Here is a 60948-nt window from a genome sequence, read left to right as displayed (position 1 = left end):
CTCTCTCCCCATATTATTCGCTAGAACCCCTGTAATAAGCCCTGTGCTATCCACACACAGGCTCCTGAGCTGAGGATAGAATCTCCTGGTTTGCACCTGTGGACTTTTTCCTTACTGAGATCAAGCAGAACCATTTAGAGAGAGGCAGGGGTGGCCCAAGACAAGGAGCAGGCAGACAGTGAGCTCAGAGGCTCTCTACTGCTCTACTGCTCCCTGCTTCTGCCAGAACAGTTCCATCAGAAGAAACATGACCACTGATTTTTGTTGTCACAGTGGAATGTGTAAGTCCCACCTCCTGACGGCAGCACAGGTTGTATTTATGATGAGAGGTATGTGGCAATGTCTTCTAGCAGATGTCCTCTTGGCCACCCACAAAGAGACACCCGTGTTGTGTGGCTGACACACAGAGGATGCAAATGTGGAGATTTGCTGTGGCTATTCCCTTTATCAACTGCCCAGCGGGCTCCGGATACCGGTCACTGGCCTAAACTAACTCCTTGCTCTTGCTACTGGGAAGACCTGACATTTCAAATTTACTTACTGCGGGCTGGATTCCAGCTTGCTTTTTTTTTTTCTGTAGGATATGCATGAAGCAGGTTGAGTCCCTTTTAAAGGTGTGGATATCCAATCCTACACCGTATTACAACAACAGGTACGTGCAAACCCAGTCTTGGGATACTCCCTCCAACAGCCAGACCCTTTTTATTGTTTACCACATTTCATAAAACAGCCCAGATACTATCTCTGGGAATCTGCCAGTTCTACACCACGTTCAGAAAAGCAATGAAAGTCAAGGTACCCCTGTGTTTATCAAAGGCCTCACAAAATATAACAGCCGATCTATTAAATGCCTCATCAGCCTGCTAAGTGGTCAGGTGACTCAGGAACGATTGAGAAGTGTTGCTTCGGCCCCGTGTACTGGTCACGAATGAGATCAAAGTCTGATTTTCAGCAGTTTTACAACTCACAGGCAGACCAGACGTCTAGCAAAATATTTGGTGGGTGAGATCTTCTTGAAGAAAAATTGATAATAAGGTTCTTGCATCACTAGACCTGAACACTTTTTTTTTTTTTCCCAGTATGACCCCATATCAGCTGAAGTCACCTTGAACAGACCTTTACACACTTTCTTGACACGAAAAACTCATGTTCTGGGCCCTATTTCCGGTAGTGTGCTCAGTAGAAGTTTCTGGGAAGTGATGATGCGTGCAACTAATTTATGAGCTGCATGTTACAGGTTTGCTTTAGCCTCCTAGTTGACATCTTTGCCATTTTATTCACAGGAGCTCTTCTCTTTTGTGGTTGCTGAGACTCCTGTAGCAACAATGCCTTTGCTTACTACTGTAGCACAAATATTAAACTCAATTTCTCTTAAATTTTCCCATTCAAACACTGAAGAGTTCCCAAGCTAGCTTCTTTCTCAAGTTGATCATCTAATTTTCTATAGTCTGTGTAATGCCGGATGAAAAATGTAATTAAAAATGTGGCATTCCATGGGGCTTAGGCACATCTAACACTGCCGAGGATTTCAGTAGTATTCCAGATTCAGGCTTTTCCACTGAGCAGCCTCTGACACACTAAAATACTTTCAAAGATACCAGATCTATGTACAAGATCAATATAAATAAAAGATTTTACTCCTTCTACACGTGCGGATTTGTTATGGTAGCTTTGAGCATGGAAGTTATTTCAATGCTATAGTTTAAAGAAAGGCGGCTTAAACATTAATTTCTTAAAAAAGGAGAGAATGTACAGAGATACATAGACTTTGCAAAATGGGAACCTTGAAAGATGTCAGGTTTTGTATCTGTGGATCTTTAAGCACCTGACATAACAAATTGAGAGTCAGCTGAGTTGAAACCTTGTCCTCTCAGGTTAGGTGAGCTCCGTGATGATGTCCCAACATCCAATACCTTTGCTGACACCTCTTGTTTAGTGTTTGTGTTGTAGCCATTGGACTGACAGCTTTTCTTATCATTCAGCCCCTTCCACTGAATTACACTGAAAGCCCCAGGTACCAGGGAATTCAAGAAATGCTGCATTTCACTGATATTGCTACAGAAGAGCGTTAGTTTGAAGAAACGATAAACGAGCAGCAGAGAGCAAAGAATGTATTAAATGCTTTACTAGTTTATTTGTCCCTTCTAAAGAACAACCATACGACAGTTTAAGAGGAGGTAATTTCTGTCAAGATCTTTCTGCTTTCTGAGGATCTTACTTCCTTTGGCAATATGTTCTCCATATTTCTGGCATCTCAAGTTGTGTGATTTTTGAAAACAATTACTATGAAAGAAATTGTTTTAAAACAGTGGACTTTAAAACATAAAGTCTTTTGTCCTAACATGTATGAAGAAAACCTGTAATTTTCTGAATTATCTGGTATTCTAGAAAATCTAAGACTAGTTTAAAGTCCTGAATGGGGAGGTTCAGGACCTGACAGCACGTCATCCCAGGAAATGACAAGTGGCAGATGATGCAATAGGTTACCTCGCTAATCTTTCACTGCGATGATGCCAAGTTAACGTCTGACTTGGACCAGGCATTACGTAAATTCTTCAGTTTTAGACTGAGTAGCCCTGCGCAGATGAGTGCTCACCATCTAGCAAGATTAGCAAGCTTTCTTGCAGCAATGTCAAACACTTGAAGAGCAGAACATGGGAATGTGCCGTGGCAGAACTTTGAGAAGAGTTTCCCCAGCTCCTGAGATAAAGTGCATCCAGATGTTCAGCGCTCAGTCCTGAGACTAACCAAATTGACAAGATATTTATTCTTATTACACAGTTAGATGTATTTATGTTCATTTCCTGTGTGCTCTCATGACAGTTATAGCTGCCATCTGGGTCAGATTTCAGAAGTCTGGAGAGCAGGTAAAGTCTTTTCCAGAAATCACTGTCCAAATAAAATCCAAGAATGAAGAATGGAAGTTAGGAAGCAGAAGGTCTGCAGGATTCAAATCAAAATACATTTGTACAAGGAAGAAGCAAGCTGACATATGAGGCACTTGAAAGTCTGAAATTCAAACTGACTTTGTCTCAGTCTTTGGATTTTATTTTGCCATTTCTGATTTTTATGCTAGAAAATGCCATTTATCAGGGTCCTGTGGATTCTCAGACTCCTGCCCACTTTCTGCTCTCATGGATCTCACGCTTGGATTGTGTTGCTGCTGGAATTGCAAGTCCACAATTGCAGGTCAAAGTTGCATGTCAGAAATAGAGAAAAATCTTAACCTAGTCACTAGTAAGCTGAAGATATACAGTTTTTTTAATCTATCTTGGTAAATCTGGAAGTTGTTTTTCTCAAACTCTTTCCAGTCTGTGTCTTCTTGGTAGCGTGATGCCCAAGGAATGTGATGCTGACCAGAAATGTATATAGAAAGGCTCTTTCATTTAATTAACTACAAGTTCAAGAAATAGAAAAGCTTATCATTTACCTTTATCACATACAAGTTTCACAGGTAAAACATCTCATTTATGGAAGGCTCTGGACATAGGCATCGATAAGCTGCAAAGGAAAATAACCGAAGGTAAGTTCAAATATTGGCAATAATGCTTAACAAAAGACAGTAACTTAAACTATGTTGATTCTATAATTCAGCTCTCAACACTATCATCTAAAAAACAGAGTATCATCAAAAACTTTGTAAAATAAGCCAACATACAAATCAGGGAGGATAATCTTTAACTATAGCTCAAGCTTTATCTTGCAATAGGAATATCGGCTCTAAGGGTTGTTCGCGGTGCTTTAAGCTGGATTAATTAACATCCATCCAATAAACCAGCACAATTTTGAGGGGGTTATGCTATGCTTTGCCAAACTATCTTCGAAGACATGAACCAAAAAAGAAATCTGTAACTGAAGTTGAGAGGCAGATACGCTTTACATGCATTACAATTTTTTGCTCCTATGTTCTGACAAACAATAACGCGAAATATTATAGCTGTGTTGCAGGAAAGACTAAAGCTTCTTGTCCTTCAAGAAATGTCTTAATGTAGAATTCTGCTGTCTGTAAATAACCAGAATAACACAAACATTGGCCATGGAAAGCCGTTTTTCCATATAAGGCACTAGCAAAAATCAGGTTGAACTTCAGCTCTCATTGATGAAAATGAAAGATTGAAATGTACAAGTAGAAAATTCCTGAAATTCTTTTTGCTGGGCGGCAGCACAGTTCCAACAGGAGGAGAAAGGGTGAAGACCACCCTTGTGGCTTTCCTAGAGATGGGAAGAGGGGTGGGACTGCCTTTCTGCCAACAATGTAGACTTGTATTAGTTTTAGCTAATTATGAACTTGCACCTTGAGCCTCATGACTTGGAAGAACTCCACATCCAACCTGCTGACTGCTCTGGCTCTCGCTCTGAGGTGAGGAACTCTTCCTCTGAGCCAAGTAAGAAACTACTGCTCCATCGAAGAACTGAGCATGGGTGCCACATGCCTAAACGTGGGCTATCGAGACACTTTGGACACTTCCTGCAGCAGATCTAAGACGGTGTTAAGAAAGGGCACTTGAACCTGGCACTAGTGCCTTCAGCAGCTCCCAAGGGCAGCACGTTAATCCCTGGAGCACACTGAGCTCGTGCAGCCATACCGACTTCGGAGGCCAAGACTGTAAATCCCTTGTATTGGCCCTACCTCGAAATAACCACAATAACTGGGATTGCAATTCCTCAGGCTCTTCACATGCTTAATTCCCGATGACTTCAATGAGCATTTCTGCCAGAGACAGAGCTGCAGAATTACTCCTAACAACTGGCATGACTTAACTTGTTCCTTCTTATAACTTTATGGTTTACTTACATGTCACACTGTATTTTCTGGATAAGCAGAATGAATATAATAACCCTCTTTCCTCAAGTAGGTCAAGATTTTCTTATTTTCTGCGGGGCAAATTACTGTAAAATGGGAAAATTTCATGTCTTCTGTTTTTCATATTTTGGTTACTGTCATGTGGAGTCTTTTAGGTAGCTACAGGTAACTAAACAGTACATATTAAGCTGCTTCTTTCCTTTTTTTAAATCACAGGGAATACCGCATCTAGCTGAGAGCAACTGCTTCAAGATCTGCAGTAATAGCTGCCACTGTGCACAATGTGAACAATTTAAAATTTAACTTGATAGCATTTAAAGAAGAAAAGTGGGTGTTTTCTGTCTTGATTGTAAGTGCCAAAAGCAAAGGAGGAAAGAAAGTGAGTCACAACAGGACTACACTGATCCTATATAAAACTCCGATCAAGCTTACATTAAGAAGGGGTTTGAAGACTCTCTTGAGTGTTGAATAACTACATTCCAGTCGACAGTTATTTCCTACTCATAATTCTTTAATCTCAGAAACAGTCCACACCAGCGTTAAAAAATACATGCAGTATCTATACATTCCATATAATGTCTAAAAAAACCTGTTTTCTTCTTCTTTCAGGCCTTGCAGAATCCAAAAGAAAGGAACCCCTTTCTTGCCTGAGGGTTATTTCTTTGTTTTTGAAACTCCGCATCATTTCAGACAAGAATCTGCAGGGTTTACTTGGGTGCATGACTGCTGTTTTCCTGGGAGTGAGCCTGGATGCCTGGCTTCTGAAATCACCTCGCTGGGCAGTGTGGCTCCAGTTCCATGTGGCAGAGCCTGAACCCAAGATTCAGCTCTTCAGCAATTGATCTTGATTGCTTTTAGTTTGCATTCTTTAATGTTTCAGATGTGTATTTTCCTCATATGATCTGTGCTATTTAATCTGCTGGACAAGTTCTGTCCTTTCTACATTTTTCTGCTTCCTCTGAAAAATGTGTGGCTGGATGAATCTAAAACATTTGGAAGTGTCCTTGAGAAAAACAGCATTTAAAGGCAGGTGAAAGGCTGCTCTTGAGTGATAATTCAGTCTATGAAAGATGAAAAGAATGTAGCTCCCAGAATTTTATTTTTGTGGCTAAGTAAGTAGAAGACATCATCAGGATGGCTTCAGCAAACTGGCACAATACCATGCTACTGAAATACCAAAGTTTAAGGAAAAAAAAAAAAAGGAGGCTTAAACCTGCATTTCTTACTCAGGAAAATCCCATTGATCCCTTGGACTGCAAATCCTGGCCCATGTCTAATCAGGCTATTTAATACATGTGAGCGTATGACAAAATCTTGCGGTTTTCCCTGACTCAGATGAACTGGGAATATGTATAAGATTCAAAACAGGTGGGCCATTGCTTATTTTAAATTTTAAAATTAAAATTTTAGGTGTTTCACAAAAAAGCATACCTTTAGCTAGAAATAAAGGGGTTTCGATAACTCCTAAGTAATAACTGCTTCTGGATTTAAGAAACTTGGCACAGTACAACCATGCATTCATTCAACAGACATGACTGTGAAATGTGTTTTGCAATTTAGCACCTAAGGCACAACCTTTTGGTGCTTTATGCATTCTACTTTGGCAGCAGATGTAGGGCACCTTTGTTGGTAGAATTAGAGTAGCAAGAGACATAAATATATGAGCAAATTGAGCCTAACTGTACGTGTATTTACAAAGAGCACGTTATCATCCGTTCTACTCCCAACCCTTGCTGCATCAAGCTGACTGCACAAGGGGAAAATTTTCTCTGAGGGCATTGTTCTCCAAATGCAAAAGCAATGCGGCTCCCTGACATCCAAGGTTTGAGCAATTCGGTTAGAAGATACAAGATTCAGAAATATTTTCAAACGCAGGGTTGCTTTAGTGCGGGGAAGATATGCAAATTCTCTGTACTGTCAACGTAGGCTACTGTGTTTTCTTTGTGGAAAATATAAACTCTTTTCCAGCATTGATAAACTTGTCAGGACAATTTATGAACAAAAAGCAAGAGGCACCCAGAAGTCTTCGCTGCTAAGATTGAGGTTTTGGGGTTTTTTTTCCACCCTAGTGAGACGGTAAGATAAATAGTGAAACATTCTCAGTGGTTTTCTTTTGGATTAAAACTAGCACGTAGGTATCAAACGTACCTCACAGTCCAGATTTTCTGGTTACAAAATGCTCTCTGAGTGTAATTTAGCCTGGGGAAAGGTCAAGGTTGTGCTGGCTAGTTACAGCCTGCCCCAGCTCACTTGCTGGCTCCCAGCTGAAAGCCCCGTGTAAGAGCATGCCAGGCCCTCCTGCAGTGGACCTCACCTCCCTCCCTTCAAAGGCAGCAGAGCGTGAAGACCAGGGCTCGGTCAATGCCACGCCGCCAGTGGAGAGGAGCTGTGCAGGAAGTTGGTGGATTCTCCACGTAGGCAGCAAACACCTGGTACAGGAGCTACATAAGGAATTAATTAGCAAACTTAGGGAATCCCTATTATTTTTCGTAAGCCGCAGACTATCCAGTATAAAAAGGACCAAGCTCATGAGAGAAAAAATAGGACTGGCTTCTACTATCCTCACAGTAGCGCTTCTCCTAGCTCTAGGAGTACTCTGGGGAGCAAGGCCCTGCAGTCACCACGACCGGTGCAGGGGGGCCACAGGACAGCGGAGTTACCACAATTATCTTACAAACCTTCCATTTCCACCAGTTTCTTCCCAGTCCCTTTCAAAATCTTTTCCCGTGCTCGCCCTTTTCCGCAGCGGCTTCCCAGGCGGGGGCAAGCACGGCCAAGGGCCGACTGGCACTACGGAGGAGCCGGCTGGGCGGTGATAGCCGGCGGGAGGGCGCTCGGTCCGGCCCGCGGACCTCGCAGGGCCGGGGGCTTCTGCCGGCCGAGGTGGGGGGGGAAACTTCTGCGGCTGCAAAAATTGTCCCCAAGGCCCAGTTCCGCGGAGGCGCCCGCGGCCGCAGTGAACGGCCGAGGCGGCGGCCGCCGGCTCTGAGGGGAGTCAACCACCGCCTGGGCGGGACCTTGGCGCGCGGGTGCGCCACCGTCCCATTCTGATTGGCTGACCGTGGGGCGTAGCCGCCAATCAGGAGCCGGTCGACCAATGGGAGGCGGTCGCGGGAGGGCGGGCCGGTTCCGCCTGGCGGAGAGTGGAGGAGCGCGGGGGTGGAGGCGGCCGGTCTGCGGAGGTAGCCAATCGGCGATGGCGGCGGCGTGACGTCAGCGGGGCGTGGTGCGGAGCGAGGAGCGGTGACAGCTGCCGCGGGCCGCCTCCGCCTCTTCGCCGCAGGCTCCGGGCCGAGAAGCAGCAGCAGCAGCCGGCAGGTAACAGCGCGGCGGGGGCGGCCCGGCCCGGCCCGCGGGGGCCATACTCACCTTCTCCCGCCGGCTGACCTCGCCCCGGGTTGCGGTCCGCTGAGGTGCGGGCGAGGCCGGCGGTGCGGGCAGGGCCGCAGCAGGCCCTATCGCCAAGGCAACGGGAGGGGCCGGGCTGCCCGCCGGCGGGTGCCTCCGCGGAGCGCCGATCTACAGCGAGGGCTTGAGCCGTTGCGGGGCCGCCGCCTGCCCGCATCCCGCCTCCCCAGGCGGTATTGCGGTGCGGGGAGCCGGGGATGTGACAGCCTGGCCCCCAGCGAGGGGTGGGGTGGGGGGGCAGGCCAGGCTGCCAGAGTCACCTCTCTCCTCTGTGGCTGTTATCGGCCCTGCTGCCGTCTGTGATACCTTCTTGGCCTTGGCCTTGGCCTTGGCCAGGGAATGGAGAGAAGGGGCTGGTATTTCACCGCTGGGTTTTGTGCTTTCTTGTCTGCCCGTCTAGATGCTGAGGGTGCCCTTTGAGGGTTTTTGGAGCCCTGGAACAGGCTGCCCGGAGAGTTTGTGGAGTCTCCTTCTCCGGAGATACTCAAACCTCACCTGGGTGCGTTCCTATGCAACCTGCTCTGGGTGACCCTGCTTTGGCAGGGGGGTTGGACTAGATGGTCTCCGGAGGTTTCTTCCAACCCCAACCATTCTGTGCTTCTGTGATTCTGAGCTGTTTCTGATGTGGTGCTGGTCTGAAAAGGTCATTTGGCATATGCGGACTGATATCCCTCGTGCTATGACTTGTCCTCTTGAACGTTCACCCCCTTTGTATTCAGTTGGTAAAGGCTACAGTGTGGCACGGATTCTTCTGTGCTGTATCAACATGAATCTGACTGTTTTTCATGTATTTGATAATATATGCCATGTACCTTGGGACATATTTCAGCATATGTCAGGAACTGGGTACATACAACCATTCGGTTTATCTGCAGGCGCAGTGCATTTGTCTGGATATTCTTGCTCAACAGTTGAGCAAAGTTGTCCAAGTATGTTTAACAGCTGTGCTTTGAGTAGCTTTTCCATTCTGATGCAAGACCTTTTCCACTTGGTGAAATGCCCTGGCTTCTGATTCTGGTACTGTATGCTGCAGGGCATGATCATATTTCTCACTTCCTCATAGCTGGTAATAAATTTGTGGGTTTTTTTCTGTTTGTTTATTGTTTTGTGGTGTTTTGGTTTTTTTCCCCCATTACTGTGCCCCTCCTCTTTCCTGAAATCTTGGTTAATCTTGTCTTGCTGATCATCAAAAGCAAATTTTTCTTCACCTTTTTAGTTCCAGATGCATCCATAATTCTCAGCTTCACTAAACCCTGCTCTGCGTAATCTCCCACACCTCGGGTACAATCACATGGCCTCACACAGCATAGTTTGCAGGGCATTTCTCCTCATGGAGGGGAAAGCCCTTTTAAAAATTTCTGATTAATATTTTCCAACCTGAATGAGCTAAAAGAAGAACCTTCAGTTGATGGTCTGTAATTCTTCATGCAGAAAAGTAGCGCTCTGATACAGGGCAGATGAGAGTTTAATTTCTTCACAGCTTTCATTTCAGGAATGTCTGGAAAATCTCCAAAAACATAGAAGCTTGCGGTAGAATTAGCTGCTCTGCTGTGGAGGCCTGCCAGGGGCCAGGATGTCACAGACCAATTAAACTTTAGGAGTTAAGCAGGTTGTAATTTTGAGTGGTCCAGCTGAGCAGAGTACAACAGTCTCTTGTACAGAGAAGTATTTGTCTTTTTTTATTTGCAAAATCTTTGAATAAAGGCCTTGAAAACTATTAACGCAAATGGCTAATATTTAACGGCATTGATGATAGCTGGTAAAATGCCCAGAGCTGTGAAGCTGCTGCTCGTCTCTTGCTGGAATGCAGACTGGTGACTCCTCTGAAAGACTTGGATTTTGGTAGATGCAGAAATAAGTCTTCTTAGACTTAGAAGTGAGGAGCAGCAATGTAATATCTGAGGAGTCCGCTGAAAGAAATACCTCTCTGTTTCAGGTGACACGTCCAGTGTGCAGACCTTTTCCAAAATAAATTTAGAATAAATTGATGACTTAATAGTTCTGTCTGCAAGCAGCCTGAAATAACAGCACCCTTGTGTAAACCATCCCTCCAGTCTCTTGTTGATATCTGAGTATATGTTGATATATGAGTATATTTTGGTTAAGTTTTACAGTATGCTTTTGTTGTTAAAGTAGTGCAGCAGTGTCAAGGTTACTTAGCCCTTCAGTTTGCCGTGGAGTAAGTTATAAAGGAGGCTGCATAATCAGAGTACTTGTCATTTTAATCCGTGATCTTCCTTTTGGGCTTATACCTTTTGCCAGTTTATAAGCGTGACGTTCTGCAAGAGGAGAAACTCAAGCTCTGAGAACTCTTGATCTTGCTAAATCTCGTTTCCTTGCTGGCTCTCGGCTGTCCCCAGGACTCGGTGCTGCGAGGAAAGCTTGCTTCAGCTGCTTTTAAAATGCCAACTCAATTTCCCTCCTCTGGGACGTATCTTTACATTGACCGAGGTGAAGACAGGGAGGAAATGCAAGTGCATTTGTCTCATGGAATTCTACCCTCAGATTATCCTTAGACATTAACAGCACAAGGTTATATATTCAGGGGAAATTACTGACTTTTACTACAAAAATACAGGGTGCTACAATGACTGTTAATATCTGACATGCTATTACTTTTCATCTGTTTTTTGATGGTCTTAAAATGCCACTAACAGTGAGTGCTTAATGTGTAGGTGGCAACATCTTAAAATCAAGAATGCAGTTTATATAAAAAGTCACAAAATTTTCTTCTTAAAGCTGACCTCAATTAAAACTAATCAATCCTTTGTCGAATTCGATAATATTGATCAGCTAAACATTATTTGGATCAGGTGTTTCTTTCCAGTATTATATTATTTGCTTTCTGATCCTGTGACAAGATTCGTCTTAGAGAAATCTTTGTTAGATCAAAGGCATTTCAACAGCACAAGAAGTTTGATAAACTGAACTTTCTTATTGTAGTTTATAGTGATAAATCTAATCACAATTTAAGGCACAATGAAAGAGGAACACTTATAGGAAAAAAATATGTGACTAGTTCACAGGCTTGGTGAGTCACACAGTTTTCTTTCTTTCTGTGAGTATATGTTAAAATAGAGAAAAAATACTTGTTTAAAATTAGTACTGCATTTGTTTATACTTCATATAAGCTTTCTTGATTGAATTGCAAAAGAGCTGAGAAACCTGTAATCCTGGCAGTAAAACCACTTCAATTGCATCATACATTTCTTCTGAAGTATTCTTAGTGCTAATTATTAACTTACTTTTTTTTTTCCCCCCACCCCTTCCCCCAGATCTATAGCGACGTACCTGAAGTCAATAATGTTTTCCAAGCTAACCCGCTCTCAGAGCATTGCTGTTCTCTGTCGAGGTGTTCACGCCTCACTGAGTTCTGCTGCCTCGGTTGCTACTAAAAAAACCATCCAAGGACCTCCATCCTCCGATCTCATATTTGAACGAGAGGCTAAATATGGTGCCCACAATTATCACCCGCTGCCTGTTGCTCTGGAAAAAGGAAAAGGTATTTCATTTAGGTTTCCCTGGGTGTTGTAGGTGGGATGTGTGTCTGTAAATGGGATGGGATCATGGTTTTGACCTAAGCAATTGCTGAACCTTTGGGGGTTTTTTTTGGGGGGTAGGGTGGGTGTGACAGAGATAATTGATGAAATAAAGATAGCTAATGGCTTGTTAGAGAAGTGGATTATTATGTGTAAGGCTGTCTGATAAAATCGTAATCTCTCTAAAATGATTTATCTAAATACAGGTCTAAATTCTGATAATAATGCAGAATAATTCAGCAAGAAAGTTTCAAGCAACTTTGCTGCTTCTGTTACCTTGTGTGGAGAGGTTTAATGTCAATGTGAAAGTGAAAAGGTGCATTGGAACCCTACTTAAGTCCTTGTGTATTGCGTAATTTAAATTTACTCTGGTCTTTAATTGTGTTTAAGGGGTTTTTGTGCTCTGCAGATTAAATTGTACGAGTTTATGTTGAGCTGCTATCAGTGCAGTAATCCAGTAGTTTTTCTTTATCAATACGCGTTTTGACAGCTCAGAGCTCTCAGTCTCTTAAGTTTTGAGACTACTTGGGTTCTGTTGGTTTTGTTCTTTCTTTTATGACCCCCAATTCTTATTAAGACTCATACAAAAGTATTCTTTATCTACTTTTTAGGACCCAAAACAGGAACTTGGAGGGGAAGTAATAATCTGATATTACTTACTAATTTAGTGGAATAACAGCTTTATATGGGAAATGGTTCTTTTCTTGATTTCTCACTGGGCATTTATTTATACTGTAGTAGTTTGTTGCTGTCCTTGTCAAGTGATTATTTTCTAATAAGAGGGTCTTTCAGGTATGCCCTAAGGAATAGCAAGAATATAATTTCTATTTGATCAGGTTGTGTTGTAGCTCTTAGTTTATACCATTTAGTGTTATCTCGTCTTGTCTTTTGTCCTGTGTATTGACCATACCTTTGTTTTCCTAGGTGTTTATGTGTGGGATGTTGAAGGTAGAAAGTATTTTGACTTTCTGAGTGCTTACAGTGCTGTTAATCAAGGCCACTGTCACCCAAAGATCGTGAACGCTCTGAAAGCTCAGTCTGAAAAACTGACCCTTACATCCAGAGCATTCTACAATGATGTCCTTGGTGAATATGAGGAACTTATCACCAAAATGTTCAATTATAACAAAGTTCTTCCAATGAACACAGGTAAAAAGAAATAATTTATTTCCATTTTATTTCTCATCTGTGAGATTCAATGGGTTTGTAACATTTGGTACCGCATCAATGGCCTGTCTCATGTACAAGTGGTCTTGCTTTATGTTTTAGGAGTGGAAGCTGGAGAAACTGCCTGTAAATTGGCTCGGAAGTGGGCATACACTGTCAAAGGAATTCCCAAATACAAAGCAAAAATTATTTTTGCAGGTATGTAAAGTGCATGTTTTGACTTGAGGTATTGAGGAGGAAGAGAGCTCTAGACACCGGCTGTAGCACTCTCTTTTCTCCTATAGCTGTAGTGATCACTTTGCAGTATTCTTGATGTTTCAGAAGGTCTCTGTAGCCTTTGACATTTTAATAATATAAGGTAAGACCTCAACCCATTAACAGGTTATTTTGCACTCATACCTGCTGTTGGTAATTCTGATAAAAAAAACTGCTATTGTGGCTACAACAGTCTTTGCAGGACTTTAAGATTCTCTAAGTGCCGCCTCCTAAATTGTGAAGTTCAGTCTTAAAAATATTATGTTGACAAAATATTCTGTGTATGCTTCTGGCTATTCGATTTTAATCTTAAATAGTTACAATGAATTATAAACGTTTTTTAAATGTCATGTCCTTTAAGAACATGTGATCTTAATAGAAGTGATTGTAAAAGCAAGAGATGCAAATACAGTTCCTATGACAAATCAATTTCAGATCCTCTCCCTTGTGGAGGTGTGTGCGTCAAGAGGCAGTGAGGATAGTTGTGCTGCTAATGCTTGGTTTTGCAAGGGAAATGCAACAATGACCTTAAATCCGGGGAGGAAACCATAGTTAATATGGTGGTTTATAAAGCTTTATAAACAGCAATTTAATATATAAAGTGAACCTTATTTGTACTGCTTAGCCTGTTTAGTTGTCAAAAATTGATGAGTGGCTCCCTGAAGTCACATGGAAAGTGCATTCAGTCCTCTGGGCTCTTTTAACCGCTGCTTGGGTGTTAAAGTGCAGTATCTTTATATTCCTAATTGGTTGATTTTTATGTACCTTTCTCTTGAATTCATTCCTCAAATTGCTGCCACCCTCTTCATACATTCAACATTTGGGTTAAACTTGCTTCCCTCTTTGGCTTTCCCTCCCAGTGGTTTTCTTCTGCATTCTTAATCTTCCAGAGTTGGCATTAACCCAGTAAAACCATATTGTAGTCTCGATCGTACAATGAAGGTAAAAGCAATATTGTTAATGTAAATGTGGAGCCCTGCAATGCCCTGATTACACATGTGGTGTGCTTCCTCCCTTCATCATCCTGCTCTGCTTGGCTCTGGAACAGGGAGAAGTTACCTGCCCCTGAATAGGCTACTATGCTTTGCTAAAAAAAATAATAAATAATGTTCAATTTTATTCAAATAACTTACAGTTGGTATTTGGTTATAGGTGAAGTATTTTTGTCAATTCTAATATTGTTCAATGGTTCTGTATTTTATAAAACCTTCCAGAATAAAGTTTACTACCTAAATATTGATTTATTTTTTTTTAGTTGCTACAGCTGCAAATGCTAAACTATCTTTAGACGGTTGAAATTCATAGTTGAATATTGCATTATGGTTTCTAGAACTGATTAGATTAGTTTGGTTTTTTTCTTCTGGGAATTCTTTGAACAAATATAATTCTCCCTCTTTCTCTTCCATATATATTTTGTTTAGCTTCAGTCAATTAACTTTTAGTAAGTGCTTTCTCATCCTGATAAACTGGGTGTACCCTCCATTTTTATGATCCCATCCCCTTAACCACAATATTTAATTATGTGCCAAGCAGTTGGAACAAAATAATAATCCTCTTATCAGAAGCCAGCATTTTGGCAGAAAAAAGCTCTCCTGGGTAGCCAGGGTCAGAACAAAAAATGGTTTTAAACATCAGTCCAGAGAACTTGAGGTAGATCCTGTGCTTGATAGCAAACCAGTAGGGAGACTGGAGTGGGAAGGTGGAGACAGACCGTTCTGCTTCGGGTCGCTCAGTCTTCAGGGCTCTGTTTCAGGATACAGAGGGTTGCACTAGCGTAACCTCAAGGTGATGAGCACGTGAGTCAGCAAAGCGTGGCAGGGATTGTTCTGGGGAACAGTGTAATGCTATTTACACTGGCCGTTGGAAAGAAGGGACACCTGGAGCTGGCCGCATAATAATTGGCTTCAGGATTTCCTGCAGATTGAGAACATCCTCTGCCCATAGGATTACAGTTACACAAAGAAATTGGTGGGGGAAAGAAAGGAAAGGCTTGCAGTGCTGTGAAGGTGGTGAACCCATAATCTTCCTTAGCCTTTATAAACACCTTATTAGGGATTAGCTGAGAGTATGTTGATTTAACAGAAATACTAACATGAATATATCATAGTCTTGGTGTGGTGGTAGTTGGTTCCTAGACATTTTAACTGATGTTTCTGTACAAATTAGTGCAATGTCGCAACATTTTTACAAATATAAATGGGTTCACCTGGAACTTGAAATGAACAGAAATACATTTTTTGATTTAGGCTTACTGGCAGCTTTATTTTTAGGACCTAAATTCTAGATGATGTTTACTTCTTTTTTTCTTCCTGCATTTAATGAGTAATATTTATGTAAAAGCTGTACATTTTCCTTAAAAATATGTTATCTTCCTGAGTTATTTTCAATTTTTCAGACTACTAACAAAGCTTATGGAAATTATTTTGTGTACTTGCCAAGTCTTATACTATAATTCTCTTTCAGTTTTGATTCGTGCTTTTGTTATAGCAACACAATGCATTTATGGCATCAATGTTAAATGCTAACAATTAGCAGAAAGATGCTAACATTCTAATGTTAGACAACTCTTAAAATGCAGTACCAGATGGAAAGTGTGATGTCCTATAAACTGTTCTTGCTCTTAGTTTTTTAACAATCCCCCTCTTTTTTTTTTTTTTTTAGCTGGCAACTTCTGGGGCAGAACCATGTCTGCCATCTCTAGTTCTACCGACCCGTCCAGCTATGATGGATTTGGACCCTTTATGCCTGGTTTCGAAGTGATCCCGTACAATGACCTACCAGCTCTTGAGGTATTTGACAATTTTTGGTCTCTTGTAAGAAATCATTTTGCAGTGTCTCTTTAGTAAATAGTAAGGCAGGAAAATCAGAAGTTTATCCTTTGAAACGTGTGCTTTGACATGAAGATATATGTAATTATAACAATTATATTTCTTATAGGAAATGGGTGTCAATTCTGCTTTGGTTTTATTTTTCAGTTTTGCTTTAGAATATAAAAAGAAAAACCACACAATCTGATTTATTTTCCACATCACTGAGATGTTCAAGGTACAAAAGAAGAACAGCAGATAAACCATAAGGGAATTCAGATCAGTAACACACTGTTAGTTCTGAAACTAATATCTTTACCCAGTTTCCTCAGCAATGCTGTGCAGTCTTCAATGACCAGATGACTAGGATTCGCTGTAGTTGCAAACAGATCTGTCCTATTTCACACCATCCTTAAAGCTATGCCAGGCTGGTGTTTCGAGTAAGCTACTGAAACACTAGTGATTCTGCATTTCCCTGGGTTTTCTGAGATGCATCCTGCCAAGCTGTTGGGGAGCGTTAACCCTGATCAGTCTAAAGGCTGGAGCCCCTCTGCTGTGAGGACAGGCTGAGAGAGTTGGGGGGGGTTCAGCCTGGAGAAGAGAAGGCTCCAGGGAGACCTTAGAGCCCCTTCCAGTCCCTAAAGGGGCTCCAGGAGAGATGGGGAGGGACTCTTGATGAGGGAGGGGAGCCATAGGGCGAGGGGGAACAGTTTTAAACTGAAAGAGGGGAGATTTAGAGAAGTTCTTTGCTGTGAGGGTGGTGAGACCCTGGCCCAGGTTGCCCAGAGAAGCTGGGGCTGCCCCATCCCTGGAGGTGTTCAAGGCCAGGTTGGATGGGGCTTTGAGCAACCTGGTCTGGTGGGAGGTGTCCCTGCCTATGACAGGGGGTTGGAACTAGAAGAGCTTTAAGGTCCCTTCCAACCCAAACCATTCTATGGTCCTGTGATTAAAGGGTAGATGGTGCTTGATGGCAGCATAGGGTGCTGGACTTGGGACCTAGGAAACAAGAGGGTTCCAGCCAAACACAGACAGTCCTGAAGCACTAGGAACATTACCACTTTCCCATCATCTCCATGGGTGACAAGTTGGTTAGTCCTCTATGCCTGTTGGGTCTGTGTATTACAAGAGAGTCAGCTGTTGGAGATTGGAGGGTTTACGGGACAGAGATGCTTGTCTCCTAGGAGTTTGGTGAGGGGAGACAAAGGTCTCTGTGTATTACAGTTGTAGCGTGGAAAAGCTTACTCAGATTTGAACCTACATAAAGCTGCCCATTGTGAAACCTCTGTGAGTATTTAGTGGCTTTCAGCCGACTTTGTTGAGGCTTTGAATGCACTCTGGGGGCCTGAAACTTAGATCCATGTCCATCAGACTGATAACTGAATTTGTTCTGTTTATGGGGCAATACCGAGAAAAGCTGCAGTAAATTCATGCTGGAAATCATTATATCTCTTGAGTCTTGTGGACTTCTAAACCTTTTAGAACTTGATGGTGCAAGACTGTAACTGTGGACTTTGCTTGAAGGTGACCAAACTGTTCTGGAGACGCTCCATTCTTTTTTGTTTGAGATGAACTGGGGAAGCGTTGAGCAATTGTTTGTCTTGTATGGGGTAATGCAAAACTGAGTGTATTCTGAGGTAGTTTATGAACTGATCTGATAATCTGTTGGTCTGGGTTTGCAATTTTTAAGGTTTGTAATTTTCCAAGCAAGCACACCCAGCTGATTTTTCAAGGCAAAAGTGATATAGGCTTCTGTGTTGGCACTGAAATGGCATTCGGGGGTAAATTCCTGATATAACTACTATTATCATCATTTGAGGTGGAACACCAGGGTTAGAGCTAAGTTCTGCTACATGTGTTCATCTCTGTATTTTCTACATTTGAGCTGAGTAAAAGCTTTTTTCTTTTTGTCTTTCCTATCCATATGTCCATTTTTACAGCGGGCCCTTCAGGATCCCAACGTGGCAGCTTTCATGGTTGAACCAATTCAAGGTGAAGCCGGGGTGGTTGTTCCCGACAAAGGTTATCTCACAGGAGTGCGGGACCTCTGCACAAAACACAACGTAAGGAATTCGCTATAACAAGGTGGCTTAAACATTACACGCTGTGTTTACATATCCTGTAAGGTCATCCTCATATGCAAGATACAGGACTTCATATACTACTTCATAATTTCCTTTTCTTTTAGTGGAATAGGGTAGGGATACTTCTTTATTGCCTGGCAGTACCTTACCAGGAAGTACTAATTAGGAGTGTACATTTTTCACTATTTCTTACTGCTGTCACCAATCTAAGTTTCTAATGAATGTTCTTGAAACTGCATTTATGTTAAATTAATTTAAATTTTAATTTCTTTTTCACATTCCCTTTCATACCACATTCTTGACTCCTATTCTGAATATTACATCCTGTCTGAATTCTACTAAGAAATGTTAGTTTTGAAAATAGAGTGTTAGATCTATAATTTCTGTTTTCTGCTAGGAAAGACACACTGAATTAGGGTGGGAAGATCCATTTATATATATTTCCATGCCCTTCAGTTATCTTTGGGTATTCATAGTTTTCACAAGCAGGCTGCCCTGCCTTCTTATTTCAGGACCTCAGCCTGGCTCAGCCTCTCCCACAGGCTCAGGCCATGTCCTTTTCTAAATGTAAGGAAAAGAGCAAAAAAAAAAAAGGTGTTTTCCTTTGCTGATTTACAGCTTTATGTTCCCTTGGTATTGCCTGTCTGACTTAAAAATCAGTGGTCTCTGTTCCAATAGAATTCTGATTCTTAATGTGCAGGTGCTACCCATAAATCCTTCTGTACCTTCAGAGGAAGGTATTGATTAATTTGGCTTCATTATTGCTGTGATCCTCTCGGAAAAACATAAGAGGTATTTTACAAATAGTTCTACATGACAATAGTGCAGCTTAGGAAAACAAGATGGAAAACTTGGATTTAGAGTTATTTAGACACTTAGGCATCAAAGACCTGCAGAGTTGCTAAAAGGGCATTTTTCCAGAAGCTTCCAAAGGTCAGTGTATGAACGATGCCCTGGGAGTGAGACAGACTAATCCTAACTTTTTAGAAATCGCACTCCTTGTTATATTGCAAATAGATTTTGGTTGGAGAGTGTCCAAGCCTATGGGGAGTGTGCCTTGGGTAGAAAAGAATATGCTGAAGATGTCGGAGAGAGAGGACAGTAGGTTCATTTGTTAGTAATTTCACATTTCATAGAATATGTAAGTCTCCCGGATGTTTAGAGGAGGTAAAGGAAGTATCTTCGTGTACTTAGCGTAATGCAGCTGGAAGGTCTTTCAACTACTGTGTGCACCTCTGCTGTGTTGTCGGAACTGAGTTAGGAATGGGAGAGAAAGTCATTCTATGTCATGTGTGAGTTTTTCTTCTTTTTTGTCTCTATAAAGGTTCTATTTATTGCCGATGAAGTACAGACTGGTTTAGCCAGGACAGGAAGAATGCTTGCTGTTGATCATGAAAACGTGAGACCTGATATAATTCTTCTTGGAAAGGCCCTTTCTGGTGGCTTATATCCCGTGAGTAACAAAGAAATATCCGTTTGTATAATAATGATTTTTAAGTAATTAAAATGGAAAGTCTACTAGTTGGAAGACAAACAAATCTGATGTTTGTTGTGCTTGGACATCGGTGTTTATAAGTTTAAGTATGATTTATGACACAGATAGTCCAACCTGTGAGAGTAAGATAAGTAAATAGTAGAATATATAATGTTACATTTATAGCTGAAATGGCTATATAGTATTCTGAACTTTCTGTGTTGATACTTCTTAAGGTGGCAAGTTTTTAGATACCATCCTCTTAGGCTGCTGATTTTGATGTGTTTTGGCCCTTGTCGATTAATTGAATAGATTTGGTGTATCTGTTTTCTTCAGTTCGATATTATCATGTCAGGAAAATAAGTGTCCAGCATTCAGCCTTTCATTCTGCAATTACTGGTTAGTCTTTTGTACTCTCTCTTGGAGGGTAGTTTGTCACAGTCCTGCTGTGATAAATTTCTAGATGAATTCTGTAATGGAAAAAAATACTAATAGGTGTTTAACATATATTATAAAGCTGTTTCTGAACAACTGGCATCATTTCCCTTGTTTGGCATGTCCACATGACTGAATTTGTCCTCTTTGCAGGGACTTAAATTCCTGCTGATTAGGCTGGAAGTTACAACCTGCCTTGAACTATTTTGGCTGATTAAAGCTATTTCTGAGTTGTTAAACAGAGTATTGAAGCTTAAACTCTTGAAATAATATTAATTTTGGAGAAATGGCCCTCAGCTGTAGTTAAATGTTACATGTTACCAGTAAAGCTAAGTGTATTTAAGGGATTAAGCTGTTATGTGATTTTCAGATATGCTTTCCTCTACACATAGCTGGGAATATAAAGGTAATTTATCGCCACAGGCTGAAATTTATCCTTTCATGAGCCCTGAGGAAGAGAGATTTAAGTTTACTGCTGTAAATATATATGTAAAAGAAGTGAACCTTTTCTTTATTATTTTTTTTATTGAACCTTTCCATTTTAGGTCTCGGCAGTGCTATGTGATGATGAAGTTATGCTGACCATTAAGCCCGGTGAACATGGATCTACATACGGAGGAAATCCATTAGCTTGTCGCGTTGCAATGGCAGCACTGGAGGTTTGTGTGTTGTAATAGAGATTTGGATTCCAGAGAAAAAGGGTTGTCACACTGACATGATCTTTGCTTTAATAAATGATACAATTTGTTATGCTGCAAGTAGAAATGTAGCTTTAAATAACAATGGAAAATTGGTAGTCATTAACTGTTTGCCAAACAAGTTATCACTAAACAAGTTCTAAAGTCTTTACTGGAAATATGTCCTAATTTCTGTGTATTTTGTGGTCTTAATGTCTTAAATGACAAAACAGAATTTATCTAGGGAAAGTTTCAAGGCAATTATGTAAATTCAGTAAAATAGTTTCACTAATTTCACGGAGACATGTTTAAATTGGCTTATTTTACTGTACTGTATTGCAGAGGCTGCTGCTCTGGGAGCTTGATAACACATAGATACTACTGGAGCTCAAACAGAAGCTAGTAAAACGTCTTGTCCAGAGTCCATGTTCTAATTATTCTGTGACTGCATAGTTGAGTATATATAATGCCAGTCACTCAGCCTTCATCATTACCCACGATGTGGACCTGGACAGATTAAGAGTCTTCAGAGCTTTACCATCTGCTTGTAAATAACGGCAAATGAAAAGCAGTTAATTTAGAACAAAATTTCAAAGAGATTATTGTTTCTTGTAAACATGAGTGACTAAAGGCTTAATACTAATCTGCTTGAAGATGCCGCCTTTGCAGTGACGCTTTGGATGCAACAGCTTTTGTATCTCAGGTGTTGTAATGTCATTATTCATGCATTCCAGCACAGTACATAGGACAAACGCAGTTGACTGTAGATCTGACTTCCCTCTAGGTAATTGAAGAGGAAGACTTGGCTAAAAATGCAGAGATAATGGGTAACATATTAAGAAATGAGCTCATGAAGACACCGTCTGATATTGTAACTTCTGTAAGAGGAAGAGGACTCTTAAATGCAATTGTAATTCGGGAAACCAAAGGTAAGGAATAAGGTATTAATCATAGCATGAAAAAACATATTTGAACTTAAACTGAAAGTATCTTAATGGAGTTGGGGGGTGACTTACAGGCATCGTGTTTGAGTTCAGATCTCAGCTATAGTAGTGCAGTACCTACTGAAAACTTATTCAAGTGACTTTGTGTTATTAAAAATAGGATTTTTTTTTTTTTTACGAAGTCTGACCAATTTTTGTTCAATTGTTTGAATTCTTTTATGACTTGACAATGTTCAAACCTGATGGTGAGTCTAGCTCCCAACAAATACCCTTTTGTCTCCTTACATGAAGAAAACCGGCCGTGTCTGCGAATCTAATTTGTCAGATTATGGAAGGATTGGTTGAGGTTGGTTGTTCCAGGATCCTTAGAGTAGAGTACGATGAATACAGGAGGGTACCAGGAAGGAAGAAGCTAATGACTGAGAACAAGTTTCTAGAAAATAACGCTTTGAATTATATCAGAAAACAGCATAGAAGGCAGAGAGGACAATTATTTTTGTCATCAATATGCAAAGTGACAAAGTGCTGGAGGGTGGTGGTGTAATTCCCTAAGACATGGATGTGATGCACTGAAATCCAGGCATAACCATAGCCTTGTCTGAAGTCCTGTCCAGGTGTTCTCTGACCTCCCTTTTGCACGGTTCACTTCTTAAATTTACTGCTACATCTAGACAAGCACTTGGATAGGAAGGGGCAAAACTTGGTGTGCTGGAGGCAAACTTGTGAGCCCTTTTCAGACAAATTGCAGTTTTGCAGCCATCCTGCACATTCACTGCGAATTCTGGGGAGCTGCTCAGATGCTCAGAAATTGCCACTTCATTTGTGAACACGCTTCATCTTTTCACTGCCAGATGGCAAAGAGTTTACAGTCTGGCCCCAGGTACCATGTGCTGCAGTTGTGCCACTTTTTCTGCTGTAGAGTAAGTCTCTCTTTTTCCTTTTTCCTCTAATTGTAGACTACGATGCCTGGAAGGTGTGTTTGCGGCTTCGTGATAACGGACTTCTTGCCAAACCTACACACGGTGATATCATTCGCCTGGCACCGCCGCTTGTGATTAAGGAGGATGAAATCAGAGAGTGCATTGAAATAATTCATAAAACCATTCTGTCTTTCTGAAGATGTGGCTTTTAAAGTATATCTGCTGACTGCCCCAGGCTGGTGTGTTGAAATACATGTGATGAAGTCCTGCTCTTGCAGCCCTGCTCTTGAAGCAAGCATCTCTCATTCCTTTTATCTAAGAGGACTTTAACTCTTCAAACGTAGCTATGTCTTCAAATTATAATGGCTCTGAAGAAAATAAAGAATGATTTTAAAGAGCTTCCAATCTTGGAATACTTGAAAATAAAGTGATGAGGTTCTGTTCATCTGGTCGTGTACCTATTGGACACTTAAGTCAGAATGTTTGAGGGGAGATATCTGTAGAAATCTGTTTAATTGTTGAAAGTCTTGGCCAAAGTTTGAAGTATAATTCATACATATTTTAGTAAGGGTGGTCTAGCACTCTCATATGGCTCTCCAAAACATCACATTTGGCATTGTTGCCCTGTGGTGAGATGTCTGTAGGGTGGAAGCATTTGTCATTACAGATTCATTTCTCATTTATAGCTAGCAAAACCTTGTAACGCTGGAGGTTTGACAAACTGGGTGTTATGCTGGTGAACCAGAGAAGCATCAAGTTGCGTTCTTTATGTACAATATTTTGATTGTATGACACGAGATGCTGTTTTCAAGCCTGGTCTCTGTATTTGGCTTTGCAACCTTGTAAAATAGATCTAAGCATCTAGATCTGTTTTTACTGTTATAAAACTTCCTATAATCTGGATGTTTATATTAAAACTTACCTTGCATTAAAAAAAAAAAATGTTAATGTGTAACTAAAATACACAGTGTCTTCAAAAAGAGCAACTTGCAGTTGCCAGAGCCACAGCAAGTGCTGCCTTTGCAGTCTATGTATTTCTATCCATCTCTGTAGAAGTTCCTGTGCTTTTTCACAGGGTGAGTGCTTCTGCTCGTGCCTTCGGTTGCGGCCAATATAATATTCTGTATGAAGTTGCGGAGTTGGGCTGTTATTCTTGTACTAGGTTTTTTTTTTTTGTATTTCTTAACTGAGCTGCTTTTAGCTGAGACTAAACCCTGATTAATCACTATGTAATGCAAAATGTTCCCTTTGCCAAGCATAAGGGTTTTGTAATTGGAAGGTTTAAATAATCCCCTGGTATTTTAAAGACAATTTAACTCATGGAAGTGAACCGATCTGCTGGTTAGGGGCACGGAACCATTTACCTTGGGTTGGGTGAGGCAAAATGAGTAGTCGTCTGCTGTGGGTGAATTTGGATTTCAATTTGGAAAGGCCTCGTTGTGGCAAGGGGTAATGTGTCACCGTGACTGTTAGTCTTAGGAATAAGAAAAAAAAAAAAAATGCAGAAAGGTGTTGCCTGGGAAGTTTGGCATTTCTGAAAGCTGTGCTGGTGTAATCTGATGGGAAAGGAGTGAAATAACTGAAGGAAACCATAATGTAAACAGCATTTGCTGGAGTCTTTTCAGAGACCAAAAAGTAACCCCCTAAAAAATCCTTAGCAGCCAAAAAGTTTACTTTTGTAGAGTAATAGGGCTGGCAGGGACCAAGGACACTACCAGATCTGTCCCTTGCCCACCTTACAGCAATGTCATTATTTGTCCAATTGCCTGAAAGGACAGAAGTTGTTTCGTTGTCTTTGTTTCAGTGCTTCCCTGCCCTTACCGTTAACAATTCCTACCATGTTCATCTCTTGCTGCCTATTTACAGTGTCCATCAGGCCACAGAGAACAGGTTAATTTCCTCCTATGCAACAGCCTTTTATGTTCCTAAAGTTTGTTATCATTCCTGTTTCAGTCATTGCTCCTTCTCTAGTTAAAATTCTATTTTTTTTTCCCCGAGAGGTACTGTCTTTCTGCTGCTGTTCTGCCGTGATTCGCTGCTCCTGCCGTGCCCTCCCCGACGCTGAGCGGAGCGGGGCTGGTTCACGTGGCTCCTACACTGATCTGGAGTTTGTGCTTTGGGTTTTCCTGCATTAGACATTTTTATCTCTCAGCCTGTGCTCCCAGACTCCCTTTTGTGCAAACTGTTTTGACAAACAGTTTTGAAGCAGTTTCCCCCCATTTTTTTTATTTGTGTAATAAGCAAGAATTACACGTGAAATTCGGTGGTCTGATCTACTCACTTCCATCCTCTATCACTGAGAATATTTCTCTGGTTTCTGGTGATCAATTTGAGCTCTAATCTTGTCCAACCCACTTTCTGGTTGCAGATTTACTAGGCCAAGACTTTCCAGAACTGAGAAATTTTTCTACACCAGATGGTTGCTGACTAATTTCTGGACTTTTTATTCATCTTACGGCTGCTTCACACATTCAATTTCTTTGCAAGCTTGTGAAAATCAAGGTATGTATAGCCTTTCTGAAGACAAGTCAAAAACCTGTCATCCTGAATTGGCCTTATTTAATGATGAGGTAATTGAGGAGTTTTCTGTCCTGCCGAAGCACCTCAGAAATTCGGGGACAGGATTGAGGATGACCAAGTCCCCAGAGCTCGTAGGCACATTCAGAGCCTAAATATGTGTTTCAAGGCCCTTGCAAGGTGCAGGTGGTTCTCCCTTTCTTGCGTTGATATGGCGGTGGCTAAGGTGTGAGAATTATATATATTATTTTGGGAGTGCAGATGGGATCCCAGGACTTCTCTTCCCGGAGATTGAGCCTGTCACCCGTTCACCTCCGCTTGAACAGCGATTAAAACCATCTTGGCAGTTGTCAGTGAGAGCAGGAAGAGCTGGAATGGCCCAAGGAAACGTCAAAGCTCCTTCTTTTCTAGTGTGCAAAGTGACGAAGTTATAGATTATCAGAAAGATCATCTGCCTTTGATACGTTGTGCCTGTTTTGAGAAAGAGAGGGCAAAAGAAAGGTTTGTTTTATCACAGAAAGCGGGTTTTGTCTGTCGTCTCGCAAGCATAAACTGGGATTTGGCCAGTTTTCAGTGACACCGCTTAAACCTCTCAAACTTAAATATAGCTGCTTGTGTAACTAATGTGCTTGTAAATCAGTCTCTGGTTTTGTTGTCTGGGACTTTAATTAGCCTTAGAAATTCTCTTCAGGGCTTTTATTAGCTAAAAAATGTAGACAACTAAAGTGTCCTTCCCCGCTTAGTGCCAGAAATTCAGTGCTTTCGGGTTTGTACTTGTTCCACTTATTGCTCAAGCCTATATAGCTCTGCCAAATGCCAGTCCTGAACAAAGCTGAATTTAAAGGAGGCCAAAATGAGAACAATTTACAAATTAGTGTAATATAGACAGTGCAATGTGCAAAGAAAATATATAAAACATTCCATACAATATTATGAGCTTGGTTTTTTGCAGTGCAACTTGATAGGAGGTCAAGAAGGGAGAAAAGCAAGCTCAGAGAATGCCCTTTCTGCATCTTCCCTGTATTTCTCAAGTGCTTTTCTTAATTTGTATTAGAGACGAGAGTGTGGAAACGGCAGTTCTTTGGTGATGCTTTTTGCTGGTGTAATTGAAATTTATGTTTAAAGTGGTACTTAAAGAGATCCGTAATGCCCATCCAGAAGGTTTCTTTAACAAGAGCTATACAGCAATAAAATTTTCTGCAGGTGTACGTACGGGTCTACAAAATCATGGAATCATGGAGCTGTTGCTTTGAGCTTGGCTGCAAAGGCTTAATCTGTCTCCGTTATATTGCCCGCACAGATTTTTGTGAAGCAGCTTCTGATGTTTCTTTGCGTCAGGTACATGAAATGCTTTTCTGAATGAATAGTGACTCTGCATTCAGTGCTGTGCGAACCCGGCGGGGGGGTTTGATCTCAGCCCCCAAGAGCCGAGGCAGGATTCCTGGGGCAGCCCTTGGCTTCACCAGGACTCTTATTTGCAGAAATAAATAATACCCAATTGTGCCAGGCGCCTGTGCCCTTGGCAAAAGGAGCGTGTGTGGGTTTTGGCATGAAATCATGGAATATATATGCTGGCATAAAAAAAATATTACTTTTTATGGATAAATATAAACCAAGATTTAAAGGCACTATTGTGAAACACTGAAAGGCAAGAGCAACACAGTGAACGGTGGGGAGAGAGAAAACCATATAATGCAGGTTTTCTTCTTCTTTTTCCTTCCCTGCTGTCGATCTTGGGAACTATGCTAATGACATTGTCCTTTATCTGGGCTGCTTTTCAGCTGCAAAAACATGAATTTATGTCATTAAACAGTATTTTCTAAAGTTAAAAATTACCCAAATATATTGCTTACTTAGTAGGACCCAAATGCCGATCGGTCACGACCTGGTAAAGAGCTGCACATCCTGAACCTGTTAGAAGTTTCCATGATGAAACAATCTCAGTTTCATTTGTCTTTTAACAGCAATGTTAGTGGATTAGTCAAGTAGAAAAACAGGCTTTAGGTGTGTCTCTTTCTTTCTTTTTTTTTTTTTTCTTTTTTTTTGGTAGCTGCTTCTTGTTCCCTTCTCATCTTTTCCACCTTTCTGGCAGCAGATGGAGCCAGAAGCTCAGCTTGAAGCTGAGAGCTTGCTGCTGGCCATAGAGTTTTTGGAGGTTGTGACTCCTGGGGGTTTGCTTTTGGACTTTTCACTAATACAAAAGTGCGACACAAACTTCAGGCGCTATCTCAATGCGTAACTTGCGCTGTGCACTCTCGTGGCTCGTCTTTTTTGAAGCTGACTGTAAAAAAGAATTCCTGTGTCCGTAGCGTGGCAATCGCCCAGTGATTCATAGCTGTCAGCGTACAACTGATACGGATGTAGGGACAGCTGAGAAGGGGGGGAAAAAAAAAAAAAAAGAGGCTTTCCTTCTCACAGCACTGAAGTAAAGTGAATGGGAAGGTGGAGGTTTGGGGCAAAATTTTAAATATTTCTTCAAACTCGGGAGCTGCTTTCCCTGGGCCTCCCTGTGGAGCTTCAATGCAGAGCGAGAGGCTTAACCAGCTGGAGCTGCTGTATTTGTGCAGTTAAAAGAGGTGTTTTGCTGAACGTTCCCTCAGCAGGAAAAGCAGGCAGGAAAAAACGGTACCGGCACTATTAAGCAATTAAAAATCCCTAGTAGTACCCCGGTAGAAAGCTCACAAAGCTACGGTGTTGACCCTCACTTGGAAGGGGTCTTGGCGTCTGCACCAAAGGCTTGAGAGTGGTAACTTTTCATACTGGTTCATCTGGAGGGGGTTCTCTGAGCCCCGGGGGCTGAGATTGCTCAGGGGCTCAAGGAGGAGCTGCTGGTTAAAACGCTCCTTTGTTTTTTCTTTCCAATGCCAGTTATTGTGCTTTTGTTTTCATCCTTGAGGTGGGCTGGTTTTCACCCCGTGGCCCACGTTCCGCACGCTAACGGGGCACAGATAAGAGGTGACCGTAACGAATCCCGTTGAGGTTGTTGTTTCCCTCCTCGATGCTCTCTGTCCGTCTGCTCGGGCTTGTTTGGAGAAATCCGAGCAGAAGCTGTGCTGTCTGGAAAATCCCTGGGCTGTTATCGGCGCGAGTCCAAATAAATAAGGGTAGAAAGCAACTCCTACTCATTCCTGTCTAAAATCCTATTAATCTGCGATGACCGAGGCTGCGTAGAAAGCCCCTCAAGAGTATTGACCCTTTGCACAAACGCAGAAAGCAAACAAAGGCCTGGACCTTGGATGAACTCCCAGCCCTTCCATGGGGTCTGACACATGGGAGACCTAATCCTCCGGCTAGTACAGTCATTTGGAATAGCTGTGAAATGAGAACGGCGAAAAGCTGGCCCAATTACATACCTCAAATTGAAATAACAAAAGGAACCCTATGTAAGAGGGGGCAACTTACTCTCTAAACACTCGGTTCCCCGCCTGCCGTAGTCATTTCCAGCAGCGGCGTATCATCCCCTCCTCATTTGCTGGAAATACGGAACTATAGCCAAGGCCGGGTCAATATGTGGGAAGGTGTTTGGCCGTTAGGGCTGTGCTGAAGGAGTTTCCTCAACAGTCAGAAAGACTTCAGACCATCGAGTGAGAAGAGGTCCAGGAGGGCTTCCCTTCCCACTGCTACCGGCTGCACCTAAAGGTCTCCCCGTTGTGGCAGGAGCATCTGCTTTTTGGTATTCCTCTATAGTTTTTCATCTTTTACCCTTAACGACAGACAGACATCATTAAATATAAATCACTTGGTAGTTTTGGAAGCATTTTTGAATAATGTGTGCAAAGCACAGCTTCTCCAAAAAGGACCTTCATCCTCTTCCACCTCGATGGAGCTGAGGAAATCACAAATAGTGTGAAAGTTTCGACTGTTATCCTGTGCTCCAGCAACCACTCCTTCTGCCGCCAGTTATGTGGCAACTCCTACCTTCTCTGATGATAACTGCTCGTCTTTCTGAGCAGCAAAGACAGGGTCAGTCCTGCAGGTACTGGCCAGCTCTGCCATTCCGGGTGGGAGCAGGAGGAACGTATTCCCATGAAGTGCTGGGTAGATGCGGGACAAAACCTCCACCTTTAGATACCTTATTTCAGTAGTTTAACACACAAATCTTAGTCGGGACTAAACATCTAGCAGAAAATTATTAGTCATATTCCATTACAGATGCATAATCGCACACAGACTGTCCTCATGGTGGGTTGGGGAGGCCTTGTTGGAGCAGATGAGTGTGAGAAGCCGCCTTTATTCGAGGTTACATTGTTCACGTGGACAGGAAGCCAGCTCTGTTCCCATTCTCTCTCCAGAAAAAACCTCAAAGACTCTGAATTTTAGTTGTCCTCTCTGGCCTGGAAGATACTTGCTTATGTAGGGGTGACTGCTGAGCCCCTTGTTGATGGCCATTGGGTGGTGGGATGTACCTGCTTGTCCTCTCTGAATCTGTATGACCTGAAAGAAAGGTGAAGGGGGTGATGGACAGTCCCGGTCACTCAGTGGCTGAAGAACTGCAGTGACCTGCAGGTGGTCACCAAGCTCCATGCTTGGTGACCCACAGCACCTTCCCCCTCTATGAGACAAGGGCAATGTAGGTGCTTTCCTTCTGCCACCATGCTGGCTGGCTGCAAGCTCTTGAGATACGAGTGAGTGTCTCTGAAGGTGCCATGACAGGACCATGATTTCTCCTCTGGCATCTAAGTGACATCATCATGTGAGTAATCCCCGTGTAAATGATGCCCATAGACACGTGGGGTTGCAAACGTACATTGTACAAAGTGGAATATTATAAAGGGGAAAGGAAAAAAAGGACAAAGAAAATGATGCCGACTCCGTCCCTGGGGGAGGCTGTGTGTGTGCAGGGACCGGAGCCACATAATCGGGACATTTTGTGTTGTCTAGACGGCAATAAATGTCAGGCAGCTGGAGTACAGACACGGAGCCGCGGCCTCACTGATACACGCCTTGATCTCTCCCTCTCTCATCGGCAGGAACAGTTCCTTCGCCTCAAGGTTAAAGGCAGCGTGAGAAAGGGACTGGCATTTGCATGCGGTGCGGGCTCTGAGCTAAAGAGCTCTCGGGTTTGAGCTCCCAGCTCTGGAGTTAACCTTCCAGAGCACAAGAATGAAAACAAGATTGAAGCCAAACGGGGCAGGCGTTCCCGTGCAGCCACCGCGTTTGTAGCGGACGATACCAGCATCGTTAAAGACATTAGGGGGGGTGCAGGTTGGCGTGTCCTGGCAGAGCTGCTTCTTGCTGGAGGAGGAGCTAAAGCAAGAAGATCGTTTTGAAAAGCTCTGCTCTCCGTGGCCCTGTGGAGATGAGGTGAGGTCACGTAACGGGGCTTTCTAAGCTCTGATACCCCCACTCTGATACCCCTGCCCCACCATCCCTGGAGGTATTCAAAAGCTGGGCAGGCGTGGTGCTGAGGGACATGGTTTAGTGGTGGTTTTGTCAGTGTTAGATTGATGGTTGGACTCAGTGATCTGAAAGGTCCCTTCCAACCCAGACAGTTCTATGATTCTACTTACGTCCGCAGGTGTGAGCTGCAGGGATGCACAGCTCATCGCTGGGCAATGTTGAGCTTCATCCCTTGTGTACCCACAGGTGCTTTCAGCTTTGTGGGTGTTTTTATTTTGTGGGTGAGGAATCTGGTCATCAAATTCTTCCAGGAGAGCTTCAAGGTGTTCCTGATGGTTCTCCAAAGGGATGCTCACTGCAGTCTGGACCCCTCACAGCGAGGAGGCACCGTGGGGGGGGCCAGGGACTGCAGGGTGCTCGAAGATGAAAGCTTTTTTTCCAAGCTGAAAGTCAACAGTTTGTAATTCACATGACATGAGTTTGAGCAGGAACATTTTAGTTTAATCTAGTCCTCTGCCCACACTATTCTTCTGCAGGCTAGTGGGTGGTCCCTTGCTAAACCAATAACAAGTAAATTAAAACCAAAAAGAAGGACTGACAACCATGGTGGTGCCTGGGACCTGCTTCCCCATGTGGCCTGGCTTGCCTTGTGTCATTATGGCTGGGCCAGCTGTGCCCACGTACACGCTCTTTGTGACCAGAGGAACTGAGATGTCAATCCAGAAATGAAGGTAAAATGACTGAGCAGAGGGGGAACGAGGTCTGGGGTGAAAACCAGTGCTTTCAGAGCAGTACTGGTGCCTGCTTTGCCTCCTGAGAGTCCTGAGGGTCTCCCTTCTCTGGGTAGAGCTACAATTTTGCATCTTTGGAGAATGTGCTTTCGCAATTTGAGACAAAACTGGAACGTGATCAATATTTATCTAAAGAAGTAAAAAGTAATGAGGATGTGAAAATGTGATTAGCTTGGTGGGAGAAAGCACATCTAGTTGAGGTTGCACAAGAGGGACGAAGGAGGTTTGCAGGAACAGAAGCAAAGTGTTGGCAGTGGTAGGAGGTCACAGGGCTCCGTTCAGCTATGTGTCCTGGACTAATGCTCTGTCCCCAGACCTGGGAAGCCTTAAAGAATGCTCCTCTTCTGCCCCAGGGGGTCTGGGCCATCACCTCCTGCCTCAATTCCTTGCTTTTATCACCCAGGCCTTGGAGAACACTTTATTTGCCTCTTAAAGATTTAGCACATGCCCCCTCACTCTTCACTTGAGGGTAAACAACCCAGATGTTCATCTCTTTCTGCCAATGTTGTGTCTCCAAGCCTGGTCAATGCTTCTGTTGCTCTCTGTGGTGCTCTCTCCCCTTGCTGCGCTCCCAAAACTTCACAAATACTGGTGTGGCACCCTGAGGAGGGGAAACCAGATGTTAGAAGTGGAGCAGGGGCTGCCCCAGGGCTTATCACGCTTTTCCCTTTCCTGTAGAGACCTCACATTTGCAGGTTTTGCCTCAGGTGAGGCACAGGCTTGTTCATGAACCAAACAGAAAATGTGGCAATTCCCAAGATACTAAAATGTGGCACATGCTTTGGAAAAAAAAGAAGCTGATAAGAAGTAGAAGCAGTGCACAGAGGTGGTGGCTACCAAAGGATGTATATTTACTGTGCTGGTAAGAGATCTTGCTAATTATTTGTATCAGACAACAACTTTCTTAAGGCAAGCTGAATTTGGAGAATTTTCGGATAAGGAAAACCTCTAAAGAGACCCTGTGTTCTTGGAGGTCACCTCTAGTACGTTTAGTACACAAATTCATGAGTACTTTGGCTTTTATTACAGCTTTAATGCGATTTTATGCTGGGGGATATATGTGTGGAGCATGCTGCCATCTTCCCAGTAGTTCCAAAAGACCCGAAGGTGGTGGTCACATTCCCTCTCTGGGGAGCCGGGATGTACCGGGGGAGCTGCAACCACATCCCTGGATGGTACTCACACCCTGGCCAACAATTTTGTTCTCGGTAAGAAATGAGATTTAGTCATGTGAAGGGATAATAGCATCATACGCGCCTCTGACACAAGAGAAACACAGATGGAAACCCACAAACAGCTTCTTTTTCCCATTCCCCACCCCACTGTGAAAGTGCCCTTTCACGTAGGAAGACCCAAACCTTGTGTTTCTTACAATGCCCGTACCGTGGGGATAAGCTTCCCTTCTTTGCTATATAATCTCATTTTTGACTCAAAGCCTGAATTCCTGACCTGTTTACTGGTGCTGACCTATTTATTGGTCTGCTGAAAGCAGGGGCTGCCCATGCAGAGAAGCTGATTATGTGCCACCTTGTGACCGTGCCTTCGCAGCTCTGGCAATGCACACCCAGTTTTGGATGTGACTGGGATTCTTCTAGCACAAACTTATAAAAATGTGTTTTGAGTACGTCTGACACCGTTCCATGGCTGGAAAAAAAGTAATACTGAGGGCTAACAAGGAGTTGGCAGGAATTGTTTTAAAATCTGTGTTCCTCAGAGAGCCCATCATCAGCACAGCCGATGTAATGGGCATGATTAAATAGTTAAGTCATATGTAATACCAGTGGGAACAGTGATCTTTCATGTTATGTCCAATTGCATCATTCCTCCCAACGAGATTCAGTGCGATTCCCAATATTTTCCTTCAGGAAACACGGAACCTAAATGAATGCGATGTACATTCTGCTGTGTAGCAAACAGCAACAGCAAATTTTGCAAGGAGATTTGAAAATTTGCAGTGGACGTTCTGCTGTTCGCTTGTATTTATTTTTTCTCCAGAACAATTTGACTTTCCTAGGATGTTTTTCCTTCCCACGGCTCTTCCTGTGCCTTATTCATTATATCCTTTAAGCCTCACTTAAATGAAAATTTCATTCATTAGAGCTTCGTCACCTTTGATTTCGGAAAGGTCTGTCTAATTATACCTGCAAATACCTCAGGAGAGGGATTGTAATCAAACATCCTTCATTTAGCGTCCACATGTATCGAAAGCCGCTCTCTGAAACAATGACTCACCCCTTTCTACAGGCCAAAACACATGCCTTGCATTTTTAATACCTGAAGTATCTGTTCACTTATAAAAGCTTGGCTTATAAAACTTCATCAGATAACAGTCATGTTTAACAACTGTGTTTAGATCACATAAATCAGCGCGCACACACTGCCTGGATTTGGGAACAAGCTGTCTGCAGGGCTTCCAGCTCCCCGTCTTTACCTCACCCGCTGTTTCCAGCTTCCATATTATTATGGAAACAAAAGCCATCCTCCCTGATGCCCCACTCCATCATCCATTTTTACAGATCTCCTTATTTACTATTTTATCTGCAGGGCACCTCGGACATACTTGAGGACATTTGGGAGGCTTTAGGTGTGTTTCCCGTGCCTGGGTGGCTTCCAGGGGACTCCTTTTAAAGATTATTAACTCCTTTTATGCTGCTCGAGGAAGTGGTTGAGGCACCATCCCTGGAGGTAGTTAAAAGACGAGTTGACATAGAACCTAGCGGTTCTAGAGGGAACATAGAACATGGTTTAATGATGGATTTTTATCAGAGTTAGGTTGATGGTTGGACTAGATGGTCTTAAAGGTCCCTTCCAACCCAGACAATTCTATGATTCTAGGAATTGAGGGCAGATTTTGGTCGGGGCACAGCAGGGACAGTGCGGTTCTCCCTGGGAAATCCAAAACACGTTTCTGTATGTTTTCCATTCCACTCGGCACGCTTTCCTTCCAAACTCATGTAAGGCACAGGGTGAAGGAATATTCCAGGCTCTTTCATTAGCTTAGGAACTTAATCTGTTTGATGCCGCCTGATGACATTTCATTAAGCAATAAACCACTAGACCTCGTTTTGCTGAGCCAAATAGAGGAAATAAGAAGCAGGACATTAGACTGACTCTTACCCTGTTGCCTGATAGTCTCCCTGACTCAAAGTCCTGTTCTTTTAAATCAAATTTTTTCCAAATATCGTTAAAATTAGTGGCCTTGTACAGAGTTTAACCCAGCACAAGGCCAAAGATTTTGAAACAAAGCTTTTTCTTAAGTGTAGGAAAAATGTAGCCTTTAATGTAAACTCATAAGCAACAGATTGTTATTTCTGAGCTTGGGGGGTGTAAATCCCAGCCATGGGGCAGGACAGCAAGGAGGGTTTTATGGTTTCTTGGGGCTGTTTAGAAAGGTCTGCTTTCTCCCCAGATTCGCCTGGACCCAGCTGGTTTGTGTTACCTCCAGTGATTTGCAAGGACTATTTATTTCTACTACTTGTAAACCACTTTTTCCCCATGCAAATCCTCCCTCAAAATGACCTTTTCCCGGATATATACAGATTACTCAGCCCGGCATCCTCTCAGGCTGGGGATGAGCTGGGACTGCACCCTCTGTTATGATTTCCCAATGTCCCAGCTCTCCTGTGTGTTGAGTTCCTTCGCGGGGGGGTCCTTCCGGTACAAATAAATTATCTTGAGGAGTGGTGAATTTCCCATTCTGCTGAGCAGCTGGTTCCCCCACCCCCAGGTTGCAGGATGTGGGTAGCATCCGTGGGGTCCCCGCAGCCATGGGACCACCACCACCCCCAGCCTCCAACTAGCCCAAGCTTTTCTGGTGACAGCAACGCTGACTGGTCTCACTACTGGCTTGTTCACACTGTAAAAAGGGACAAATTGGTGTGACACAACTGAACCTGTCTGCCTGATGTTCTCATCTCCCCACCAGCTCCAGCAAGTATTGCTGCCGGCACAGCAAGAGAGGGGCTCAAGTAAAACTGGCTATTTGAACTCCAGTACCACCGACTGTAGTATGCCTCCTCACCCCTCTGCACGGAACACCTGGAGGAGGTATCGGTGATGAGGAGCATCACGCCTGTTTCAACAAATCCTAGATGAAGGCTGGAAAACCTCTGACGGCCGGTTGAGCGAGCTGGCACAAGCCATCCTCTCAAAAAGGGCTGGCACCTTGATGGTGTCAGGGTTCGGTAGGTCCTATTTTCCCTGCTACACCTGTATGTTCTGGAATGAGTCTTTCCTAGAGGGACCTGTTATGGGTGTTGACCTACTGAGCCTCATTCTGCTTGGCGTTTTCCCCAAGGCTGCTCTAATCCAGGAGTTTCTCTGAAGAAATCCCCCTGCTGCGGTTACCTTGGTCAAAGTCTTGCTCCATCCTCCTTCCCAGGGAGACCAGTCGGTCTTCCCATTAACCCCAGTCCCAACTAACCAGCCCTGCCCCTCCCTACCATTAAATTAGCATACATAACTCAATAAATGGCACACATTAATAACATTCCCGATGAATGCCCGGGCTTGCAGGTTTTGACTCAACGCATCTTCACGGCTTTCTCACGAGGTGCCTGGGAGCAGTTGGTATTTACAGACCTAGAGGGCAAATAAGAAGAGATTGATGTGTTCATGTCAACCCTGCCACCCCCTCAAAGACAGGCAGCAAATTATATTGAAGCAACAGGGAAGGAATCTGAAGATAATGCGTCTAGTGACAAATTAATTGCAATTTAAAGTTAGTTGGTTTTCCTTTACAAATCCCAAAGAAAGCAAGAGGTACTATATAAAGTAGATGGTATCTTGCCAGTCAGGGGAACGGAATGAATAAAGCTTGCAGGGACCCAAACCTGTGCGAAGTGAAACCTCTGCTGTAGAGCGGAGGTAGATGATGGATACTGAGACAATCATTAAAAACCGGCCATCTTTTTATTGCCTGTTATGTCTGTATCTCTGCCTCCAGGGTCCTGTGCTTCTGTGGCTTTGTGGAAACCATGCAGTTTTGTTTCTTTGGTGACAGGCTGAGTTTTCAGTGGAGAAATGCACTTTTACACTCCCAATTTATCACCCTGTCTGTGTACTATCTGAGTGCTCAGACACTGCAGTGTTCTAGAGTCAGTCCATTCAGCTTTTTCCAAAATACACCCAAAGCACCCAAATGAGGCACCCCACGTGTTGGTGCTTGCGTGCAGCAGCGCACAACCCACTCCCCGGCAGTGGGGTGGTGGTGATCGTCATCTCCCAGCTGCGAAGGAGCAAGGGCTTGTCACAGCAGGCACAGCGCCTGACTCTCCAAGGAGTCAGCTTCCCTCCAAAGCTCAAAGCCATGAATCACAGCAAGCCCGTGATCCAAGAGAATACACATAATTAAGGCACTCTATATCATAGAATCATAGAATGGTTTGGGTTTGAAGGGACCTTAAAGATCGTCTCGTTCCAAACCCCCTGCTCTGGACAGGGACACCTCCCACCAGACCAGGTTGCTCAAAGCCCCATCCAGCCTGGCCTTGAACCCCTCCAGGGATGGGGCAGCCACAGCTTCTCTGGGCAACCTGGGCCAGGCTCTCACCACCCTCACAGCAAAGAATTTCTTCCCCAGATCTCATCTCAATCTCCCTTCTTTCAATTTAAAACCGTTCCCCCTCATCCTATCACTCCCCTCCCTGATCAAGAGTCCCTCCCCATCTCTCCTGTAGCCCCTTTAGGGACTGGAAGGGGCTCTAAGGTCTCCCTGGAACCTTCTCCAGGCTGAACCCCCCAACTCTCTCAGCCTGTCCTCCCAGGAGAGGGGCTCCAGCCCTCGGAGCATCTTCATGGCCCTATATCAGGGAGCGGGTTCCCCCTGTCAACACGGGGAGGTCTCAATTCAACAACCCTCCCATATAACATGGCGGTGCTTAATGCTGCAGTGATACAGCATACCTTATTACTTCTCCCTCACTTAAAATACCTGGCTTGCAGGGTGTCTCTCTATGAGTAACCTTTCATTTCCCATTAGGTGTTTTCAACCTGTTGAAGCAGAACTTTAACTTATTACATTCAGGGACGTTTGGATGGTCCTAGTTTGTTTTCTGCAGAAACTCAGAAAGAGGGAGGAAAATGTTTTGTTTTTTTTTTTTTTCAAGGCCCCTGTTTTTTTCTGCCACATCAAATAACAAGTCCTAGTAAAAATTGATTTTAAGGTACTTTCAGACAATACCCAAGCATTTTAAGAGTCGTGTATAACTCAGGCTAGCTGCAGTTTTCAGGCTGTGTGTGGACCTCTCAGTCTGGGAAAGCCCACTACAAAATAACAGCAGATGTCGACGGAGTTATCGTTACCAGACCTGCACTGCAGAGCTGCCTTCTCTCTGATACGCAAAGGGTCAAACAAACAAGGAAAAACTTCTCTCAAGAAAGTTGTGCAGTGAAAATTAGAATATCCTCTGTAACAGAAGTTTTGCAGGAACTTTCTGTTCTGCAGCTGCAGGGCACGAGGGGTGCAGAGAGTGATTGCCAAATCTGGGAGGGTTTTAGGGCTGTATCTTCACCCTGAAGATGTCTGTCTCTTGAATCATCACTGCCAGGCAGAAGCCCATCAGGGGAGACCTGCCACAGAAAAAAAAAAATGGCATTTTTTAAGATGTGGGGACACAGAAACTCCAGACTGAAAAACATGCAGTCACAGCAAGGATCGATTCTTCCTTTCCTTTCCCCATTAAAGCCCTCACTTGATGATGGTGACCTCTACAGCTGGCCGGAGGACAGCTGGCAGGAGGATGGAGATAACTGTGCCATGTTTTCATCTTGAGACCACCACCTGGAAACCCCAGACCCTCGTGCATCCAGCGAAGGGGTCAGTTGGTGCTGCTCACCCTCACTTGCCTACTGAGAAGCTCAGACTCTCTCGGTGGGGTGCAAAGACGCTGGTTTCAGGAAAAACTCCTTTTGATCCATCGTACAATCCAAGACATGCCTTTTGAAATAAGGAGTCTGAAAAGCAAGTGTATGAATCCTGTGGTTTGCTCCTTCCTGCTCTTTTTTCCCCTCTTGTCTCCATCTCTCTGTTTGAGATTTGCTGCTCTATTTCCCCCCTCCTAAGCCTTTATTACCTTTATTCATTTTAATTAAGTTCTCCCTCAGATTCAGAAGCTTAACAAGGTTTAAAGGAAGGAAGTCAGCTTGCCCAGTGGACTGGCTTTCCCCAGCTTGGCGTTTCACAGTTGCAGTTACCCCTCAGCATCTCACGGTCTGAGTCCCCAGAACTTCTTCTGCTCTCTGAGTGCGGAGGTGGACACGAGCTGGGGGGCTGCAGTGGGGCAGCAAGGGGATGCTTTGCTTCCAGAGTCATTGGTACTGGCCAGCTATGGTGTACAACCATGTGGGGGGACCACCCCATGTTTTTTTGAAGGGTAAACTGTCTTTTTGAAGGGTAAACAGGGACTCCTGTCCCTGCTGGATGCCACAGTCTTGACAAAGCTGGCTGCAGGGGCTCCTGCCAGGAGGGCACCCACTCAAGAGACCCTCCAAACGAACCTTGCTGGGTCCAAGTCCCCACAGTCACACTGGGTGACAGGGAAGGGGCTGGGGGTGGATGATATGGAAACATTGAATTCTCTAGATTGGAAGGGACCTTTCAGATCATTGAGTCCAACCATCAACCCAACACTGCCAAAACCACCACTAACCCATGTCTCTCAGCACCACCTCTGCCTGTCTTTTGAATACCTCCAGGGATGGTGACTCCACCACTGCCCTGGGCAGCCTGTTCCAATGCTCGACAACCCTTTCAGTGTAAAAATTTTTTCCTAATAGCCATCCTAAACCTCCCCTGGCGCAGCTTGAGGCCATTTCCTCTTGTCCTATCACCTGTTCCTTGGGAGAAGAGACCGACCCCCCCCGGCTACACCCTCCTTTCAGGGAGTTGTAGAGAGTGATAAGGTTTCCCCTCAGCCTCCCTCTTTCTCCAGGCTGAACACCCCCAGCTCCCTCAGCTGCTCCTTGTGAGACTTGTTCTCCAGACCCCTCACCAGCTCCGTTGCCCTTCTCTGGACACGCTCCAGCCCCTCAATGTCTTTCTTGAAGTGAGGGGTCCAAAACTGGACACAGCACTGGAGGTAAGTCCTCACCAGTGCCGAGTACATGGGGACTATCAATTCCCTGGTCCTGCTAGCCACACTGTTCCTGATAAAGGCTAGGATGCCATATCCACCTTCCCTTCCAGGGCTGGGTTCCCCATGACAACTTCCCTACTCGCTGTGCAGCATGATTTCTGCCTCGGCCACCAAAGAGTTAATCCCCATCTGAACTTCTACAGGTAGCAGATTCCTGCAGCATGAAGGTAGACCTTCAGGCTACTCTTTAATAAAGGTGAACTCTTTTTAACTCTTGGATGGGGGTGATTCACCATCCAGCTCTCCAGTGCTGGCATTAAACCTCCTTTGCCGAGTGCTCTGCAAATGCAGCTCCTTGTTTACCCCACGATCACACACTGTTACTACCCAAACAGCCCTCGGTCATCTACACCATCTCTGCATCTTATTACACAGTTAGCATCTTGTTAGGTATAAATATGCTATTCCAGAGCTCGTTACTGTTCAACCAACAAGTGAATGCATTTACAAAGTCAAATACTCGGCAATCTGGTATTGCAGGCAGTACTTTTCCATGCTCCTATAATTAGAAAGGTCCCAACCAAACTATGTGTAGGAGTCTGGCTAGGTCTGGAAAAAATAGGTTTATTCCCTTCTGCTGTACTGCTCTAAACGGGCACTGAGTATTTTTGTTGTTTACAGTGATTATTTATTCTTATTGCATGTCTAGATTTCATCCACACCAGCCTACCTCCTGCTCAGTGTTTCCCCTCTGCATTACCGTTACTAGTAACCTGACTTGAGAATAAGTTTCTGGAGAAGCTGTAGAAGTTTGAGTGTAATGGGCTAGAAGTTGCCCAACGGGACATCTCACTGTGAATATTTGGTGTTTGGGCAGTGCTGTGCTCTGAATCTCCCAGCAGACAGATGCTGCTGTTTCTTTTTTCTACCACCCCTGTGTCCTGCCATCCTCAGCTGATGGAAACTGCCTGAAGATCCATTTTGGAACAAAGTTGGTAGATACTTGGATCCCAGAGCCGGTTCGATGGCCGGGAGACAGACTGGAGGGCTGGGAAAGGGCAAGAGAGCTGGCCCAAGGTAACCAGAATTACTGATGCATGCAGGCACCGTTAATGTGCATGATATACCCAGAGGACCATGACCACTTTCTGTGATCTTGACAGTTATCCACAAATCATATTTTCCACACTTAAGAATCGTCTTTGAAATACCACTTGTGTCCTGGACACAGTAGCTACTCCTGCCTTTCATGTATTTTTCTTCCCATGTATTTATCTTGGCCACTGCAAGGCAAAATCCCTTCCCCGAAGCAGTCTCATTTCCCCTGCGCTCCCTCTCTTAGCCCACGTGAGCACAAAACACAGCGGCGCTTGTAAAATCCACCCATGGCACGGGCCAGGTTGTGGGGACTCACCATGGGGGTCACATTCCAACGTTAATGATCTCTTTCTACTCAAATTCAGGAGCAAGACTCATTAGGGCTGTTAAGGCTGATTTTGCCCTGTGATAATCTGGAGTATATTCCTGACAACAAGGAAAGGAATAATTCTGCTTGAGCACAGGGGGAATAAAATTCACCAGGGGCTTCACAGAGCATTAGACTGTGCATTTTGGTGGGGAAATAACACCTTTTCAGCTCCTTTGTGCACCTCAAAGGACTGCTCGTGCTGCCAGCCCAAATGGGCACAGTCTCTCACATCCAAGCAGGGCTGGACACAAAGATGCCAAAGTACAGGGCACATTTTAATATGCTGGAGGTTTGGACCAGCATAAGAAATGGGTATCCCCAGGGAAGAAGGGGAAAACAGGAGGCTGCATCGAGGGTATGAATGCTTGGTCCTTGAGAGGCAAGCTGATGCAGGGGGGGAGGCACCCAAAAATTCAGCTTCAGACTTGAGCTAGAGGCTGGATATTAATGGCACTTAAATGAATGTAACCGTATCTGAGTGCAAGGTGGAAAATTATGACCAATCAATAAACCAACCTGAAAAAAAATAAATCAAGATATGGGAATAAAATATTTCTCCCCCTGCTACATACAAGGAAGAAATGGAAAAAAGACCAAATCTTCCTCCCTGGTCCCTGCGTCTGTCACATCGGTTTGTCAGAGCATCGTGTGGTGCCAGCGGATCGATGCCCTGGTGACAAGCTGCCGTAGTGTAATCCATAGGTGCTGCCAGGCACCTGGAATCCCTCGCTGGTTTCTGCTCCTCCTGTCCAGCCTCCTGCTTTTCTGCCCTGGGTTTCCATCTCAGAGGCAGCTCCCATTGCCAATTGCTCTGCTCCTGCAGCAGGACTTTGCCCTCCGCAGATAAAGAGGACAAATCCAGCCTAAAGTATTTGTGGTGCGCCTAATAAAAAGTCTCATCTGCTCATTTTTTTGTTACCGACCCCAACAAGCAGTTAGATTATTGCATGTTACAGCCTCCCAGTAGCTGGATCTCAACAAGTTTTATAGCTGGCATTTTACTCCTGATGGTGGAGCTTATGATGTGGTATTGGATTTGAACATCAACCCTGGTTTTATGAGCGTGCGTTGGGCTCAATGCAGTGAAGTTACACCACGCACCTGGCAGGGAGGCAGGAGCAGGCGTTTATAAGCAGTGCTGTTATCCGGGAGAGCAAAGGCGGCCGGAGAAACACATTTGACCTTGCGAAGTGCTGAGTTTTAGTACTGGAAACCATAAACATTACTGCTACGGTTAAGAAACACCACTGCACCGAATGACCAGTCCATCCAGTCCTGGGGGCTTGGGCTTTATCGCTGGCTGGTGATAAAAGACCGTAAATATTATTTTTCTCTTAAATACTTATAGAACTTTCTTTACATAGTACATTACAGAGAAGCTGAACCAACTTGCTTCATGTCAGACATAAAGTCTGCTCCAGAGCAAGGAGACTTGGCTTCAATTTGCAAACCCCAGCCCTCCGCGCTAAGCAGGGCACAGTATTTCCTTGTTCTTCCAGCTTCTGAAAGGGCCACTGAGGGTTTGGATAAGAGCCCTTTTTAATAAATGGGAGGGGGGGAGGAGAGGAAAAAAGGAGAAAAAAAAAGAATGAACACTTTGGCCTATCAGGTGTTCTTTGCTGAAACTGAGTGCTGGATTGTGAATCTTCCAGATGAGAGGTTGGCTCTGTTGCGTGTTTGTATGTTGTCTGACACAGTGGATAATTAGTCCCAGTTGGGATACTTTGGATGTACAAATTATGCAAATATATTTACGGCAAATAATAAAAACGGTTAAAAAAACGGGCAAAACCCTCCTGCTGTCTAAAACAGTTTTTCACTTGAGCCTCAGCATTTGCAGTTAAAATTTAAACAATTCTTTCAATGTAGCAGCTGTCACTTCCAGGTTCCCGAATCGTCTCTTCTGGGGAAGTAATAGAAACCATTTTTCCAATAATTTTCTTTTTATTTTTTCTATATAAAAGAGGGCTTATTCCCAGCCTCGATATATCAATTGTGGCTGAATCTCTTCAAAACCCACTCTCATTCTGCTCAGAGCTGGTCCATACACAGGTTGTGGACAGGAATGCTGCTCATGGGCGATGAGACCAATTAAAAATGAGCAGTCAAAAAAGGACAGGGGTTAAAAAATGCTCGATTTGGTCTTTGCTCCCAGAGACCTTACAGATAATGGGAACAGTTTTAGACCAGTGACACACAGTTTTTGAAATTCCATATGAAAATAGCTATGAAAATATCTGGATTAGAAAAGTGTTGACCAGTCAGATGTTGGAAGATAAAGAGATTGGGATTCACAGTCCAAGATGTATGATGTGAGCCACCAGAGCTCTACTGGCTCCGCAGCTTGGTGTCACAGAGCTTCTTAACTCCTTTTCATTCTTCTAATTATTTAATTTTTGGCCCCAAACTAATGGCAATAACAACTCTTACTTGTGTGGCCCCTATCCCTCCCAAAGTCTTGAAAGGAAAATCAATGATAAATTAATTCTCTGAGATTTTGTCCCAATCAGAAGTAGAGTTTCATTACCACATAATACATTTTCCTGAGTAAAATAGAGAGGACAACTACAATTTGCAATTTCAGTTGTTAACTCTTCTCAAATGTTCTTGTTTTATGGAGGCACATACAGGTGAGACCCCCAAACCCAAAAGTGCAGAACCAGGTTGCCTGGTGGTCTTGCAGACCTTGGCACAGCGGTGAGTGCTAACCATGTTTCACAGCTGAAGGGAAGAGATGTTACCAAAAATCATGATTTTCCTGAGAAAAACCTACACTTATTTCCACAAGTTTTATCAATCTACTTCAAAAGACTGTCCAAAATGCATTGTTTTCCTGCCAACTCCAAGCATGAGACAACAGGTTCATGAATAAGACAATAACACAACTTTCAACCGCTGAGGCATCACAATTCATAATACCCTTTCCTTGTGCCTGATCCTTCCCAGGCTCGCCTATGGAGGCATTCAGAGTCTTTCAGCTGGTTATTTTAATGAGAAAACCCTTTAAAACACTGATGTGTTTGACTTCAGTTCTAAAGACTTCAATTCTACACTTCGTGTTCTCTGGGTGGGTTGCGGGGATGATGCTGAGCACTGCTGAATTAATGAAGCACTCTTCTTACCCAGCCCTCTGCTTTCAGAAACCACTTTTGGCCTCACTGGTTTTAGCAAACTATTGGGAATAAACAGGAAAATCAACACAGCATAAAAGTAATTTCCTTAAGACTTCTAGGAAACATGCAGCCAGCTAAAAACCAGGTGAGAGTGGCAAACCTGTCCCATACTTGGAGCTGTATTTCTCTAGTTCATCTGAAAAAAGAAATTTCAAGAATAACAATCGTGAGCCAGACAAATAACATTTTATCAGAAATAATGTTTTTGTTATTACAGGACATTGTGTTTTACACAGCGTGGTTTACTCAATAAAACGGAGTAATTAGTGACACTCCACTGTCCTCGGTAATATTGGTGTAACTTCACAGAACTCCTCCTTTAGCTGAATGTGTGATGCTAATTTCCATGAAAGCTTTAGCGAATGGGTATTTTATTAGGAACCACTGAAGAATAGCCACACTAAACCAGTACCAAATTTCTAATGGTAAATATTCCCATCAGAACCCGGGCCACTTAGAAAGGATGCAGTAAACTGCTTGCTGGGTAAAAAAGAATGATAAAATTGTATGGAGTAAGAAACAACAAAAAAGGACAGCTTGTTTTTGAAAAAGTACTGAAGAATTAGTCACAGAAATTTCTTGATGAACAAATCCAGTCAGTTCCCGGACCATTCAAGAACAATGTGACATATTTCACACTCAATCTTCTCACTAGTTTATTTATAATTTCCCATCCACATTTTCTCCAGGGCCTTGTATTTTCTATTTTGTCAGGACAGCTGATAGCAGCCGCTTCCAAACCTTTAACATCAAAATGACACAGATGCAAATAAGCCACATAAATCTCATGACCCTTCACATCAGGGGGCAAAAATGCTGCATAGCTGTTGTTTAAAAACAGGTGAGCTACTGCTGACCTGAATGGTCCTTTGGAACCCTTGTACCACCTACTCATAGTGAGATGGATCTCTCCTAGCCCATCCCAGTGAGAGGAGAGGGTTCATTGCATTGGCTGGAGAAGCTGAGGTCTCCTCCCTTGGCTGAAAGTGGCTGGGGGTGGCACATGTACCCCATGTGTGCATGTGCCCTGTCCCCAAGGCAGCACCCAGGTTTGGTCCTGGTGTACCCACAAAAGGCAGTGAGGTCTTCACTTGCCACCCGCTCTTCCTGGGAGCTTCCCAGCAAAACCTCCTGGACTTCAAGGCCAGGCTGGAAGGTGCTTTGAGCAACCTGGTCTAGTGGGAGGTGTTCCTGCCCAGGGCAGGGGGTTGGAACTGGATGATCTTTAAGTCCCTTCCAACTCAAACCATTCTATGATTCTCTGACTTTCCCAATTGGTGCTCTACCAAATATCGTTGCCAAAACCAAGGGGGTTTGTCCTTGCTCTGCAAACAGCAAGACCACATTTACCAACATTGCTGAGAAGTCTTGAGCCTCCTCCAGTTAGAGAAACCTGAAGCCGTTAGATCCTCCCACCAAAAGCTTTATTGGGAGCCATGAAGCTCTCTGCTATCGGCCACCACAGTTTCTACTTTCTTTAAACTACGATTGGCACAGAGCAAATTTAACAGGTGTGGAAATCAGACTCTAACTCCTAGTCCTTCATATACAGAGTTTATAAGGAGGCTATTGTTGTCACCTAAACAGAAGCACAAGTCACATTAAAGTCACTTTTGAAGCCAGCTCTGCTTTCTCCACACATGGTGCAACGTTATTTTTCCATCTAAAAGACTTCTATTAACCTTCAGGGAAAAGAGCAATAAAAAAAAAAAAAAAAAAACCAGCAAAAGATGAATCTTTTAGAGAGGACGAGTGTTAGGAATTGTGACAGCCTCCACTGAAACGAATGCAAAGTGGCTGCCAGGCGTGGCGGTGAACGAGGGGATGCCTTCGAGATTTAAGAGTGTAACATACCAAAACAAAGACATAACAGTTCCGTAGTACATGCCCCACAAATCTCTGTAAGTGTAATTACACAGCAATCTGTAGGAGCCTGTAAATATCCTGCTGCCACATGCTATTTATTAGTGAAATCTACAAAATTGCAGAATAATTAAAGGATAAGTTACATGATATTTGTGCCCAGTGACTCAATAAAATCACTTTAACAGCTGTTTTGACGTAACGTTCACTTTATTCACAAAGAAATTGTTATGCTGAAACAGCTGTGAAACTGCTTTTGATGTTGCCTGACTTTACATCTATTCATAACTGGGACGCTAATCGAAATCCTATTTATCCAAATTTTCCCGTGTGTTGCATAAGCTGCAGAGGATAACATTTTAGGAGTGCATTCGCAGAGCTCTGTGCAGTGAAAGTATTTGCTGATTGAAATTCTCTAGTTCTCCCTGATACTTCTCTGTAGGAAAAAGAAAAGTAGGTAGAGGTCTTTTAAGCTAGAGAATATTCCCCATCCCATAAACAGAAGCCACTCACCTAACACTTAAAGAAGTGCAAGCCGGTCCATGAGGAATGTGTTTTATGTCGGGTTTAGTTACCTCTGTATTAGACTGGAGAAATTATGCTGAAAGCAGTTGCCTTCCACCAGAACAAATCTGGCAACAGGACTGGATGCTGCTTGGCAGGAACTGTCCCACAAATTTCTGCTTACTGCGTCCTGCTGACATTTTTTGTATTTTAACTGGAATTTTTCAGCTTTTCCAAAAGTGATTACACCTTTCAATGCATTTACAAGGCATTTGGGTTTTTTTCCTGGTGGTCTCTTGAACTTGCTCTACACACCTTAAGGAAAGCGTCATCCCATCTTTACATATGTGGGGTGGATCCTCTCTAGATGCTTCTGTTCTTCTCCATCAACTCTTAGAGTAGGTGCTCAGCATTTAATTGCCTGAAGCTGGGTGAGATGAGTCCCAAGCTATGTGGAATATGTTGTACAAGGTTTTTTCTAATGTTTAGGTTATCAGCACTCATTTTTTTATGCCTAGCTAGCAGGAATGCAATCAATTACAAACTGTAGGCTGGTTGAACAGGTATAAAGTGCTGTGCATAAGGCTGAAAGAGCAGCAAGAACTCCTTGAGAGCTGGGCTAACGCTGCTCATCTCGCAGTGGGCATTACACCTTGGGAAAGACCAGACATTCCTGCTTTCTTCTCTGCTGTCAAGATCCAACAGCCCCCAGTCCCCCACATCATCCTAGAGCATCACCTTCCGCAAACCCAGGGGAGAGAAGCCACACAAACTTGAGCTTTAAGGGTTAATGCTACTTTAGTTTTAAAAATCTCTGTAGCCACAGGATAAAGTTCAAAGTGAGATCCCTGCATCACCTTCGGTACATCTTAGCCCTTTTACTGCCTGGTCAATGATACTGGATACACAGCCTTGATTTGCTGGTCCTTTTCCAGCCCTCTGTCCGTTCCAGTTTTTTTTTTTTCCACTCAAATGTTTTCCCAACTGGCCCTTGCTGGGGTCTGGACACTGAGTTTTTGGGGACATGAGGCAAAGCTGAGTTGGATGGAGAGTTTTGGAGTTGGTGTGGTTCTACAAGCACACAGGACTAAGCCACAGCATCACTAATGATACTACTGCTGTGATCCATGAAAATGCCGTCTCTTAATAAGAAACACTGGGAAAAAAAGAGATAGAAGTTGTCAAGAGAAGCACTCGTATGATCAGAAATTTAAAAATGGACTTAGGTGATACTTTGATTTTTCCTTCTTGTATGAATGCACTGTATAATTCAGGGCTAGGTCCTCTCCTGGGAGAACCTGGCACATTGCTGCTGATTTCTATGGTCTCTAATTGCACGATGACATATTGGGTTTTCCACTCCATGCCCTTTCCTCTCTTTGCAGGATGGATGCTGCTGGCCCATAAGCCAAGCTGTTCAGAATTCGTGTTCAGCCCTGCCCCGCTGCCTGACTCACCGTACACCAAAAAACTCTGTGTTTCATTCCAGAGAGCCCCCTCGCTTCCTCACACACGTGGAATGAGGGGAGAACAGAAACCACGCAGCTGGGTAATTATAGACTCTATTTAATGAGTACACAGAGACACTCAGTGCTGTGGAGTGATGTAAACTTTGATTCTTTTGGACTCAAGATCATGCATTTCATTCAGCAGCTTTAATTCATTTTTAATAGTTTTCTGCACAGGGTTTCCTAATAAAAGCGAAGCAGAGCCAAAAAGTTCCATGCCTGAAAACTGCTCACTACAGACTGTCTGTTCTGCAGAGGTTTGCATCCAGGAAGACTCAGGGATGCTCAATTTCACAGTCCCTTGCAATAAGGCAAAAATCCAGGCTCATCGTCATGTTTCCTTGTGAGAAAAGATGTGGCAAGAAGAGCACAGGGAAAGCAAAGCTTCAGGGCTGGTATGGGATTTTTAAGGGACAGCCTCCAAAGGGATTTGTTGGATGTTGAACAGGATATAAATTAATCCATTTAAATTTAGACTGCATATGTATCAGAAGGCACGTTAGCCCAATCAGCAATGATCAATAAACCATTACCATTTGAAAATGAGCAGAGGGCATATATCAGCTTTGCAGTGATGCGGGAACATGATTTCTGTCTAAGAAAAATCAAATTCTGTTTCTTGGTTATAACAGTTAGTGATGGAAAACCTGGACACGAGGCGAGGCATCCGTGAGGCACAGGAGCTTGTAAGAACTTCATTCACACAAATCATCCCTGCTTTTGGTAGCTACGATTTATACAAGCTGATGTTTTAAGGGAAATTGTTATGCAGTGTTTCAGAACAATAAAGCAGAACACTCTGAAGGCAACCTAAGCAATACGCCTGTGCCGTGCATCTCAGCTAAGGGCTTCAAGTACCTTGAGAAGTACTTATACAAGTTTATACATTATTCATCTGCCATAACTGTCTTTTAAAATATAACTGTTAGAGGTAACAACAATTGATGCTTATTCACCATTGCCATCACTAGCCTTAACAAGGACTAGCCTGTCATTTCAGTGCACAAGAATATTCCTCTCCCCCTTCTCGAGGTCTTGCAAAAATGCAGTGAATTGTGACAAAATCGGGCTGATTATGCATGTCCTTTCCCTGGAACTTCCTCAGCATCGGGGCTAGTTTCAGTGCTGAAATCTGCCGAAAACTTCACTCCTTTGTGAGTTGAAATACCTACAGTCAGAGAACTGTAAGTCAAAATTGCAACGATATAAAAAAAACACTCCTGCATTTGTGATGTGCATTGGCATTTCTTTGCTTTTCTTTCAGCTAGGTACATTGCACAAGCTGGTTTCCGAGGATAAACATAATTGTGTATGGAAATATTGGAAAATGTATTTAGGCCATGTGCTATTTCTGTTGCTTAGTTTAATGATTTTTAAAATATATGTCACATTGTGAAAAGCTGCATTTCCTTTTCGAATTGCATTTTATCAGCTGGACCCATTGCTTCTGGCGCAGATACGAGTGTTACACAAAAAAATGCCATGAAAGATCAGGAGGAATCACAGCCAGGGGCTTCTAGACATCCGTTAACCAAATATCATACTGGCAAGAAGTAATAATTTTTTTCTTTCCTAATCGGAATAAGGGAAATCTAGTGCAACACCGACTGGAGGGATGATAAGCCTGAATGAGGCAGACTGGGCTGGATGGACTCAACGTGTTGGGGTGTTCATTCATTTGATTTTAACTTTGAATTGGATGAGACACTTCGGTTTGCAGAGCTAGATTCTTTACGAGAATAAGTGAGATGCTCCTCGGATACAGTATTTTCCCCTCATGCTCTCAAATCCTTCACAAAGTCTTAGATATAAGCATTGTCCCCCAGTTATAGGACCAAGTGTCCCTCAGTTCATCAAGCATAGAGATATATTACCCGTGCCATCGCCACCACTAAGATGGATTGCAAGAGAAAGGCATAAAATAAGATCTTGACAGCAAGGGAGACAAGGAGATGAAAGAGAAAGTCTGATTTTCTCCGGAATGTGTAGATTATTTTCCAAATCTTAAATTGTGGCTACTGCTGGGGAATGCAAATCAGATAGCACTAAGGAAGAAAAATAAGTTAGATGCGTAGCAGGATAAGTTTGATTACTGTTGAACCGAGTGGCACTTGGTCCCTAAATGTTGCCCACCTCCACCCCTTTCCATGAACACCTCCGGCCAGAGCTGGGGGGGCTGTAGCTCAGCACTTGGGGCTGCTGCTGTTTTCACCTGTAGCACCCTCAAAGGTGTCACAGTACAGCTGTTTATTTGCGGACATTGTGATATTTTTCTACTTTTTTTTTTATCAGTAACACTGGCATAAATTAGAGCAGTTTTCACTGAGCCACAGAGTGAAGGGACTGCAGATGTGCAGCTGGGGAGCTGGATGGGCCCAATGGTGCTCATCTCAGCAGGGATACGTCCCTCCATCCCCTTAGCCTTCAGCCTACTTTGAGTGGGAGAAAGTGTGATATATGCTCAACAGGGACCCATTATTTCTATTTCTATTTCTATTTCTATTTCTATTTCTATTTCTATTTCTATTTCTATTTCTATTTCTATTTCTATTTCTATTTCTATTATTTCTTTCTATTTCTATTATTTCTTCTATTTATTTCTATTAATTATTCAGCTTGCTGAGCATGGGTGCATAAATCTGTAACGGCATTGTCTCGGTATGGAATGATATACAGCAATTACCCCAAAAATATTGTTCTGAAACACTGTCCTTTAGAGGATACACTTGTACCTCTTACCTTTCATTCATTCATTCCTATCCAAACTGATTAGATATGCAATTGCTTAGCTGAAGGATGAATACATATACTGGCACGTACTAAGAGTGAAATAGCAGAGGGGATAGGAGAATAAGGCAGAAATAGCTGTCTCCTGCCAGTGGGATGTAGGTTCCATGCCCTTTGCTGGCCACGCTGCTGGGGATGCAGCCCATGATGTGGTTGGCTTTGAAGAGATCAGTTCATGCAGGATCATTTTTCCCAGGAAGATAATACGGGTTCTGGTGTGGTTCTGTAACTAGGCAAACTGGAAAAGCTTTCAGTTTTAGTAAAAATCCTTGATGTCAATATCATTAGGGGAAAAGGAAGTCATGGTCTCACTCACACTTTGGTGAAAAGCTCATATCTTGCATCGCCAAGTGACATATTTCCTATCCTATCCTTTCGGATTCATGGCTTTGGAATCCTTTTAGGGTGCCGGCTGATGTGCTGATATAGGCTCAGTTTATTCCCTACATGTCCCCAGAATGAATGTCCAAGAAATGGAATTTAATAGATCAAGGAAAGATTAATGTAGCAGTAAATGGGCATAGGCAGAGGAATGTCTTAGCAAGCTGCTGCTCTCTGATCTTGACTCTCTCATCAATACTTTTCAATCTACTCTGCTGAGACGGATATCACTTTTAATGCCCTGAGGTCACTGAAACCACACATCAAACCCGTAATCCCTGAGCTGGCAGCATGGCAAATGATTTCTCTATTGGTCTTTATAACTGTAATTGCCACTGAACAGAATCTTTATATATTTCTCACTCTAAATTATGTGACTGATGACACGGATGGTCTCTGTACAAAGATGAAGCCGATGGTTTCTGATGGTGTGAAGCTGATGAACAGTGTTATCTGTTGGCTTTTATGTCTTTCAAAAACAATTTCTTGCCAGATGGTCTTCTGAGATTGTATAATCTTCTCCTCTATAGTTGAGGTAACATTGACATTGTAGCATAAACCTTAATTTCCAAGGTATTGTAAGCCTTAGCCACATAATGTAAAAAAAGAAATAAAAAGTCCATTTCCCTCTCGTTGTAGTAGTAGAACAGAAAGATTGCAGCACTGAACAGTTGTGCGGGTTTGTAAACCTACTGATTCGTGGTGTATACATGGCTCAGGGTGTAATTAACAAGATACTGAGCATTTTATTAATTTAGGTCCCCAGTTCACACGTGCTCTGGCTGAATCCTGACTGCCGAAGAAGTGTGATGTCTAACGGCTGCTCATTCATGTCTTTTAGGTCACGCAGACTCAGAGGGGACAAATGGGCACATCCCGTCACCCAACGGCCATGAACAAAGGGCTCAGCAATCACCCCCACACGTGCAAGGGCTTTCCAGGCTGGTGTGGCACTTTGGGGTGATATGACTGAGGGGGAATATGAGCATCCAAGGCTTGTTCTCTGCCTGTTCTGGGGCTAATCTGACTTTCCTGCCCCAGCTTTGTTTGCTTTATTAGATGTGTTCTGCACGATTTCCTGTATGACTCAGTGTTTTAGCTGCTATCATTAGAAACACCAATAATACAGCTGTAGGGCTTTAAACTGGAGGTGGGAGTGAGAGCATTTAGCAACACAGCTCAAGACTGGTGCATATTTTTTGAGTGAGTCTCCTTCCTCTTCTGAGGTTGTCTGGACACTGGTGTCCCCTCACTGCTCCTTTCCTTCCTGGAGAAGACGTGGTTCAGTGCTCTCCTCCTAAAAAGACTCAGGTCAAGTCATAATGAGCAACATTTGAGATCAATCGGGCAGTGCTTATTGGGTATATTTCCTGTTCTCCTCCATCTGTGAACCCTCCCAGTAAAGAGAAGGAGGTCCTCAGTCATTTTCTAATTCTCCATCTTGCTGCAGGGCCATCTCCATCTTGATGGCAGGGCCATCAAAGCCTCACCTGTGAAACGGGTCAGTTGGCGTTTATGGAAATACTCAGCAAAGGGAATTTTCCCCCTGTTGACTGTGTATTTCGGCTTGGCGGCCCGTGCTGCTGGTGTCATGCATACAGCCGCTTTTTAGCTGCTGGTAGCAGAGGAACAGAAATGCCCGTTTTAATCAGGAAACAGTGGGAAATGACTTTCCCTGGGTGCACTCTGTGGTGCTGAGCTCAGCAGCAGCAGGACAGCTTTCCTTTACGAGTAAAGAATGCCAACCTTTGAACTGCTTGGCAGGTAGCAGAACTTTAATGTTACGGAAAGACTTTTTTGTTTTCTTTTTTATTTCTTTCCAGCATTGTCTGCAACTGTTTCTCAAATAGATGTGAAATCAAGGGGCTGGATTCTCATCTGGTTGAGCCGCCACAGCTCACTCAATAAAGATATGTTGATTTATAGCAGCTGAGAATCTGGTTTTATACAATTTTTTTTAAAAACATAAAAACAAATAAAAAAAAATCACTGACTCTGATCTTAATAATCCTTAATTGTTTCAGTGAAACAAGACTGTTTTTTTGCCAACAGCTTTATGCCATCTCTCCTGTTTAAGATGCGTTGCACAATTTTGTGAACAACTCTGCCTTTAAATTATCTTTCACTGAGGACCGGTCTATTGTATCCCCTGGTAATTACAATAAAGCAAATTAATACATCTCCTGCGAGACAACACTCTAAATGTTTTAGAGAAAAAGTGATTTGGGGTGGAAGGCACATCTTTTTCCAGAAGTGACAGTCACCAGTACAGAGCAGCACTGAGCTAACAGAAAATGTGGTTGCTTTTAGAGCAAATGCCATATGTCATAAAGCCATGGGGAAACACTCAGCTATGTCATAAACGTGTCTGTGGATGAACTGGGAGAATTTATCCAGAGCCTTCCCAACATAAGGAGAGAAGCCATGGCAGGGAAATTTTGCATCTTGAACTCATGTGGAAATTACGCAGGGAAGTATTAATTCTTGGAAAAATGTTCAAAGCGGTTGAAAGGTGAGAAAGTAAAACAGCATATGGGGATGAAGTAACTCCACGAATTCAAACATATAACAGGAACAGAGGTAGCTCCACAGTCAACAGCACAACTGACGCAGAAACTGGCCAGGAAGCCAGATGCTGTGGCAATAGAAAATATCTTCCACCACTTGGCATTTGACTCCTATAATTGCCAAGGACAATGGAAAAAAATTGCATGTGGGAAGTAGCACCACAGGATCCAGAAGGCAATTGCATATGAGGAGAGTCGGGTTTAGAAAAAAGGCACGACCGCTCCTTTGGGAAAAGGAGAGTGCCAAAGGGAACAGGCAGAGGAGCTTTTGTGGGGAGGAAATTACACTCAAATGTTTGCTCGTGTAATTCCTAGGCCAGGGTGATGTGTTTGGGTGCTTGGGCAGCCACCCCGGTGCAAGGTTTGACACTCACAGGGTTGCAGTGGCATAAAACAGGTCGCCATAACCAGTGGGCACCCGTGTGTGGTGGCACCCAGGAGGCACGATGCGGGGATCAAAGACCAGTAGAAGGCAATTGTTATTTTTTTCGAGGAATGAAAACATGGCATTTCCTAGAAGAGTCCCACTTTTCTGTTCCGTGTGCCTGCAGGCTCCCGAGGCTTGCTTTTACAGGGGGAGGCTGGGGCTTTCAGACAGGAAAGCTCTGCCATTAAAAGCTCAGCAGAGTTTAAACAGTGAACTGGGCTACACCTGTGTAAACTAACTCTTTATCTCAATCCGCAGAGAGATTCACATGTGTACTCTAGCTGCCATGAGAAGGTCAAGCGTGAATCCCTTGTTTTCTGAGATAAGACTATCATTAGCTCTTAAAAAAGTATATAGTCACAAAGAAAAGATGGTCTGAGGTTTGGAAGAGTCTATTTTCTGAAGATGCAGGAGAGCCCTTTCATGCACTCACATATGCTCCCGTCTGCTTGCATTTTTTAAATAGAAGAGAAAGCCAAAAGAAAACTTTAATGGCTTTTCCCATGCAAAAGAAAAACTCATTTGAAGCAAAAGATGGGTATTTGTAGTGATTCTGTTACCTCTGCCAGGCTCTTGTCTCCCTGTCCAGGAGCAGCACCTGAGCTCCCTGTGCGGATGCAGCCACCCCAACCAGCATCGCTCTGGAGAGCTGGGTCCAGGAGAAGGACTGAGGGGCAACTCATCTAAAAAAAATATCCTGGTAGCTCATTGTGTCCAAATCTGATGACTTTCCCCAATTAAATCAGAGCTTTTCAGTAGGACACATAGTCCCATGATTCAGTGGAGAATTTTGATGTTCATAAATCATAAAACCTTAGTACTATTCTCATTGTTTTTATAACCACAGTTGGGTCACACATTTTTAATTACTAGCTTGCATTAATGCAAAAATGGCTAAATCTGTTCTTTCAGTCCCCAAAGGGACAAAAAACCTGGCAAGGAGACTTTATACTGGCAAGTCCCGTGCCCCTACTGGGAAAACTGTAGCAGGACAACATGCGCAAAGCACCTGCCGTGGCCTGGGGTGGAATCCAGTGTGGATTGCCTACTGCGTCCAGCTCTGCTACACACCAGCACCACGGGGCTGGCTATCTAAAGACTACAAAAAGATCATATGCTTCTCTCCCAAGAACAAATACGACCCAGAGGCAGAAAAGAGAAGATGTGTCCAACGTAATCAAACAGCCTATGAATCTTCCCAGCCTGGGGCCTCGTCCCTGGATGACTTTCAGGCAGGTTTTGGTGATCAAAGCACACTGTTTTGGTTGGGTTTTTTTGTGGCTAGAAGAAAGATGGATCCTCGGAGTTTCCTCCTCCAGCTGCAGAGTGGGAAAAGGAGGATGGGAACCACTGGGATGGGAAACACTCCAGGACCATGATGCCCAATGCAGCAGGGGTCCTCTGAGCTCAGGGAAGGTTGATTCATTAACGGGGACCCAAGGTTTATTCAGCTGTAAAACTCAACAGCGTTTGCTGGAAACCCAGAATTATGAAGGCACCCACAGGTAGGAAAAAGGAAGAAATGAGTGAGACAGTTCTTTTATTGATACAATTTATTTCCACAGCTGATCCATGTCCACAAAAATGACCGGAAACTAGCTGAGGATGTAAATTGGAGATGTTTGGCGTCTTGTTTGCACTGGATATTTCCTGCCTTTTGCTGTGCTTTCCCACCCTCAAAGACTGCTTTTGGCACAGGCAAACTAAAACATGTGCTAAAAAATTAGCATTAGGTACATGGCCTTTTAATTGCTCTCCTTTTTTTTTTTTTTTCCCATATAAGGGGATCCGTACAAATGCATGTAGGAAAATAACATTCTCTCTCATTCATTTTATGAAATATTTACCTCGATTAACAGAGATGCTGCTAGGAATGAAATTTGTATTCTGTGCTTCTCAGTGGCTGCTGGTGTCAGTCCCTGCAATCCCATCAAAACTATTAACCAGGAAGCCTCATGGCCTTTCAGGGTGGTTTCCAGCGCAGTGGTTTCGTTACCTGCACTAATCAATCTTTCATTTCATCAACTATTGGGTTGGTGCTGGAAAAGGAGGCTCCTACGAGGTGGTTGGCACGTCTCTGTGGCTCCTCCCGTGTGTCCATCCTGGGTCTCCACCTGGGAGGTGCCTCCAGTGAGGAGCAGCTTCCAAGCTCCGGACCTCAGTCCACCCACTCTGCAATTCCCTGCCAGAAAGAGAGCTACAAAGGTGATACCAATCAAGAAGAGCAGCAGTACCAAAACGTCTCTGAAGTGTTTCTCTCCCACCTTCTAGTAGTAAATGTATATTAATTTGAGATTCAAAGCACTAACTAATGATTTTGCATGAAGCTTCCATTTTTTTCCCCAAGAATAACATAATATTCTGTAAATTGCTAGTCATTGGAGACTTTAATGATAATTTCAAAGTACTTAAGCCAGAACTACCTGACATAGTTACTTAGATGTCTTCCTTTTGACTAAGCTAGTGCCAAGACAAGCTGAAAGACTTATCCAGTGCAATTAAAACTCAAAATGTACAGTGACAGGCCCATTAAAAATTCTGTTCACTCCTCACCGGTTCAAACAAGAAGCAGCTTGACATGTGCGTAGCCTGTTTTCCAAGCAGGTTTTCAAAGGAGAGAGAGATGACCTCTATAAATGTCAATGCCAATAGGACGTGCATGTCCAGTGACGCCCTCCTGAAAACCCATTAGTCCAGCAGCAGCAAAATGCCTGGTGTGAGATAGTAGCTCTCTTGCTGAGTGTAGAAGGGCATGAAGCTGGATGTAAAGGGGCAGGAGGACATCAGGTTTGTCAACAGATCCTTTCTGATGTGGAATTGCAGTGGGTGAATTGCAGGGAAGCGGAGAAGTGAAGGAAAAGGTGGTTGTGTCCTCGGTACAGTTACACACAGATTTACTGAGCCGTAGGCTGGAAAAAAACAACTAATGCCTATAGAAGGAAAAGTTTAAAAGACAAACCACACTGGAGGTGAATTATAAGGTGGGTGGACCTGAAGGTTGGTGTCACCGGCCCCCTGACAAATGTCCCCGCTCCGTTCCTGTGCAGCTGCATCCTGGCTCGCACGCGAGCTGTCGCCCAGCGGACACGGGAGCGACGACAAACTCCGGCCAACGGGGTTTGCGTTTCCTCTCTTTAGAACAGGCTGGAAAGCACAGAGCGTTTCTGCTCCCTAATGCAGTACCTGTCAATGACTTCACTCGGTGCATCAAGGAAGAAAAATGGTGTTTATAGTCCCTCAGGACAGGAAAGTGAGGGTTTAAATCATTTTGCTTCTTTTAACTCCTCCGATTTCTCCAGCGCGGATGAAAGAAAACAACACATCAAATATTAATAAGATAAAGATTTTGAGTTGTGCTTGCACTCCAATTGCTCCCAAAATTACACGACACTTTCCTCTCAACCGTCCGTGTCCTGATGCTTCCAGAACAGCCAAAGCCTATACAGACCCTGTGAGAATTATTCTGACAGGAGTAGTCTCACCGAGACCTGAGCATCTTTCTTATTAGGATGCCAGGAAGTGTGTTGAGAGCAGATAGCACTGCCTGTGTTGTATAAATATGTACTGCAACAGAGAAGTTAGCTATTTCCAAACAAACATTAAAATTTCTTCACCAAAAGGGTTGTCAAGCCTTGGAACAGGCTGCCCAGGGCAGTGGTGGAATCACCATCCCTGGAGGTATTTAAAAGCTGGGCAGATGTGGTGCTGAGGGACATGGGTTAGTGGTGGACTTGGCAGTGCTGGGTGAACAGTGGGACTCAATGATCTGAAAGGTCTTTTCCAACTTAAACAATTCTGTGATAAGACCCAGTGCTTGGAAATGTTAAACTGTTCCAGGAATTGGACAGTCTCTGGAGACATGAAAAATAAGACTTTTTGAAGCACATCTCTCAGCAATTCAAGGCTATGCCAAAATGAAGGTGGGCAGAAGCTCATTTCATAAAGTATAAGGTGTTGCTGAGGAGGAAAAGCACGGGAGGAGAAAGGAGTGAGAGGAGAAAGGCTGGTTGCAAGGAAAAGGTGGGGTTTGCTGAGGAGGGCAATAGATGCTGGACACAAGCTCACGCATTTGTGCCCTGATTTGTGCTACTGTGTGAGGGCTGTGAGGAACCAGCCCCAGCTCACACCAGGACATCCTCTGCTTACCCCTCTGCAAACACATCAGCATGACCTGGTAGAAAATATTTGCCCAGTTTCTCATACAAGAAGAAAACCTTTAAGTTGATGACTACAAGACCCTGGTAACAATGGATATATGCAGTATGTAATGAGTTCATGCTTTTAGGACTACTTTTAAGATTTATGGTGTGTACTGAATTCATTTCATCACTACAGAGATTACGTTAATGTGGTTTTCTACTACATTTAGCTCAGAAGCTGCGGTTGCGACTGATCGAGTATGCAGGCTGTTAACCAGGAAAGATGTTGTAAGAAAACACAGACATCCAGAAAAAAATAAATTTACATTGAAAGGGGCAGAGCACTTAGACATCAGAGGAATCTGTAATTTTACAGAAACATGATTGCCCTTTGAGAGGAATTTGGAAAACCTCACAAAAAGAAAAAGAGGAGGAAATAAAAGAAGGAAAAAGCAGTGTGTGCCCCTGTGCGGTGCAGGAAGCACCATCTTCTGGGCTTGTAAATGGCCTCAGATAAATCACCTGCATTTCCTGCACAGACCGACCAGCTGTGGAAGGGACATAAATAAGTTGTTCTCCACCAGTGTCCTTTGGACAAATTAGTCATTTCCACTTGAAAGAACAAGAACAAAATGGGAAAACAAATGAAAACGAGGTTGTGGGGCCAGAGGCTGGTGGCCTGTGGGACTGTGTGGTCTCTTCTGAGCCATGCAGAAAGGACATGCATGTCCCAGTTCCTGCAGCTCCGCGAGGTGGAGAGGACAGCCCTCCTTCTGTCCCCATTATACCCCACTGCTGCCTGCAAGGAGCTCCTTCGTGCATCCAGACCTCCTCAGCTTCTGTAGGACAGATGGACAGGAACGGCTATTTCTGCCTGAGGTTCCCTCTATGTACAGCAGTCTACATATTGGACCATACAATGGAAAAGGAGCCATGGATCAGAGGACTTGTGTGGCTAATTACCCCATGGGGATACGACCCTCCCCACAGCTCAAAACCTCAGTCGCTGCTGGATTGTCCTCAGCTCACCATGGTGCTGAGCTCCCCCAAAAGTAAGGAAAATTGACGGTTCCTTGTTGCAGAATTCTTTGTTTTCTGTCATCATCAGCTGGAAATAAATTGTTCTGACAACCTGAGAAGCCAGCCCTCCACCCTCCTGAATATCTATTTGCTAAAGGAAAAGAAACATAATATTTTATTCTTGAGATGATGCTCTTGACCCTAGTGCTCGGTCATTGTAAAGAGCACTTGGAATTTATGAGGAAAGGCAAATAAGGGCCTTGTAGTATCATGTGTCACTGATGGCAGTGGGAACTTCTGACGATGAACTTTGGGTGTGGAATATACTGTGGAATATACCAGAATACTGTTTAATATATAGAAACACACAGCCCCCAGCTGTGGCCAGTGCAAAAATATGTGATCATCTATCAAGCTTGAAAATGTTTTCAGCATCAACTTGTTGTTAACACGTGTGCTATAAGCAAGCTGACAGTGTCTTCTGTTCTAACTTCAAAGCAGGCAGGGCAGATATTTTGGGGGCAAGACGGAGAGAAAAATGTTGATTGGCAAATATATAAATGAAGCAGCCTGGAGTATTAGATGGCTGGCAGCACATGGAAGGAGCGATCAGCCCCAAACACTGTGGCCACAGGGTTGAAATCTGAGCAGAATTTCAGTTTTTGGGTCATTCATGGAAGCTTTCCTTCTTGGGATGGCTGTCTGATAAAAATACAATATTGTGACAAGAGAAAGCTTATTTGATTTTGCCATCTGATTTACAAGCAATTTGGTTGACTTCAAAAGAATCGATGAAAGTGATTAGAAGAAAAATAGCATTTTGTGTTCAGGAACATGTATCTGGATTTCCAGGGTGGTGGTGGAAGAGAGATTGTCATGACCATCTGCAAAGAAAGACTGGACCTAGACTCAGTGCAACGGGTCACAACGTAGGACTAATTAGAAGCGGAGATACTGCAGATTTTTGATATATGTTTGCACAAGTGATACCGACTTTGTCTTTTTTTTTGATACCAGTCATGTTTGGAGGGTCTTTCACATTGTGTTTGACAGAGGGCATGAGCTGTAACCTAAACGGAACCATAAAATATGACCAAAACACTGAATTACGTATGCCCTTGTCAGATGATTTCCTCTTTATGGAGATGTTCTGCAAAAGCCAGGAAGAGAGTTCCTTTCCAACAGTAGTTCAAGCTGCCTGTTGAAGAAGTGGTTTTTTTTTTTAGCAAAAGCAGGAGGTACGATAATGAGAAACACTAAACACTTCTGTCACTGATGTCAGCAAAAGTAATGCAGATTATTAAATGGGTCATGGAGAACGCTGTGGGTCCAGGGGCTTTATACAGATACTGGAGTGGAAACTATTGCAGAAAGATCCTGCTAATAATTCTGGGCTTAGGAAGCAAATAACATCGCAATTAGAGAATCTAATTAATGAGGATCTTTATGTAATTAAATTAATGTCCTGATTGTGGTAAAATGTCACATTAACATTTCATTGACATTCATATTTACTAATAAACCAAGTGTTAACTAGTGATGCATTACATTTGCAGGATACTTTTAGAAAAAAAAAATAGTACACTGTGCAGGAATTTGCTTTTTCATCATCACCTACTGCTCTCCCTGCGCAGGGCACACGATCACACATTTGAATACCCACAAAAAATTCCTGAGAGCAATTTTTTTGATCTTTGACATTAGACAAGTCGTTAAACTCTCTGTGTACAGACGAGCTATTCCAGAGTATTGCAACACCCAACTATCTTTTGTGCAGCAATCCAATTTTTATACAGTCTTTTAGAAGTAGTTGGAGAAAAGGATAGTATATGGTTCATTAGAGTTGCATTTTGTTGCTGTGAAGTTACTTAGATGCC

The 60948-nt window shown here is 43.4% G+C and overlaps 1 protein-coding gene across 2 annotated transcripts; it reads left to right on the top strand.

Annotated features, from left to right (window-relative positions):
* The first annotated feature begins 8022 nt into the window (after positions 1-8022).
* OAT (ornithine aminotransferase) lies at positions 8023-24506 on the top strand. Of its 2 annotated transcripts, XM_074159239.1 has the most exons (10): positions 8023-8122; positions 11488-11714; positions 12676-12900; positions 13021-13116; positions 15835-15962; positions 17918-18040; positions 19386-19514; positions 20516-20629; positions 21432-21576; positions 22548-24506. In XM_074159239.1, the coding sequence occupies exons 2-10, from the start codon at positions 11516-11518 to the stop codon at positions 22706-22708; spliced, it is 1320 nt and encodes a 439-aa protein (XP_074015340.1). In that variant the 5' UTR covers positions 8023-8122; positions 11488-11515; the 3' UTR covers positions 22709-24506. The 2 variants fall into 2 exon arrangements, with proteins under 2 accessions (XP_074015340.1, XP_074015341.1); XM_074159240.1 differs by lacking the exons at positions 8023-8122; positions 12676-12900; positions 13021-13116 and having other exon boundaries at positions 11516-11714.
* The last annotated feature ends 36442 nt before the right edge of the window (positions 24507-60948 follow it).

The sequence above is a fragment of the Numenius arquata genome, chromosome 15 (genome assembly GCF_964106895.1).
Source record: "Numenius arquata chromosome 15, bNumArq3.hap1.1, whole genome shotgun sequence".
Classification (NCBI taxonomy): domain Eukaryota; kingdom Metazoa; phylum Chordata; class Aves; order Charadriiformes; family Scolopacidae; genus Numenius; species Numenius arquata.
The sequence above is the reverse complement of the archived record's forward strand: the minus strand, read 5'-3'. Positions and strand labels throughout refer to the sequence as shown.

Bases quoted from the DNA above. Each gene is read 5' to 3' on its own strand.
- OAT (XM_074159239.1), top strand. From the start codon at position 11,516: ATGTTTTCCAAGCTAACCCGCTCTCAGAGCATTGCTGTTCTCTGTCGA. The intron at 13,117-15,834 runs GTATGTAAAGTG...TTTTTTTTTTAG, and splicing joins AGCAAAAATTATTTTTGCAG to CTGGCAACTTCTGGGGCAGA. The intron at 15,963-17,917 runs GTATTTGACAAT...CCATTTTTACAG, and splicing joins ATGACCTACCAGCTCTTGAG to CGGGCCCTTCAGGATCCCAA.